Raw genomic sequence first — 71582 nt, forward strand, 5'->3', positions numbered from 1 at the left:
TCTGAGTAAGATACTATCTTGCACGCTTGAAAGATCATATCATGAATTCTCAACTTTTAAGAATATGAATGTACAACTTTTAGTCACAAGTATTTTGAAATATGTAGTTAGACTTGGATGATTATTTCTATCTAGCCTTTTGCTTGACATTGCATCATGCCACAAGTAGTTGAGTACTGATACTGACTTTTTTTTTATTTTACCTCTCAGGTTCAGCTTCTCAACGATGTTTTTCTCACACAGTAAGTACTTCATGCTGAATCTTCATGAAATTATTAGCCCCTGAAGGCAAAAAAAAAAAAAAAAAAAAAAAAAAAAACCAATCCCTTGAACATATTGAACTAAACTTATTTTCTGCTTGAACATGGTGCAGGAGAGAACACTGTCAGCACCCTGGGACGTTTTGTGCTGATTATATGGCTATTTGTGGTGTTAATTATCAACTCAAGTTATACAGCTAGTTTGACATCGATCCTCACAGTGCAACAGCTGACATCTCGAATTGAAGGGATAGACAGCTTGATATCAAGCAATGATCCTATTGGAATTCAAGAAGGGTCATTTGCATGGAAATATGTGGTTAATGAGCTCAACATTGCTGAATCTAGGCTTGTTAAGTTAAAAAACCAGGAAGCTTATGGTGAAGCCCTTAGGCTTGGACCAAAAGCCGGTGGAGTAGCTGCCATTGTCGACGAGCTTCCTTACATTGAGCTATTCATGTCAAGCACTAATTGTCAATACCGGACTGTGGGACAGGAGTTTACGAAAAACGGATGGGGATTTGTGAGTAATGTATTAGTTCTAGTTAACAGGACACATACAATATGGTTAAATGTTATCTCATTCAGTTAACATTGTTGCAGGCGTTCCAAAGGGACTCACCTCTGGCAGTTGACCTGTCAACTGCCATTCTACAACTCTCCGAGAACGGCGATCTCCAGAAGCTTCGCAACAAATGGCTTCCCACTCAAGAATGCTCCATGCAGATCAATGACGAGGACGCGAACCGACTGTCTCTCACCAGCTTCTGGGGCTTGTTCCTTATATCAGGCATTGCGTGCTTCATTGCTCTTACCATATTCTTCTGTAGAATCTGCTGTCAATTCCAAAAGTTTGTCCCTGACGGTGATCGGGAAGATGATATCGAGGAGATTGAACCTGTCAATGCCAGTTCTCGACGAACCATTCGTTCAACCAGTTTCAAGGACTTCAAAAATTTTGTAGATAAAAAGGAAGCAGAGATTAAACAGAAGCTTAAGAAAAAACACAGTGACACCAAACAACAGGCTAGCCCAAGCTCTGATGTGCAGCCTAATACTGTTCATTGAAGAATATTTTCCTCACAAAACATACTATACTCATATATATATATATATATATATTTATGATTCTCTTGATACAATTAGGAAGATAGAATAAAAATTGTTCACACTTTATTTTTTGAAAGAAAGAGAGTCCTGACATCACAGTTTAAGACCATTTTGTACAACTCTTTCCTATAGTTTCTCAAATGTAGATAGATGTCTTTTCAATGTGTTTCAATTCACAAATATCTTCCAAAATATGAATGAAAATTTTCTAAACTTGCCCTTTCTCTTTCAACTTTTATGACTTACACTTAACCTTTTTGATAACGACACAGAGAGATAAATTATCCTGCTATATAAAGTTGTGTTTGGCTGCTCAGAAAGTTATTTAGAATCAACCGCAATTGAGCTAGCTTCACCAACATACATAACAAGAATGCAGATGAGATCACTTTCTGTCTTACCTCATAATCATTTAATTAATCTAGTGTCTTCAATTTTTTTTTTTTTTTTTTTTTTTGGCCTCACCTTGTTCCACGTATTCTCTTCAATTATTAAGGTAAAGAACAGTAAATAAATAATATTTATATCTCTTTTTTTATTAGTTAATGTTCTCTTCCATGGAAAATGCGTGCAACGTTGGCGACGTGGAATATTATCATAATCATTTGAAGTTGAAAGGCTTTATAAATTATGGGACTGTTGAAGGTTTATTATTGTACTCGTATTTTGTTGAACTAATTATTTTAATCTAAGATGCTAACCCCGGGTGTTTTCATAATCCTTTTTCATTTGAGTGCAAGTGCAACATTTTCTTGTGTAAGATATTTTATTTACGTCCTATGTGTTTAAGGAGGAATTATTCAGTATACTAGGTATACCACATCATATTATTTATGTAGTACACCCGTCCAATACAATTATACTATTTAAATATTTTGTCTATGTCAGTTTTTTATTTTTATTTTTTTATTTTCTAATAGGTATTTGTATTGATTATTGAGTCAAAAACACTTATTATTCTACCCAATTTCTTTATTTAAATGACTTAACTTTAAATTATTATTTTTATTCCTAAAATATAATAATAAAATTTCTCTGAACATCCCTTACTATTCCATCGGCTGAACTTTCTTCTTTTTTTTTTCTTTTTTTTTTTTTAACTTAAGTTGCTAACATATATATATTTTTAATAATACTTCTACTTTTTATACGTTCCTTACTTTGAGTTAAATATATTCATATACATTTTAAATTCAATCTTTCATGAACTATCGTTCTTGCTTGTCCATTTCGTTCCAAATTGAGCGCATTAAAAAAACAAAAGATTTAAAGCCGTTCAACGGCACAGCAAGGGGGAAAAAAATATATAAAGAAAAACGCAAGCAAATAAAAGCTTAAATGCTATGTATGTATCAAGATTCTTTTTTTCTAATAAATATATGAAGATGACAATGGTATAAAACAAATAAACAAATGTGTGAGTGTGTGTGTGTGTGTGTGTGTGTATATATATATATATATAAAAGAAAGAATCATTACCCAAATGCTCAAAACTATTTAAAATAAATAAAAAAATGAAGACCTGCTTACAAAACTTTGAATAGATTAATACCTTTTTCAATTTCCATATTGTTGTGCTCTTTGTTATCTTGCCTTTAACTCTTCAATGGCCAAATTGAATTGTGCATATAAAGCAGATGAATGATAGAAAGCTTTTTTTTTTTCCTCAGCCGTTGGAATAGCAAGGGACATTCAGAGAAATTTGATTATTGTATTTTAATAATAAAAATAAAAATTTAAAGTTAAGTCATTAAAATAAAGAAATTGGGTAGAATAATAAGTATTTTTGACTTAATAATCAATGCAAATATCTATTAAGAAAGAGAAAAATAATAGTAAAAAACTGACATAGACAAAATATTTAAATAATACAATCTCATTAAATAAGTGTATCACATTAATAATATAACGTGGTACACCTAATGCACTGAATAATTCCTCGTGTTTAAGAGTCTGAAATTCAAAACCACACCTACCGAAAATCCACGTTCATGAAAAATAAATCATTAATTAGTTTGGTGGATTTTTAAGGGGTACAATGAGGAGGGTCTCCCTATCCTCGTCCCGAGCTCTTTAGTAATTATTACTAATTAATTATTAGCATTAAGATTGGAGGTAAATACAAATAACAAATATGATGGAGAACAATTGACTTATTGTAGTGGAGCCCAAAAAGTATCAAGGGTTCTCTGGTTCTTGGTTCAACATTTACATTTTCTCAAAAAGAAAGAGTGATTTTTTTATTATTTTTTTATTTTTTTCAATTCATAGATCAAAATAAGGGGATGTTTGATTCATGTATTCAAAACTATGTTCGGTTTACGTGTGTTTTTTTGTCAGAAAAAATATTGTAACGAGTCACAAATTATGATTCGAATCATGATACGAATCTTTACTCCAAAAAGTGTTTCTGGGAAATAGTTTTCTTGACTAAAAAAGAAAAGGGGCATGCAACATAGTTAGGAAAAAGTTACTAAGGTACTATTTTTAGAAATTCTCACAATTACTATCCATTTACCCTACTAGTTTAAATGCCATTCATCTACAAATTGGTCAATTTAGAAGGTTCATGTGATCATATTCAAGTTGATTGATGGTGGAGTGTTCATAGCTAAATCAAAACTTATTTGACCAAACACACGCTTGCCCACTTGGTTTGGATTTGGGTTATGAAAATTAATCAAGTAACCCCCCACTACTTTTCCTACCCACCATTAAACCTTACCACTTAAGTATAGACACTTCATTATCTCTTCAAATTGAGTTGAATTTGATTAAAAAAAATGCATGATTAATCCCCTAATAGGATGTATAGGTGGTCAGCCACCTTAACACTAATCTTGAAACAAGGAGTTCCACTACTTTCCCAAAGGTCAAAAAAAAAAAAAAACCAAAAAATGTGGGAATCAATTATTATATTCAAACAAGTATGAGGATCTACCAAATCTCATATTTATATTCAGAAGATTCTTAACTTATAGGACACTTGGAAATCTTTACATTTGCAGGATAAATCAATCTATCCCTAAAATAGATAGACTGCAATGTCGAAATTACCCCTGAAAATAAGAGAAAACAAAGCAGTAAAAGCCGGCAATTTGGACAAATAAAAAAGATTTGGTTACTAAAATTGCCGGTCAACCATCCGTTAAAAAGCCCACATTGATGACAAAAAAGCCGTTTGGTAACTGAAAAGAAAACAAACCCCAAAAAAAAAAAAAAAAAAAAAAATAAAGACGACCTTTTTATATTCTAAAAATACCAAACAAACAGTTCTCAAGAGAAGCTCCTCAGCTTCCAATTTTCATGGCTAAAATAGGACAAGACACCAAAGCTCTCTCCTAAGGCCATCCAAATTCCAATTTCAAAAAAAAAAAAAAAAAGGAAACAAAATCGCCTCATTTTCCAATTTTCTGTCTTTTCTTTCAGATTTTCCTCTTTGGAGGTTCGAATTATGGTAGAGCTGTGCCTGAGGCGAAGAATTCAGCGACGGATGTTGGTTCTCCGGCGGTGCATTCGTCGCCTCATGGATCGTCTCTTCATGTCTTGCCTCGGCAAGACCGTCCGCTACCGGATGCTCCCTCAGGCCATGATCATGTCTCCTCCGGCAGTAGCCGACGCCGCCGCTGCCGCTGCCGCTTATGAATCACCGCCGCCGCTGCCGGAGGCTCTCGGTGACCTCGACGCCGACTCAGATTTGGTCCAACTGAAGATCAGCCTCCTAGGGGATTGCAATATCGGAAAGACCAGCTTCTTGGTTGGTGCAAATTATAATTTTATGTTTGCCTAAATTTTTGAATATTCAGCTTCTGTATCGCGCAAAATTTTCTGGTGTCTGATTTTAGCTTTTTTTTTTTTTTTTTAATTGTTATTTTTTGTTTGTTGTTTTGATGAGAAACTTTTGGTTTGATTTTCTCTTGTGTGTGTGTTTGGTTGAAGGTAAAATATGTGGGTGACGAGAAAGGGAAAGGGAAAGGAAAAGGACTGGAAAACGGATTGAGTTCGATTGATAAGACCTTATTTGTTGGAGGTGCTCGTATTTCCTATACCATTTGGGAAGTTGGAGGTAATGTCTTTTTTCTTTTTTTTTAATGACTCAAAATTTCAAATGCGAACGTTTTCTGCAATAGTTATTACAATATGATAAAATAATTTTCATTTTTAATGTAGGTGATACGAAATCCCAGGATCATATTCCTATTGCCTGTAAAGATTCTGTGGCAATTCTGTTCATGTTTGATCTCACCAGTCGGTGTACTTTAAATAGGTAGTTTTGTAATTATCCATGTTATTTGGTCTCAATTATTTTAATTACCTTAGATTTCTTAAAATTGATGATTTGGGAACGTGAAAAGATGCTACATTGTCTAAAAGGAATTTATTCGAATTATTGCAGTGTCATAGGATGGTATCAAGAAGCTCGTAAATGGAATCAGGTAATTTTACAATTTTTATTCCCTATAAAAAAAAATGACCCAACTTTTTTGTTGTATTAATGTATGTAACCCCAGGTGATGATTCTTACATTTTTTGTTTTTAGACGGCAATTCCAGTTTTAATTGGAACAAAGTTTGATGATTTCATCCAACTTCCTATAGATTTGCAATGGACAATTGCAAGTCAGGTAAATATCTCAATCTTATTCCATGATTTTTCTTTTTTAACTTTCCCAAGTTGAGGATTCAGATTGGAAATGGAAATCACATATAGATTATCTTACATCTTAGTAAGAAAGATATTTATCTAGTAGATGGAGGAGACTGATATCTAATTTTCGGCCATGAAATTTTCAAATGATCTTGACAAGAAATCATGGTTATTCATTACATATAATAAAACGATGTAATCTCTAATGATTAACTACACGGGCTTTGTCTTCTCAATGATTGAAGGAGTCTAGTAATAGCATTTGTATATATTAATATGAAGCAAAAAAAAAAAAAAACAAAAAAAAAACGTAGTTTAGTAAAAGCATATGAACATAGTGATATGAAACCAATCTGGAGCTATCATATAATGGCCAAGAAGACTTTGTGATGTATCAAAGTCAAGGATGTTGCATCCTTCTTAGCTTGCTTGGCCTCTAAGAATGATCCATTTGTCATGCAAATTCCGTTAGGGCCGCAAATACTGACCACCCAAATTAAGATATTTTCCAATTTTTTTTTAAATATATAAAACAAGATATTTTCAAACATACGAAACTTTAGGCAAAGGAACAGAGATTGTACAGAACAAAAAAAGGCCGTTGATGATTGATCTGTTAACAGTTTCAACTTTAAAATTAAACCTATGTACTAACGAAAAACAACTCCAGCCACATAATTTTATATTAGACCCCCTATGGACCCCCAATGTCTGTGATTCACTTGTCAAGAAAGGATTCGTTTGTATTTGTGGTTAATCTGAACCACCCACGTAGATGGTCCAATAAAAGACGACACCTAACTTTTCTAGGATAACAAATAATTCATTTTCCTGAGAAAATAATGCTGACTGCTGTTCATTGAACCTTGAAAATGCCATGAGAGAGAACTTCAATTTGATTTTTTGTTTTTAAATGATTTGGTTTTGTGTATTATGTTTTATAGGCAAGATCGTATGCAAAGGCCCTCAATGCAACACTCTTCTTTTCTAGTGCAACCTACAACATTAATGTAAACAAAGTCTTCAAATTCATCACAGCCAAGATCTTTGACCTGCCATGGACCGTGGAGCGCAATCTCACCATTGGGGAACCAATAATTGATTTCTAATCTGTTTTATCATCTTGTGTATAGAGAGAACCTTTCCAATTTCAGCGGAAGTTATTTAAAAGTTATTTCAAGTTGTTTCATTTGATGTATTGGAGAAAGGTTGAGGCGGTGAGAGCCCACATCTCCATCCATGAATATGACATTTTGTTGCTCAACAGATTCAGAAAGAGTTCCGAATAAAAAAGAACAGAAAAATGCGCGAGCTTTTTATCTACTTTGAGCATAGAGAACTATGCCATAAATCTAGATGAATTCATGAATTTGGAAGGAACCAAAACAGTTCTCTTGTGATTCATCAGCAAGAGCAACCAAAAGCGATGAGTGGCATATCATCCTACTTTGGACGAGATTGCTAGAGGAGACTGCTTTGGGTGCTGTCTGTCAAATAAAGTTGTAATAAGATTCTGCATAATGGGTTTTCCGGCCAGCAAATACAGAACATTAAGAGGAGAAATTATTGTAATTTGTACTCCAGGAGAGAAATAGAATGATAAAAAAAGAAAATTTTGCCATTCATATGATGATAGAGAATGACAAAAGTTTTGCTTTGCAACAAATGGTGCAAGCAGAAAACACCAGAGAAACTTTTGAAGCTAAGACTTTAGAATCTGTAGAAAGCCCTGGTTAATTAGCCTTGGTTTCCATATATGGATTATTAGATAAACAACTGACTGATAACAGATGCTTGGAACTCAGACACCACAAAACTCAACCTAACAAAAAATTTGCTTCAAAGCTTTTACTCAAGCTTCACCTCTCTCTTCGGAGGATCCAGCTCCAGATACGCATACGGCTCTGTTGGTTCCTCCCTGCACAAGAAATTACAGAAGGGGAGGGGATATATAATTAAATATGATGGCAATGGCATGCCTTTTCATGGTCAATCTAAAAACTTGGGGAACAATTATTACCACAATGTAGATACAACAACATCAATGGATTCTGCTGAAAGCAAGATAAGTCTCTTTGAAAAATAAAGAGACCCCAATACTAGGAATGTGAAGAGAACACTAGTTTATAAAGGGTCGGGTAAGCCATACCCGGGTTTAGAACGCATGCACTGCCAGAAGAGCTTGAAAGGTCCTGGGACTGTCTTAAACGGATTTCCTTCAAAACAGGCCTACATAACACCCGATCAAATCAACTTAGAATAACGGGACCTATTATGGGACATATAATGCAGTACAAGCATATCATCATTAAGGTTCAACCAATTTATTATATTAGAGTTCTTGGAAAGAAAAGAGCTCAATTCAAAATACTTAATAGCATGGTGCTACATTCGTAGAAGTTCGCCAAGTGAAATCGTAAAACAATTATATCACAATATCACAATACTGCGTTCTGCGGTAGGATATAAAAAAAATACCCTCCATGTAAGAAACAGTTCTAAACTGTCAGATTTTCTTCAATATTTCATCAAATTGTCTCACTTTTCTTAATCATTCACTATATTTTCCGTTGATTGCCCAAAAGTGAAATGAAATAAGGTCTCCTTCGAAATCATTTACGCCCCTGAATTATAGTTCAGGCTCAACTTAAAGTTCACAAAACTTTACCAAAACTTCAACAGAAGCGTAGAAAATGAATTCGGCAAGTTTGTCCCTTTTGCATTCATAAGCCTTTTAACCCTTTTCCCTATTCCCCCACTCACACCTTAATCTCCACAAATAACAAGCATATACAACAAATTCACACCAAATCCTCAAAACCCACATCCCAATTTTCAGTTTTTTTTTTTCAAAGAACTCCTTTTAATGTTGGTTGTCAATTATAAGAAGGAGATGATACAGCTAAAAATAAATAAATAAATGAACACCCAACAAACAGAAACCCTTAATCACCTAAAGTTACAAACAGCCAAAACACACAAATCCATATTAAATACTAAAGAAAAAAAATCAAGCAAAGAAATTAGATGTGGAATTGGGAAAATATGGTGAAAATTGATGAAGAGAATGATCTGAAAAGGTAATCGGAAATAGAGGGAGAGATTAATAAAAGAATGAATAGGGGTGTTTACTTGGATGACATCCTCAGCTCTGTCATTGCAGCGATGAGCCTTGGGTTGGCGGTGGTCTCCCTCCGGCATTCCCCATGGGCTCTCTCTTCTCGGCACCGGCCTCGTCTCACTCGAGCTCATCCCTCCTTCTTCTTCTTCTTCTTCTTCGTTCTTCTTTCTTCCCCAAAAACTGTACTAAAAAAAATTATTATATTTAAAAAAAAAATATCATATTGGTAAGTTGTATTTTTAATATTTTGTATTTTTAAGGTCTTCACTTCACCAATTAAAATTTTACAATTTGAGTCAAAGTTATAATTAGAGTCAGAATCTAGATTAGAATTGTAATTGGAATAAGAGTTAGTGTTTTAGGAGTCTATTTGAGCTACAAGTTTGACCCACAATTCAAACTGTGATGTGTTCATTTTACAGATTTATTATTCCAACTACTATCTCAATTCTTTTCCATTTATATGATAAAATGAAGGAAAAAAATAACTTCCGTTATTCAAATTGAAGAACATTCCACGTTTATAATTTTTTTTAAAATGTTATATTCATAGGTTAATACATGTAACTAATTAATGAAGGAGGAAATTACCTGTCACAACCAAAAAAAAAATTTCAAAAATAGGAAAAAAAATGAGAAAATACACATTACCTCAAATGACTCGATTTACCTGTTACAAAACATTTCATACATGGTAACTGATACGTGTTTATTTAGCGATTGTTATTTCCACCATTAGCCTGCCACATAGTTCTTACTATTTCATCCCTCATAAGATCCATCTCTTTTCGACTCGCGGTATTTCTTGGTCCTTCCGTACTCCGATCTGAGTTAGGATTTTGATTGACATCCTCATCCACGTTCAGGGGGTCAATTTCACTTACGGGTATCCCATCTTGTAAGTATTAATTTATGAAGTTGTCATCATGTTGATACATGCGTATGAAGTTATGTATCACAGCGTAAGCAATAGGTATTCTCGCTTATTTCTTCATCGGGTAATTGTTGATTATCTTTAGAATGAGGAATCCGCGTAAGCAATAGTGTTGATTATCTTTCCACACCTCGAACGTCCGCTCGATACAATTCCTTAGCGATGAATGAGTGTAGTTAAATAACTCTCGCTCACTTCGAGGTCGACCTCGACGTGCCTTATACTATTACAAGTGGTACGTAGAACCGCGACAAGGAGCTAGGAAACAACCTGTGTTTGCGTAACCGGAGTCTACTAAATAAAATTTTTCTACATGGTGGGAACAAAAATTGTTTTAGCATACTTGTACGAACTTTTTAAACCCACACAGATTCAAACTCGAATTATTACCCATTTTAAGATTTGTGTGTACATGGTGGAGGGACAGGGAATTTCTTTGCTCACGTTTCAAGTGTTGATTCAAGAACTCATGCGTTGTGCGCGGAACCTGTTGGGAATAGTGTCCTAGAAGCATGAGATGTAATAGGATATTTATTATTTATTTAATAAAAGAGTTTATTCATTATTTTATGTGCATATATTTATGAATATTTTATGAATATCAATAAAAATTCCATGATTATTTATGTAACCTTAAAACATTGTATATAAGTGTTATATAAGAGAGGATAATGTTTAAGGATAATAATTACAAAGCAATGTTCATAATGAATTTAATTAAAGTTTGGACTCTTTATTTAAAACATTATTAATACATGTCATTCCCATTTAGAATGGAACGGTGTTATCCGCACTGTTAATATGGTGAGATATTGAATGAGTGTATTTCGCGTAATGAGATTATGTGGAACAAGGACACAGACACAATATGAATTTCTAATAATTCCGTTAAGTATAGAAATTCTAATTGAGTCTACCGATGGTCATATATAGGATGATCTTAATCCTGAGTTCTTAACAGACTCCTATTTATGGATTTGTGTCTTTTGATTTACTCGGTACGGATTCTGAGATCCTGAATCCTATTCTTTGTATTTTGGAGACATGATGAAGTAGGTAGCCGGGAATGTTATTACACGAGATGGAATCCATTCCTTCTTAAGAAAGAAGTAGATAAATAATTCTCTTAAGGGTTGATTCGGTACTTGGATCAGTAGGAGCTCCGATTCATGAATGTGTTTTATGAATCACTGTCCATTAGAGAACCAATGGTACTCAAGGATAAAGAAGTAATTAGAGAGGTTAACGGATTTTACCTTGCTCTAATTATGAATTATTTATGGAGCGTTGATCTATATGCAATGACTATATCAAATGGACACTTCACAGTTTAGAAGTAATGTAATTTATAAATTTCGAGAGTGCAATTCCAAGTTTATAGTGGAGTAACTATTGGAATTAATAGAATTAATTAATTAATTAAAGTGTTTAATTGATTATTAATTTGGAGCTCGGGATTATAGGTCCATTAGTCCCCGCGTCGTCCTAGTAATTCTACAAGACACAGAGGGCAAAACGAGAATTTTAGAATTACAGAATTCTAAAATTAAATACTCAAAAAAATAATTAATTGAGAATTAATTATTATGTAAATAATGTGATTATTTAAATTTGAATTTGAACAAATCTTCGAAATTTAAATTGGAGATAAAGATTGGATTCTTTCTAGAAGTTTGACTTCTACTCTATAAATACTATTTTTGAGACAATTTTCGGAATGATTTTTTGCCCTAATTTTAGAAACAAATTTTCAGCCCTAAGAGTTAAGGCTGGCCGAAATTCTCAAGAGAGAGAGGAAGGAAAAATTTTTTTTTTCTCCAAAAATTCCACATCGTGCATGCGTTGGTGTTTGTGGAAATTCGAGTGTTAATTGTAACCCGTTTTGTCTCATGTGTGCCCACACACACGTCTTCGTGGATTCTAGGAATTGATGTGGAAGACATTGGTTTTCTAAACACAAAGATTGGAGCAAGGATTGTTCGTGGTCAAAGAACTCAAGTTATCATCCGAGTCGGCTTCTAGGTATTTTTCCTTATTGAGTTCTTGATATATATAAGTTAATGAGATTAATTTATTCGTGCATAAATTAATATAATCTATAGAGTATCTCAAAAGTTTTATGAAAATTTTTGTTATACACGATCCGCCTCTTCCCCGCACCACCACGCTTCCGCAGCCGGATTCGATTCGGCGACCAACAGAACCCTCCCACCCGGCAAGCATATACGTGAACTTCATGTCAAAGGAACACACTCCCAAAACATTTTGTGAGTTGAATCCCTTCCTATTTCTCCAGACCTCTGCATTTTCTGGCAGTGGTACACATGGAATGTGCGTCCCGTCGAGTGCGCCAACACAGTTATGCGACAAATAGAATAAACGTTATTATGAATCTCAAAATATTATGTTATCATAATGTTAAATACGAACAAGAAAAAAAAAAAGGTATGCCTTACATCGAACCAAGGTTTGTACTTGTTCCCACTTGCCTCAATAAGTGGATCGAAGCGGTTAAAGTCAGGTGACTTAATAAAATCATGCTGCAGATGATATATGGCATTCAACACTACCGTGAAGTACTTTGAAATTGTAGCCCCCGAGTGTTGCCATGTGTCTCTCTATTACTTTCGCTTTGGCAAACAATTGTCAAGAAAATGATCAATTGCTCATCAACACTCATATTTCTAGTACTCATCAATAAATTCTTTTGCTCGAGTAACCAACTCAGTCACCTAAAGCAATCGCTGCCCATCCTAATCTTATTGTATATTACTATCTCGTGTCCATTTAACAAATCACTTAGACGCTGTGTACCTGTGTAGTGACTATTATTTCGAGGAGACAGAAGTGGATGTTCCAAGTACGCCGTATAAAATACCGCATCAGCGGTTGCTCTAAGAATGTAGTCATCATCAGAGTCATATTCGGGTGGACCATTGTTTCCCGCGTTTGATGATCTGCCACTCCACATTCTGTCTGCCAATACATTCACAATATACAAACCAATATTTGAAATGAAAAGAATGAACAATGGTACAGAATTAATTATGCATAACATGAAATCAACGTTTTAAATCAAAGTATACAATGCAACCTGAAACACACTCACAAAGTTAACACGCTAGCTAAAGCTAATGTCAAATTGAAATGAAAAATAATCATTTCAGATAAGAAACAAAGACACTACATCACAATCAAATGGAAAAAGAAATCACGCTTGAAAAAAGAACACTCAACTTAAATCTCATCACTTCTAGTTCCTCCAAAGGGGCCGGGTGGGGGTGGGAATTGGGGGTTCACGAAGAATGGTGGGAAATTTTAGAAGTTAGGAAAGGGTTGTTGGCTAGTAGGAGTAGGTTGTTGGAAAGAAGGTTGTGGTAGGTTAAAGATAGATGGTACTTAGGGAAAATGAGGCTGTTGTTGTGAGAAGTTTTGGACCGGTGGGTGAAAATGTGCAAGCGAACCCATATATGGTGGAGCGGGGTTCGTATAATATGGATATTATTGCTGCACGTTAGGTCCGAGATTTTTTGGTATGGTTCTCAATGTTCTCAATGCATAAAACAACATTTGACTCTCGTTCATGCCCAAGAACATCTCTCGACAATTAGGGTTCCAATTTATATACTCCATCAACAACACGCTTTGTTCATCGTCCAACAACATCTCACTAATAACAGCCTGACACTTCTGGAAGGTTGTTCGTTGGGATTCCACACGCTGAGAAGCACCTGAACTTGTACCTTGACTATTATGTCGCTAATTCAGCGTAGTTGCAATACTTTTTAAAATAGATTTTGCCTCGGGATCCATACATCGGGCTCCACTTCGGCTACTGTGCTTTGCTATATGTCGAGATGACGAGCCCATGTGCAGGAGACGAGTTGATGAGTTTAATGCCCCTCTCATTGTGTTGATAAATGCTTCCTCACCCTCCAAATGTTGCGAATTGCCGCCATCAACATCATGCTCCCCTACTAGCGGCTCAGACACATCACCTTCCTTATCATTCTCTTCCAAACTCGCTTCAAATGAACCACGGGCCCGCCTACTAGCAAACGCTTCGTAGTATAGCTCATAGTTCTTGAGGGGATCCTTACGTGCACAGTTCGCCCACTTGTGTGTCTGTTGAAGACATAAACAAATAAAGCAATCTCTAGTGGCCATAAACAAGTATAAAATGCAAAACACAAGATCCATAAGGCAAAATGATGCATTTTCTTGAAGTAGATTATGAAAGCCACATCAGCATTGACAAGGACCCAGCCCCTCTAAGGCCCCCTGCCCCTAAGGCCCCCAGCCGCCCAGCCCCCCAGCGCCCAGTCCTCTCAGCCCCCCCAGCCCCTTGGCTCATTGTTCAGTTCTTTGTCCCTCAACTCATGTTAAATGTCATGAACAAAAATCATATAACAAAAAAGCATATGCCATATACTAACCTCGCAAAAATCATTCCAATATTCGTCAGTACAAGTTGGGGTATTCTTGATTGGATCCCATCCTAGTCCGGTATTTGTGCGGAGGGCGAGCTCCGCGTTGAATTTTTTCTTCAGTCATTCCTTTGCCTCTTTAACGCGCCCTGGAGGAATCGGTGATGAAAAAAGTGGGGACAAGTCTTTCGCCCATTGTTCCCAATCCGCCGATTCAGGTTGACGGCCCCTGTTGTTTTTATTATAGTCCGTAAGTTGCTTCAAAAGCGCAGTTTTTTGTGTCTCAGACCAATAGAAAGTCACGTCATCCTTACTCTGTCGCGGCATTTAATAGATACAAGCAAGACCACCAACCACGAGAACAAAGTGACATATGCGACGACAAAAAAGAAAGAGGATTAAAGTGCATAATCTTTTGATTGGCTCAGATTTGGTTATATCATTTCAGTTTCGGAGCATTATCCTCCTGGAATGACACTTATGCTACCAAACCACATTATAATAGGCTAGGGATTTAAAAGCATAGGTCATAATGCAATAGAAAATGACAACACATGACATTCAATCCAACATAACCTAATTACATGCAGTAGCAACTGATAAATGCCAGAAACTAAAAGGATATAACTACAATGAAACTGATATGCCAAAAAAATCATCACTGCCAAAGTACTAAATCCAATAAGAACAAGGAGTTCATCTGCACAACAATGCCATGTGTAAACTCATGGGTAAATTGTACTTAAGTCTTGCACTCTAAAACATAACCAGCGGCAGAAACAAAGGGGTTAAACATCCTCAAGTGAATGAAAGTAAGCAAAATAACTACTTCTTATGAATCATGGGTGAGTTATACTTAAGTCTTTAACTCTAAAACATGACCATTGACAGAAACAAGGGATTGAACATCCTTAAATGACAGAAACTAAAGCAAATTAACTACATCTTATCAATTATGGGTGAATTATACTTATGTCTTTCACTTTAAAACATGACCATCGACAGAAACAAGGGATTAAACATGGTGGTATATGACAGAGCTGCATTTCTCAGCAGACACATGTTTTCGTGGTAGCTAGGAATCAATTAAAAATTATTTTCGATGGCCTCTATTTCAAGTTCAGCAGAAAAATGGTGAATGAAATGGAAAACAAAGGTAAAGGGTTAACTGATTTACCGAGTTGGATCTAGTTGATGAATGTGTTTGCTCATCCAACAAAAACCCCAACCGTGATGTCTATTCCCTACCGAAATTTCTCCACCGGCGATATTGACCGCGAAAAAAGCTCATATGAAGACGACGCTGTAGAGATTGGTGTCGCCGGTTGCGGTTACATCTACCCAAAAGAACGGCCAACGGAGTTCACCGAGAGCCTCTAGGTCGCGCTATTTTCTCCGTTTTGGGCAAAGCAGGGATGGCCGAGGAAAGGGATCCTCGCTCAAAAGAATGTAAATATTTTGAACTCCAACACGACAGAAACAGGGGAAGACTCTCGATTCAAGATATTATACGTGAATCTCTCCTGTGGATGATGGGAATCGCACGCATGGAGAGACCGGTCGGTGGGAATAGGAAATGAGGCAGAGCAACGGTGAAGAGGAAATGGATCCTTACTCAAAATCTGTAGAACTCCAACACGTGAAAGAGGGGAAGACTCTCGATTCAAGATATTTGCAGCGAATTTCTCCTGTGGATGATGGGTGGAGAGACCTGTCGATGGAGCTCAGAAAGGAGGCAGAGCAATGGTAAGGAGGATAGGAGTTGTGAGGTAACTGAGAGTTGTGGCAGATGGCTTTTACTGTAGCCATGGGTTGGAGTTAATGGAATACAGAGGGGGGTTGAATTCCTAATTCAGGCATTTAACTCGAGTTTCAATTCGAGTTACAATCATGACTCTCCTTTCCGAACGCGAACTTGAGTCAGAGTTTCAACTCTAATTGGCCCAATTTGAGTTAAACCCACGAAGTGAACACACCCTTAATAATTTTAAATTAATGCCTCTTCAGTTTATAAAATTGTGTTTAATACATCTCATAAAATGACCTCAAATTACTAAAAGAATAATTTTTCTAAAAGTCAAAATACCGATTAAAAATTATAAAAAAATAAGATATTAAAAAACATTACGTTAAAACAGAATGCACCAATATGATATTTGCATAAAGTTTTTTATTCGATAGTGGTGAATAGAGTAAGATGGATGTAACTAAACAGGACGCGGTGGTGCAAACCTACTGAATAAATGAGACGGTTTTTCAACGACCCATTCTTTGTACATTATTGTAATTTGCAAAGATTGAAAATTTACATTGTTTAGCTTAATTTTTTTTATATTTTTTATATAATACATTCAAACTTTTAATTTTAGTAAATTGTATCCTATGTTTCTAAATCATAATTTGCTTTGTGGATTTGATCTTTTAATTCGAGTTGAGATGTGATATTTTCTGAGAGTTTTTAACTGTAACAAAAAAAGTTAAATGTGACATTTTCTGAGAGCTTTTAATTGTAGAAACCTAGAATTGAAAACTCGAATCGGTAAAATAAATGAGGCCGAAGTCTTCCTCCCTTCAAAAGGAAAAAAAAGTAATATCCAATAACTTTTAGACATTAATAAATTAACGGTCGAAATGTAAATTCGCATATGACCTAATTTAAAAAATAACAAATTTTACTTTTAACGTGCCAATTTTAATTAATTGACACGTCAATATTGAATCTTTTAATGAATTGCTACTGATCTAAAAATTCAGGTACAATTTATCAAAATAAAAAGTTTAAAATGTATTTGAAAAAAATAAAAATAAAAATTTAAGCCTTATTGAGTTCGCAGATTCGAGTTTTCAATTCGAGCAGAAAAAGTTAGATATGATTTTTTATGAAAGTTTTTAACTGTAATAAAATTAGAATTAAAAACTCAAATCGGTGAAATAAACAAGATTTTAGAGTTCAAAATTGTGATTTATTCTACTAGATAAACTATCCTTCTAATTACCAATTTACCATTCTCATAGGTACAAAAATCTAAACACTGCCATTCTGGAAGGGTAGAATCGCAAAAGCAGATAAAAACACACTCCCAAAGATGGATCTCAAAATGGGACAAACAAACAGTATGCATTAAAAAAAAAAAAAAAAAAATCTTAAAAACAGAACCCAAAAAAAAAAAATACACGGGTGCTTTAGTGAAGGTGATTGATTCGATACTGTTGGTGTTCTTCGCGGTGACTGCCGTATTGGTGTCGTTGATCAACGCACAGGCGTGTCTGCCGGCGAGTCTGTTCCCGGAGTTCCTCGTGGAGCTGAAGAGCTGGTACGAGTCGCGTATGGTGATTATCTTTTTGTCCAGAAGCCTCATTTCTTCGTCGGACTCGTTTGGCTCGAGCTTCTCTTTCAATGGCCTCTTATACTCGCCAATTTGTGCGGGATTTTGCGTTCCAAGCCCTGGTTCAACACCACCTGTTTGATATATGGCGTCTCTCTTAATACCGCACTGGTAAAGTTTCGTTCTTGAATTTTACTATTTGGGTTTACTTTGGTTTGAGATTGTACCCGTTTTTCCGTGCCCTAGATATTGAATTAACGTTTAGAGAAAATTGTGTAGTTTACCTCCAGATTGGATAGATTATAATTTCTATCCTTATAAAGAAGACTGCCTCTCTAAATATTTTTTTGATATTTTAAATAGAATTTAAAAGTCTAAAATGTCATTCTCTCTCTAAAACAACAAACCCTAATCTTTGTTTCAGATCAACCTTTCTCTCATTTCTCTCTCTCCTCTTTCCTTCTCCTATAGCCGGCGCTCGCGTCCGCCGCCAGATCATGCTCCTCGCGCAAGTCTATCTCATTTCTTTCCGACTAGATCCCACTTTGCCGGTGCGAAACATTTCCGGATCTTCGATCTTTTCCTCCGGTCATCTTCTCGGCCTCTCTTCGACGTGTTTTCTCTATCGCTGAGCCCCCCCTCTCTTCGCCGCACCTTTAGTTTGTCGTCGCAGTCTTGTCCTCGTTTCGTCGGGGCATGTTCTCTCTCTTCGTTGGTGCGAGGAAAGCTCTTTGGAGTAGGCCCCGTCACCGGATCTGGTCAGATCCGGCGAGATTTGTCCCAAACGCGAAGAACGGCGTTGATCTCTTGCGGAGGTCCTTGGCATTTCTACAAAAATTTATTGCCAAAAACAAACAATAACATGTAAAAGATATGTGATTTTTTTTTCTCGGTGTAACTATAGTACTCATACATCTTTTAAGCTTTGGGAAGATTACATAATTCGTAACTTCTCAGTTTTCATAGCATGCCAATTAATATCTTGGATTGAATCAATCGCTGTTGATTACTTCGGTTTACTGTACAACAATCTGAGGCTTATGCAAGAAAAGGAATTGTTTTGTTCTTAGTACTGCTTTATTGTTTAGAGAAGATACCTTAGACCTTAGCATATGAATGATTATATCTCTTTAGATGTTGTCATATGAATTGCAGGTATGCTTGAAAATGTTAAATTCCAGCATGTGAAGATTTTGAGAAGATTAAGTTTTTGATCCATGGGAAGATTTTGATGAGTTATTTTTGTACTATTTTTTTCTCATTTTTATTGTTTAATATTTGTTGTGTGTTGGGATTATTCTTTTTCATTATTGTTGCTTTCAATCTTGTGATATTTGGTAATATTTGATTCAAAAAACAAAATAATCTCGCAAATTATGGTTCATAAGTTACGCCAGAAACATATTCTGCTTGCATGTATTATTGATCATAAGTTACGCTTGCCTTGCTCTTTGCTTTCTTCTTTCGGATTTAGAATAGTAATGTGTGTGATGTGAAGGTGATCTGCTCTTCCACTTTGCACAAGAACTCTACAATGTTAAAATATCAAATTCTAAGCTACCTAAAATTATGATCAATGTTTCTCATCATCTTCTTGCATATTGGAAAATTTTTGAGGCTGCTATATTGTCGGAACTGATCGGGTCCGGAAAGGCATCTGACAAGCTGTTAATACTGCACTACCCTTTCTTGGGGTTGGGCGTCCTGGCGATGCTGCGGGGTCTGCTACCGCAATCTAGAAAGACTGCATCGACGGTTGGCAAGGGACCTGCATTGACTGGACCTGCATTGGCTAGGAAAAAGAGAGCTCGAAAATGTTGGGAAAATTTCCCTAACACGTAAGCAAATAACATAGAATGAAAAATAACGAACGACCAAGAATTTTATACAGGTTCATCAATTTGGCTACATCTTATTTCTGACGTTGCAAATTCCACTAACTGTTGAAGAAATTCATTACAGAGAAATCATTTAATCTCACTTTGTGTTTCTCTCACACTCAAAAAGATATTTACTAGCCTCAAACTCCAATTTTCTCTCAGAAAATTCGTTCACCTAAGTCCGCATAACATTAAGTATTTATAGAATAGAAGAAAAGCCTAAAAAAGCTCTTAAAAATTCACCTAAAACAGACCTTGAGATTTCCTGTCCACGACCAGGGCCGCAGCGCTAGCTTCTCGGTGCCGTGGCACCCAACGAAACACCTTGTGCGCAGCTTGCTATTGTCGTGGCGCTCAATCTTGGTGCCGCGGCACTACGAGGCCGATTCTTGGAGTGCCATGGTGCCCTGCTTCCTGCGCATTCTTTGCACTCCAGTGCCGCGGCGCTCAAATACTTTTTTCTTGTTTCCAAACGTGATTAGGCTCCACATCTCATAACAGAAAATACCGCATAGCTAGTGGATTGAAATTTTGTAATCCTTGCCATTTGTGTTCTGCGTTTTAACAGCCTGATTGAGTGTATCGTGATCTTGTTAATTTGCTGATGTATATAGCGGAGCTCTTAGGATCAAAATGATGTTTTATTGATTGCATTAGTCACGAGCCATGTGAATATAACGCCAGAAAAACAAATGTACTATTGGTATTGTTCACGGAATAGGACTTCCATGCTTGTCTACAGCTCTTTTTTGTGTGCTTGGGGTAGAAGTTATGAATGTATAGCCATGCCAAGAAGTATTTTGGCTTAAATTATTTTCTCAATAAGACAGTAGAAGCGTTATGATTAAATATATATGATGCATGTTTATTTCACTTAGATTTCTGTATTTGGTCATGGCATGTTCACATGCACAAGGAAATCACGCTCAATTAAAAGGCAAGGCTCTTTATTTTTACATCTTGCGTTTGTGAGCCGCTATAACTAACCAAGAAGATACTTGAAAGTTAAAAAAATACAAGTCCCACAACACAGGAACGACATTCTTTAAAGGACAAATTATACTTGTGAACTATTGGCCTTTTACCAAAATGCCTCTTAAAGTTTAAAAATAATAAAATTTTATCCTGAACAATTCACCATTAGCACGCGTCTCCTTTTTCCTCCTCTATTAAATTTTAAACGTTAAGTGATACGTGAAAATTGCTGATGCATTTAATTTTTATTGTAATATGAAATGACGATTTTACCCATCCAAGCCCAATCGTTAACTGGTCAAACCCGCCGTTGACCGGCATTGACCGGCCCAAAACTTAGGGGTTTTGTTATCCATGATCTTCTGAGTATTTTTACATCAATATCACGAAGATCCAACTGTTGGATCGTCGGAACCACCTTTCGCCACCACGGCTCACGACGGCGGCTCCATTCTCTGGCGATTCGAGGTTGTGTGATGCAATTGATTGAGGGCTTTTGATCCACGTCCCACTCTGAAGCTAACTAGCCCGGCGGTGTCACTCACGGTGGCTGGAATGGCGGAGATCGGTGGGGGCGCGACGGCCAAACTTCGCGACTGCGGTGATGGAGCTCCGCCGAGAATCGAAAGGTGTTGTTGGTATCGTTTTCTTCGTCTCGCCTTTCTAAGTCTATAAAAATCAGAATCACCGCAATCAGAGGTTGAATGAAGAAGTTACACAACGAGAAGAAATGGATATTTTCAGCTCTTTTTCCAGCGTGTAGCGACTACCGGTTGAGTTGAAGGTCCTACTACATGTCGTGTTGCTCAGCTCATCAAGAGCTTTGCGATGGTAAGGGAGGCATCGAAAAATGATGAGAATTTTGATTTATTTCTAACTCAACACAATAAATTATTTATTTATCCTTGAAATGAGAGTCACATACCACCACATGTCACTTAACGTTTAAAATTTAACTAAAAAGACGAAAAAAAAGGACGCGTATTATTGATAAATTATTCAGGAAAAAATTTATTATTTTTAAACTTTAAAAGGTATTTTGATAAAAGTTCAATAGTTTAAGAGAGACAAATGTACTTTAAAAAGCCGAGGTCGCGGGTGGCAAAGAGGACCCACTTGGACACTTGGGGATCTCCGCAAGAAATTTGAAAGTTTGCTTAAAGCCGGCAGAGAGGCAAAAGAGAATCAAGTCAACTTTGCCTCGCCAAGGGCATGTACAAAACAGGTAGACCTGGAATCACCAAGGGCAAACTTGGAAACTAAAATTAATACAATGCGGGAAGATTACTTATAAGCCTTATTATAATAGTGCATTATAGAAATCCAAGTTCCCAGATCTGCATTTGTACTCCATTTTCAGTTTTGAGGAAAAATGGGAGCTTTGGTGAAGCTCATTGACGTGATTCTTTTCGTGTTCTTTGTTGTGATCGTCTTAGGAGCGCCGTTGCTCGATGCGCAGGCGTGTCTGCCGGAGAGTCTCTTTCCGGACTTCCTGGTTGAGCTCAATGCCTGGTACGCCCACAAGTTCGGCGACTATCTGGTTGCCGAAAAGCCTCACTTCTTCGTTGGTCTGGTCTGGTTGGAGCTCTTCTTTCAGTGGCCTCTCGCGGTTCTCAATCTGTATGGCATTTGGGCTGCCAAGTCTTGGTTGAGCACCACCTGTTTGATCTATGGCGCTTCCGTCCTAACCAGCCTGGTAATATACATACATATATATATATATATATATATATATATATCCTATTTTCCTTTTGCCTCTTCTTTTCCCTGCATTGATCTGATATTGGTTCGTTCATGAAGACTCTGATTGCTATTGATAATATCATTTACGTTGAGTTTTCAGTATGTGGGGTACAGAGTAGGGACATGATTAATTATGGTTGAGAATAGAATCGTATGGAGTAGGGACATGATTAACTGGGTGAGAATAGAATCTATGCAATAGATCCGTACATTGTGAACTTTGTCCTATTTACTCCGCTTCACTAACATGCGTGTATGTGGTTAGGATGAGAGTAGATAGATATGATGGGATGCTGGGAATACTGAAAAGGATTTTTCATAGGTTTGAATTGAAATTCAAATGTACTTTAAAAAAAAAAATATTATAGCAAAAAGGTTTAAATTGTTATTCAAATTCGTGAAGCAAACATCCCAACAATGTCATACCCAAAAAACATCCTTTGTTGTCTTTATTTGACTTACTGGTGAAAAGGGGAGACAAATTAATTCACGGATCCAAGCAAATAGGAAAACTCATCCCATATACATTAGTACTACTAGTTAGAGTGGATTATATTGCCGAAAATACGTAAGCCTATATTTTATTGTTCTCCTCAAATTTTCAATACTAACTCTTGTTATGAACAATTAACCCTTTATGTTAGCATAGAGGGGAAAAAAAAAAAAAAAAAAAAAAAAACTTGACGTTAGCATAATCTAGAAACTAGTCAAATTAACAATAGTCTGAAAATCTTGTTCCAACTTTTTTTCCCTCCATTTTTTCAGTTTTTCTGCCATTGTGGAGACAGTTTGGAAATAATTTGTCAACTTTCCTCTTCAGCTGAGAGGAGTGCAAGCCTTACCAATCAAGTTACCTAGTGTTGGGGAAAATTTAAAACAACAAGATGTTGCCAAAAGTGGAAGTAAGGTCGATGTATGCTATGCAATGTCCTTAAAATAGATTCAGCCCCCTACCAAATGATGTCCAAAGTGCAAAATAGGCTTTACGGTGGTCTTACCTCCAGATACAACGGCCTAGTCTTTTGAAGATTGCAGTCCCAAATACTTAGCTCTAAAACATATACTTTTAACCTCTAGCAAGAGAGAACAAATAAAAAGGATATTAAAAAATTACTCGGCAAAATTTAGATTAGCCCACACCATATCTAAGTCACCCACGTTGAGTTCTCTTAAGTTTGAGTTGTTTTGGGGCATGGCGCAGTAAAGGGCGTTAGACATGCATCAAATTTTAAGAGCTAAGTACTCAGGAGTGTATGCATACAATGCTCATGTCATTTTATTCTAGAGATTAAACCGCCGTGAAGCTTATTTTGCACCCGGACTGTCCAAAGAGTGGAAGAATTTATCCTTAATGCAATGCCAGCGTGCACCTTTGGCAGCGTCCACTATTCCGAATTTTCTCTACCTACTATATTGTAAAAAGTAAGTAGTGTTTACCTTGATCTTAAAACATGCTTGCCTTGCTCTTCTTTTGGGGTAGTCCTGCCCGCCTCAAAACGCATAAGAACTCTGCACTGTTGAAAATTCAAACTCTAAAACAGTTGACATTATGATAATCGATTTCTCCTTTAACATTCTTTCATATTCTAAATCTTTTCAGGTTGCTATTTTATCAGAAATGATAGGGTCTGGTAAGGCATCCGATAAGCTGTTAACAGTGTACTTCCCTTTCTTGGGGTTGGGTGTGTTGGCAATCCTGCGCGGTCTGCTAGCACAATCTGGCAAGACTGCGTCAAGTTCAACCGTCGCCGAGGGATCTTCATTGGGTCGGAAAAAGAGGGCTTGAAAATACAGCTTCTAGCTTGCTAGCTAGCTAGTACTGGTCTGAAATTCTTGTAACCCTTGCCATCATTCTTAAACACGGCAAAAAACAATGAACGCTTGATTGGTTATGCGTTTCTAATTTTATCTAGTTTTTCTCCTTCTGTTTTAGTAACCTTCATGTTCCTATCTGTATTTTGAGATCTCTATCAGAACTTTGGCCATGGCATATTCCTATCTGTATTTGCGATCGGAGAGCATTGTCATATTCTAAGAATTAGAAGTGGAACCTTCATCTCCTAGTTTAAAATTAACCAACTAATGTTAATTTGAGAAAAGTAGTAGTAGTAGTTGTTATTATTATTATTATTATTGAAAAGCAGTGAGAAATGTTAAACTATAGTGAATGTTCTCTTTAAAAGCAACCAGTACCGTCGGTCTACAAAGCTCACATGATCGTCTGATATATATTCCAACAGATGACGAGACACCAAATGTTCACCAACAATGCATAAAGATACTCTCAAAAGTGGCACACATAACTAACTTTACAAGCCCCAACATTATGTGAACCGGAATTTCATTTAGTCAATCAAAACCCACGGATTTTAATTCCTTTTGCATTAAAGTGAAGAATTTTCTAGATGGTCACATTATTCTAATTCATGCATAAGCTAGTTCAGAAACCCTTTTACAATGATTCGCCATTTATAACAATTACATGGACTACACGTAAATCAAAAGATGGCTTAAATATATATAATTCATTTATAGGTATACGTAGTGATCATCTGAATCCTTTTTGTTCATTTATTTCATCTTTTTGCTTTTTCACCTGCAAATATAGTTATGAAAAACACATAAATATATAAATCATTAGAAAGTAACCTATCAACTTCAACTTCTCAATCATAAATAATGATGGAACATATTTGAGTAACTAAACATATTTGAGAAACACATGAAAGATTAGGACATATATTACTTATAATAGAAGCAATATGCATTTCAAAACATCTTTGGATGGGAAAAAAAAAAAAGAAATATAAAATTACCCTTGTCTGGTAGTAGTGGGTGTGAGCTTCAAAACCGCAAACGACCAGAAAAATTAAGGGAAATTAAGGGGAAACAAAAATACATAGATGATCATGAAGCATTACACCCCACTTGCCCACAACCCTAAACCTAAAGAGCAAAGTTAATAAAATATGAAAGCTAAGGGAGTTCAATACCAACCTAAACCCATGTAATTATAATTAAGGTCTTAAAAGAAGTCTTGATTTTGGTTTTACTTTGTTAATTAAGGAAGTCAATACCCGAACCCCTATTCCTCGCACACTCTTTTCAAAATGCTTAGAAAGGATCATGTAAGGTGCGTTCTTGACTTCTCCAAATCTTGCATTTCCTTAACGCCTTCATGTTTGTTTGTTTTTTTTTCCCCCCCTTACGCTTTCCCTTTTCTTTCGCTGAAAACTCGATCATCTTCTGTCAATTAATATAACTGCAAAAATAAAGAAACAAATATATATTATCAGAATTGCGTCCTTCACCAATCAACAGAGACAAACAAAAGGAAATACTACAATAATCTTTTGCAAAAAGTGCATGAGATTCCAAGATAAATATGTTGTGAAAAAGTACTGAAGATTTTTTTTTTCTTTTTTTCTTTTTTTAATGAGTGAGAGCAACCAGTAGAATTAGGTACACTAACACATCCTAATTAAGTTGACACCTCCTAAATTATTCATCCCTTACTAAGGCCTCCGTCCAAATTTAATAATAAAAAGAAAAGAGCATACAAAAAAAAAAATCAATGTGAAAGTACCACTCAAGAAGAGCAATATATAAAAGAAACTATTAAAATAACACCAAACATAATTAATTAAAAGAAAAAGTACAAGAATAAACGCCTAAAATGATCAAGAGAAAAACATAAGAACAATGTGATATAGGTCTAAAAGATGGCATGTGATCATAAATACTGCAGCTTTATACGGTTCTATTATGTATATATGAAGTTAAAACACTATTTTCCATGCATGGGAGGACTTACAATAACATTTTTCATGCATTCTCGCATGACAAAGAAGCCTTGATCCTCTCGACAGTGCATGCAATCAGATTGTTAACAGTTGCCACTGATCCAAGAGAAAGCTTTGCTGTGGGGACTGAATCAACCAAAATCTGAAACGCAACAGTTAGAAGAGATCCACCGGACCCAGCTTCCCCAATACCATCGCCGTGAGCCGCCGATCCGTCGGGGAGAATTGCAAATCCCGACGGAAGAAGCGCCACATAGTCTGGATCGCCGCCGTTTAGCACCACATTCATAGCAACGATATCGACCGGAGCATAGATTACGAAAGAGGCTGTTGGGTCAGTGCAACTCTCTTGCAATATCAGCATGTTGCTCTGGCTTGAATTGGCACTCTACAAAGGATATGGTCGTTCGTTAATGGATATTACTGGATAATGGTCATGAAATATGTTTGATATAATTGAACCGACTAAAACAAAAAGAATTAGGATTATTGAATTGAATCTTACATTTACTCGAAGTAGAGACACGCAGTTTCCTGTGTCACGGCCATTTGCAATGTGAGCCATTTCTTGCACAACTCCGCCATTGGAAAGAATATCCCACTGCAATTACATACAACAAGTGACCGTCAAAATTAGACATTCTAACAACACTAAATCATACTTTTAACAAATTAATGTCAATTATCTTCCCTCCTCATTTATATTAAAAACATTCAATGCTATCCTTTTATATTGTAGTATATAGTATACCATACTTTTAACAAATTGATATCAGTTGTCCTTCCTCGTCATTTATATATAAAAAAAAAAAAATTCATCGCTATCCTTTTATACTGTAGTATAAGATTTCTCTACACACATTACAAAGGGTTCTATGCTTAACGATGATTAAGGAAATAATTTTTGATATACATACCTCGCTGCGGGAGTTCTCATCGCGGAGGAAATCGAAAACCCTTTTAGGAGGAACTGGAAGCCAGAAGGAAGTAGCAGCACTTAGGACAATCCCAGGAGGCCTGCCCGGGTCGTCTACCCTCTTTCGGGTCATGACCCGCACATCATCAGCCCCGGTTCCTGAGAGGGTTGTCCATGTATGAGTTGTTGAGGCGCTCACTCCGGCGCAAAAGCTTATCACCATTCTCTCTGCCAATTTCAACATGCTCTTTCTCCCTTCTTGATTTGTTATCACTACATTTTTTACATCGCCAAAAAAAAAAAAAAAAAATTGACTAAGTTTTGTAACATGTATAAGCTTTGTTTGGTATATCATTTTTGTTTTAGAAGTGAAAACATCTTAGAATTGTAAAGTGCTACCAAACGGATCTGAATTTGTTAATGATATTATTGTGTGTTTATCTTTTAAATGTTGGATTAAGTAAGAGAAAAATTGGTTGATTGATTTACCACCAACATCTCCGTTGGGAATGTTTGTTGCCATGGCACTGGCTAGGCGTTCGCATTGACGATCCAACGTGGCAACCCAACGTTTTGCACCAAATGCATGACCAGAATTAACTAGCTGCTTGTACAGATTGTGAACACCTCTATCGTCCACTTCTACATGTTCCACCCACGTAACCTACATATAAAAAAAAAAAAAAGCGAAAACAAACAATACAAAAGAAAAGGTGATCAAACACAAAATAATTTACTATTTGACAACTAGCAATTAGAAGAACTTAACTATAAAAAAAAAGTATATAATACCATATATATGATCACGATAACTAGCTCAATTGGTATTTAGTGAGTGTGTGAGTTGTTTTCAATGTATCGAGTACCCTTGAATTCAAATCTAAAAAAATGGATAATATCAAATTTTGTAATAAATTACCTTAGAATATCCATTGGGCATTTCTTGGATAAGGCAACCAGATGGCCTTCTTCGGCATCTTACTGCTGGACTAGGTCTAAGGTTGTCCAAGGAAACATCAACTACTGCCCATGTCCCATCCGCATGCTGTTTACAGTATCTCACATAATAACTCTCCCGAGTTGGAACCAGCGGTGAAGGTACTTGGAACTCCGCTGTCATCTGCAGTAAAAATATATATTCACATAATTGATTGAACCATGAAATTTAGATTTGTAACAATGACATTGAAAAATAAAATGTGGATGTGTGTGTGTGTATGCGTATACACATTACCACTTGCAAGGCTCCATTGAAATTTCCAGCAACACCAGTTGAGAGAACTTCCAAAGCCATTGCTCTTGAGACAATCCCAGAAAACACAGTCGACCATTGATTCTAAATGCAACCCATTTATATACACAAAGATTAGATCTACAGAATATCAGGGCTGGATTATATCTATTAAAAAAAATTATTAGGGTTGGGATAATCTGATCCACTAATTACCACATCCATGAGAATCTCAACTAGGTTAATGTGATTCATGATGACAACAGCGGTCTCACGCGAAGCCTCGCATTTGAACCCGGCAGGCTTAGGCCCGATGCCACGGGGAAATGTGCGAACGTATTCGTCTTCGTTGAGTAGTGCACTGGCTCCGTCGAGGCTCGTCATCCACAGGGGTTCTCCCATTTGAGCCATCCTGATTAGCTCCTCCATGGCTGCAACCGCTAGCTCTATGATCATCGGCTTATCGGCCTCAGAAGGCGCACTGATCGGCCTCAGTAGGTCTCCCGACGCTCCGTACATCTCCCCTCCCATGCCTCCCTGCGGCCCAAAGTTTCCAACACCGAGTTCGAGCGGGCCGCCGCGGGGCGCAACCGGGGAAGATAGGAGAGGGTAGTTCACTACTGGCTTGCCCACGTACTTTGCGGCTATTGCAGAGATACGATCAATCTGAAAGAAAACAGAAGTAATATTGCTAAGACCAATGTTTTTACAGAAGAAGGGAATCTTATTCTTTTGACTAATTTGCTTCGAGCGTATCGTTTTTTGTTAGTGTAACGTGCGTTGTTGCTTAGGAATGCTAAACGAAGTATAATGATGATGATGATGTTTTGTATTTACATTACCTCTTCTCTTAAACGAGCATTTTCAAGTCTCAAATGATGTTCGTCAAAGGACATTTCTCCTATGGCGGTAGGACCCCCACAGTTTGGGCAAGAGGCGTTGCTTAGGGCTTCTCTGTACCTCATGTTGTCAGCCCTAAGTTTCTCATTTTCTGTTCGGAGCTGTGTGTTTTCATGCCTCTCGTGCTGGGTCTGCACAAGAAAAATCAGAAAATGATATTATAATTATCAGGAACAGATTGATATTGGGCTAAAACATGTTAATTAATAAGATATTCAAGATCATTTACCACTTGATTGCATCTGAAAAATTAAGGGTAGAAATACTCATGTAACGTACGCTTTATAACGGAAATATGAGACCGATTTTTAAAAGATAGCTTTATAATTTCACCAAATTTAATGCGTGTGTATATATAGCTTAATTATTTCACCTTCATTTGGGTGCGCTTATTTTGGAACCAAAATTTAACTTGTAATGGCTCCAAACCCAATTCCCGGCTGAGTTCCTTCCTTTGCTTATCATCAGGGTGCGGACACTCCTTGAAGAACCTAAATCATAGAATAAAAAAGAAATTAATGTTATGTGATTCAAAGAAGCAAAAAAAAAAAAAGAAAGGAAAAGAGTATAAAGCTTGCTTACGCTTCCATTTCTTGAATCTGATGCTGAGTGTGGCGATGGTAGCGTTTCTTCTTAGGGCGCTGCTGGCCATCCTGGTCGTCGCCGGAGGCGCCCTCATGGTTTTCGCTGCCGGACTTGGTGGCGCTGTCGAAGTCATCATCGCGACCGAGGTTTCGGGCGATGTCGCTCTCGGAGGTGTTCTGTGTCATGTGATCTAGTACTGAGTGGTGGAGCTGACCAGCTTCCATCATGTTTGGCTGGAACATATCGGCAGATCTTTAAGTTTTCCCAAGGCTTTTATGGTTTTTCAATCTAACAACAGGATGGGAAATTAATTTCCACACTCTCAAAACCAAAAAAAAAAAAAAAAAAAAGGGATTAAATTGAAAACAACACTTGTTAAAATTCTATTTCATGCTTATCCTTGCGAGGACAGTATATGAAAATGGAACCCTACAAATACATCTCTCTAATAGTACATGAAAATTAGTGAAAGGGATCATTTTTATTTATTTTTTTTAAAGATGGTGTATATGTATTAAAATACTATTTGACTAGATTAGCAAAAAAAAAAACACTATTTGACTAGTGGATAAGAAAGAGCTTTGAACTTTGGTATCTCTATTCTCTAGATCTCTTTTGGTCTTTTTTGTGAGGACTGAAGAGAGAAAGGCTCAACACCTTTATCGAGTACCGAGAACGATTTTGCTTAAAATAGTAGAATATTAGACTTAGTACTGATCTGGCCAAACAACTAACACACGTATGATGCGTTTCCAAGTCCATAAAAATGGCAGAAGGAGAGAAAAAAGGTCATGCTTTTTACAAGAAAAAGGCAAAAAAAATAAATAATAATAATAATAAGAAAAAGGGATCTAGACCCATCAATTTAATTACCATAAATTCAAAAAAAATTTAGAGTTTGATCAACAAAATAACAAATCATTTGTGTGAAAAAAAGAAAAAACAGATCATAATTTGAGAGAAGTGTATGATATAGCAAACCCCGACCTGACCAAGAGTAAGTCCTGAAGTTGACCCGAACCCACCAACGTTTCCGTTCCTTCCGACTATCGACGGCATGTTTCTCGCAGGAATCATAATCCCGGCGGGCATATTTGAAAACCCAGGAACCCTAAAATCTATTTCTACCGCACGAGTTTTTTCCGACCCAAAACTCTCTCACTCAGTACCTGAAATCTCTCTTTTATGCAACTTTTTTTTGTACGTACTGTTCTTATACAAAAAGCGGTACTAAGTGAAGAAAATATTTTGAGTACTTTCTCTAGATTCTCTGCAGATGTCTTAAGCTAAACGGAACTTTGTAAGTGAAATATAGACTGAGCTGACAATGGTTTTATTTTTTTTGTCTTTGTAAGGCTTCTCTGAAATATAGGGTTGACAATTTGGATTCCGCGTTAGACAGACCAAAATCAGACAAAAACAAAAAGAAAAAAAATTAAAAAAAATAAAAAGTTATATATATTATAACGCCCACGAAGATCTCGGAGAATCCAACTTTGTCCTCAGCAAAATTACTATATATCTCTCACGTTAATTTCTTTATATATATGTTTCTTGATAGCCCCATCTGAAACATAGAAAAATAGAGAATGTGAGAAATATATCTAAACACACTAGGAAAGAAATTATAAGCCTTTTATAGTCTATTAAGAATATATTTGAAACGCTGGTTTTGCAAAACTACTATAGGTTTAAGATATAGAATACAGCACCTTAAACTTTTACCTGGACAAAGGCATTAATACTCGCCAAAATATATATTATATATAGTATAATATAGCGTATTATACTTTCAGATCCGCTTCTTGGGCTAACTTGGTGCCGGTAAACCACTGATTTGGAGGCTGCAAAAGTGGTTTTCGGGACAGTTGAAGAATAGCTTTTATGGTGATGAAGATATGAAAAGAAAGAGAAATAATAGGACAAATTAGAAATATATATATATATATATATAAGGAGAAGATGAAGAAGGAGAAATGGAGAAATCAAAGGACAGAAGATAGAAATAAAGGAAAAGGAGAGAAGTGAAGGGGAAGGAGAAAGGGGAAGCAGATGGGAGAAATTGTGGCAGCGAGGAGTAATTGCAGAGCGTATTGAGAGGGTGCAATTGCATTTAATGTTGGGAGAGAGGTGTAATTGCTATGAGAGAGAAATGTTGAGTTTTTTTTCCCCTTTTTTTATTTTTCTTAAAAAAAATTGTGTGTGTGTGTGTGTTTTTTTGTTGTTGTTATTTTCTTTTGGGGGGGTTGGGGGTTTCCTAGCGATACTAATTAGTTATGTGGTAATGGTGCAAACGAATGACGGCTACCAAACTCAGAGACTTTTTTTCCTATCATATTTTGATGTTTGAATTTTTACTCTCTACTACTTCATGTACTACAACTTTGCAAAAAATCCCTATTCATAATCAAAACTTTTATTTATTTATTTATCAGTTTTTACAAAGAACTTTGCAATGAGTGCATTAATTTCAGATTATATTCTATGAGATGCTGCTGATTTTATTCTATTTATATTCATTAGTCCCGCGATCTTAAATTTTATCTTACATCTGCTTCTTTTATCGTGTAATATTTATATATACGATGATTAATTTTCCTTGTACTGCCTGTCACATAGTAAGCTTCATCCACCATCTTTCATAACATGCATGAATTCAGTCATTTGGTTTAGATGGTTATATGAGCAAGACATGCCAAAGTATTTTTTCACAGGAATTTAAATATTAGCTTATTCCTTCTAAATTACAAAGTATTTTAATTATGTCCCTAAAAGAGAGAAATGAGATAAATTATGGCCCAAAAAATTTCCCTTGTTAGTACCAGGGGGAGTGGATAATATCCTCTCTCTTTTATTTTTTACCTAGTTCTTAAATGATTTATTTAAGTCCTAGGAGATTGAGATCACTTGTATATATCATATATGTAATTTGTTGCGGTTTTTAATTTACGGTGTATATGGACACATATCATGATTCCATGAAAATGAATTACGTGTCCTAATAAAGTAAAATTATGTATAGAAGAAGGAAAGAATTATGTTGAACTCTCCAACATTAGAAGAAAATCCTTTTGTTTTTTGTTTTCTTCTTTTTAGGAATTTTTTTTTTCTCTAGATTATACAATTAAGTCACACATTGAGGAAAGCGATCAGGGGAATTTTTTTTATGATAATGGATTTTGTGTGTTTCAAAGAAAAATGTTATCGGTAACTGTAGCGGCACAAGCAATTTTATCACTACAAATCTATTGCGACCAAACTATAGAGATGAATTAGAGAGTGACTTTTTCCTCGTTATAAGCTTTTTACGATGATCCCTGACTATTGTGTCTAGGAAAGTCCTCCCTAAAACCATTTTCTGTTATTAATAACAATTAGGAAATTTATACTTAAAGACTAGTTAGTTTGGTGGTACTAGACTGCTAAAGCTTTGGCTAGGATGAGGCTCGGAGGAAATTGCAAGTTCGATTCTGCATTGTATATTAAAGAGTATTTAGAAAAATATTTTAATTGAAACTAAAAGAGGAATAATAATACTAACAATAATAATAATAGTAACAGTAATAGTAATAATAATAATAAAAGAAACTAAAAAAGAAAGTAATCAAGTATATATTAACAAACAAGAATACATACACGATAACGACATCACTAGCAATTAAATGTATGACATACTCAAAAGGATGATGAATAGTATTGTTAATGAAGAACTTCCAATAACCCACAAAATAATTATGCTAGTATAAAATAAATGCTTGCATGTTTTTATTATCAGGGAAACTTTTGCATCCTATTCTTCTAATATTTAGCGATAACTAAGTATACAATATTAAAATTTTAAAAAACATTGAAAAGTATCACAATCGACGTGAATCATTCTACTATTCTACACCTTCACGTTTTTTATATGACGATGAATTTGAGTCCATCAGCAATGGCACATAAACATAATAGTACTAATTTTCAATATGAAACAATTAAGAACATGTTTAGTTTATGGATTAGAATCATGTGATTAGAACTATTTTCAATTTACGTGTATTTTTTGTGAGAGAAAATACTATAGCGAACCATGAATCATGATTTAAATCATGGTTTGAATCCTCCAACCAAACGTCTCCTAAGATAACTTAATATGTCGAGACATTATAAAATTTCATAATCTTTTGTATTTTTATTTTTGTTTAGATATTCAAGTGAGGAATTTGATAGAGGGATGCCACGATGTGCTAGTTATTTATTATATATATATATCAGTTATTTCCTCTCAAACTTTATTTAAAATTCTCTAAAAAAAAAAAGTGGCATATATATATATATATATATGAATAGGATTTGGTTTCAAAGTATTGCCGAACTAACTTCAGCGTTTTGGGGGAAAATACTAAAAACTGCCAGTGCAAGATTAATTTGTAGCAAAAGAGAAAAACTATCATCTTTTCCCCACTCCTTTTTTTTCCACATTTAATTAAAAATCCAAGAAGTTCCTTCTAAATTGACATACACATCTCTATATTTTATATTGGCATGCATTTTAAATTCTCAAGTGTGGAGCAATCCAAAAAAAAAAAAAAAAAAAAAGCGTGGGAAACCATATATATGCAGGTGGGTAGTAAATATCTATATACCTACAAAGTTATTCCTTTGTCTTACGTATCTTCTATCTTCTATATGTATATCTATTCAATTTGTAACCAACAATTTGATATCGAGCATACACAACACAACCGCCAAATAGAAAGAAAATGTACATATATATATGTACATATATATATACTTACCCGAATTAAATGAAACCAACAACGTTGATCTTTAAATAATGATTTTGATATGAATTTTGATCTGTCGAAATATAAGATATATATCATTGACAATTAGAGAAGGAAACAAAGTTAAAGGATAAGCTATATAATCATAATTGTGCCAAACGTAAAGTGTGCATTTATTAGTTTGGAGAAGGTGCAAGGTATAAATATATGTATACATGAGAGTATGACACTGGACTGTGACGTGAAGCCAATGAGAGCCCAACAATGGCCTAAATTTACGTAGAAAAAGGCATATTTGTAGTCCTCCTCGACCATTCCATATTAGACCTAAACAATTAGAAGCACAAGAAAATAATGATTTGTGGAAATAAGGAATCCCAATAGTGAAAGATATGTGGCTCCGTTCTTTTTGCTGATTCGAGTTTAGAATTCAAGTTTTGCTACAGTAAAAAGCTCTCAGAAACAGTCACATCTAACTTTTTTGCTACAGTAAAAAGCTTTCACACAACATCACATCTCAACTCGAATTAAAAACTCGAATTAGCGAACCGAACGGGAGTCTTTGATCGCACGCTTTGGTTTTTAATTTGTTTATTTGTTTTGATAAGAGTTAGCGTAAGCATATTAATTATAATATATAAGAATCAATGTCCCAGCCCTAGTTATATACTATTGAGATTTTTTAGTCTAAAAGTGCAGAAACAAAAAATAAAAAAGGAAAAAATGTCCATGTGAAAATTGCTGAAATATTTATGAATTTGAGTAGCTAGTCACGCAAGAGTTTCTAGGGGGTTAGATGAGATTTTTACTTTATTTTTCTTGAAAAGGGGGTTAAGATGAATTGCAAGTCATACCATGTATGTATATTCTCTACTATCTAAGTTACGACATATTTGGGATATTTAGATTTACCTTTTATGATATTTTTAAGGCATAATTGTTTTATTTTACTGTATTTTATATCTGATAAGAGTACTATTAATTAGATTTCCTAACCAAGTGGAAAAAAAGAGAAAAAAAATGTGATATTCACAATAATTGAAAAGATTTTCCCACATTGAATCTTATCTATTATTCCTTCATTTATAGAAGCACCCTAATTGAAAGAAGGAAATTAATTAATTCCTTTAGATATCATACATTATTTGATATTAAAAATCATAATATTATTCACTTTAATTTTTGAGTTTTGCTTCTTCTTCTTCTTCTTGGTGGGGGGAGAGTTGCATGAAGAGTTTTGTTAATGTCTGTTTTATCAATTCTTTTGGTCATTTTTGGAAACATAAACATTTTAAGCCACTCGGGTAGCGACTATTTTTAAAGGATTGAAAAAATATATTTGTTCTCAACAAACAAATACAACTTTCCCTGAAAAAAGGAAAACAATTATAACTTAATTAAATCCATCACTTTTTTCTCTCTGAATAAAAGTAAGTTAAACTAAAGGATTTTTCTAATTTCAACTGTCAGATTTACATAAAAAACTATATGTTCTGCATATTTTTTTTAATATGATATGATTTTAACTAGATTCAATGGTCAGAAATTAAACTTTATTGATAGAATGATCTATCGGAGAAACTCTTTTAAATTAAAAGTATAAATATATAAGTGGGGAAGATACATATACACAAAGATAAGAGAAACAAATATAGGAAAGAGTGAAGAGCGAATTAGTAAATGAAAAATACTCCTCGTGGTTGACTATGAGAAAATCATGATTAAAAGTGGGGATGCATAATTTTATTTCAATTTGGAGTACAAAACTTTTTAAATTGAATCAAATACTTAATTACAAGTAGCAATTTAACATTTCTTACTGCGATCGCAGACTTACTATAGCGGTAAATCCATACCTAAACTGTAAGTACATCTTCTGAAGTTTGAATCCCAACACTAATTGTAAACAATAACAATAGTCCTTGTTAATAAATTCTTATTTCAGTACCACATTTACCCCAACAGGTCTCTATCTGTTCAAAACTTCATCTCCCACATTAGGATTTTCTTTTCAATCTAAAATGAGAGCCTTTAGCCCCAAAAGAAATTAGATAACTCAGTGTGCTAATTATTTATTATTTATGTCAATTAATCTTTCGAATCATGCAAAAGCTTTTGTTAAAAGGTAGCAAGAATAAAGGTAAACAGAAATAAAGTTGAGAGGGGAGAAATAGACATCAAATGGTGACTACATACGGTTTTACGAAAGAAAAAGAAAGAAATAATCGAAATATTAACAAACTAAGAAGATTGAAGAAATATACAATCTATAAAAATTTAAAATTAGAAAACCCCCTCACTACCACTATGAGAATCCAATCCATTCCCGCGACCAGTGACGGAGCCATAATTTATTAGTAGGAAGGGCCATTTTTTTAATCAAGATTATACTAACCTGTATATATATGTAACATTTTTTATTTATTAAATGTAAAGAACTATTAATTTAAGGAGGGCAAGTCTAATTTATACACATACTACTAGCCATTAGCCAACGTTGACAAACATTTCTTACTACGTCACTGTTTGTAACTACTTATAAATAAGGTGTCAATTAATTACTAGTACGAAACTTACAATAAAATTTGACACACGATCATCATGACCCTTTGTGAGATCACAATACAAAACATGTTCCTTGTATGCATTGATTTACCATTATTATTATTATTATTATTATTATTTTGAAGTTTTATACATTTTTAGTTTTCTGAGTTCCAGGACGCAATTGATGAACTTCATGATATCAATATCTAGGGTTTTCATTCATTTTCCTTTCGTGAGACTCAGATACGTTTTGTACATATGCCGTCTTTGCTTTTCTTTGAAGCCAAACAAACCGGAATATTTTGTCTGTCTATACCTATATGAATATATATATATATATATAACGTGTATATATATAGGATTGTATATATATACACATTATATATAGGATTTTGATTCCATCCAGCTGGATGGTTTAGCCCCTATGTGGCAAGTGCTTAGGATTTTAATGGGCTGTTAAATATAGGTAAATGATTGGTGTGATTGGTTGTTAAAGAATTTTTAGTACTTTTTTAACTTTTGCAACCGGTTGTAGCAGGTGGGCAGTGTCATTTGACTTCACATTGTAATAAAATTATCTTGTTTTAAGAGGATTGGTCAGTAATGTCACATATGTTTGATGAGTTGTGTTAATTTATTTTGTTACTGATGGGTTTTTATCAAATGTTAACGTAACTTTTGTGGTAAAAAAACATAACAATGGTCCTTTTCAACGTAACTTTCTATACAAATTGTTCAATTGCAACGTAATTTTCTGTTAATTTTTAAGATGTGTGTGGAATAATTTTTACATTTGCATATTAAATAACTTGCACCTTATGCATATGCATTTGAATGAAGCATTTTGGATTATTATTTTTTTTGGGAAAATTTCATATTGGTATCATGTATTTTAACGTGTGATCATATATATTTAATACCCTACGTTTTCAATAATTTGGAATTGGTATCCTGTCCTTTGAGTTTCTTACTTCTTTTTTTTGCAATGTGTGTATATGTTTTTTCCCGCTCAATCAGTTTTTTTTTTTTTTTTTTCTTTTTCCCTTCAGCCCATTTATTCTCTTCTTATATGCAAGGCTAAACGAATTAACAAATCAAATGACGTTATTGAGAGTGCATATTTGTCTTTTTTTTTTCCATTCGATTGGTAGATGAATATTGGACATTCCCGCTAATTAATTATCTAATGAATGAGGCTGTGCCTTTTTTTTTTTTTTTTTTTTTTCTTTTAGGGAAACTGTGCCTGAGTTACTAACAAATAATTATGTAAAAGTAAATTATCAGAATATAAACCTCAATGCATAATTTCAAAATTTGGATCATGGATACTAATCTGTTATACATGTTAATATACACTGATTATGAAAAAGAAAAAAAAAGGAATAATTTTCATGGATGGAGGGAGAAGCGAAAAACCTCGGAAGGAAAGTTAAGAAAAGTCAGTTGGTGATTGCACATGTGGAAGAGTGAAGGAGACAAACAAAACATAAACTAAGAGTCCATTTGGTTCATAGATTAGAACCATTTTCAATTTACGTGTATTTTTTATGAGAGAAAATACTATAACGAACCATGAATCATGATTCGAATTAAAGAACAAATTCTCCAACCAAACGTGCTCTAAGTGTCGTTTTTGTCATTTTATTTGTATTAGGGATTTAACCAGTTATTGGCTGAAGCAGGTGACTGTGAAATATTTTACCTTTCAATTAATCTTATCCGTCCATTGTCATTTAAACACTCAAAATCAACCGTATGGAGAGAATCAATACCTTATATATACACATTATATATATATATATATATATATATATATATATTAGCCTCTCTATCTAAAATCTACCTCTCCACCATATTAAATGAGTCTGAGCTACACAGGCTCTGCATGGCCAAGGCTCATTTACTACGTTCATGCCTCTCTCGAATTCCCCCGATTCTCTCCCCTTGGTTTTCACATTATTTACCAAAACCACATCATCAATTCCCATCTCTCTCTCTCTCTCTCTCAACAATACTCATTGAATAAAATATTCCCTCCTGGCAAGAAAAATGAAACCACCCACGCGCGCCTCGCCGCGGTGGGACCCACTTGTCCTACAGATCAAACAGTAATATTTGTGTTTTTTTATTGGAGCGCGTGTAAAACCGCGTGGAACTCGGCCTCGCTCGTGTTTGTCTTTTGGCCTCGGAAATGCCATTGGCTAAGACCTTCGGGACACAGTACGGACGGAAGTCAAACGCCGCGTTTCGTTCGATGAAAATAAAACGCCCAAGCAGCAGCGCATTAGCCAATGACGCTACCATCACTAGGACAAGGAGGGAACGTCAAGTGGGTCCTACTATGACTCCTCATCAAAAGTCAATCTTTTTCTTTTTTTTTTTTTGTAAAAAATATTTTTTATTTTTTGTCATTATTTTTTTTTTCACTTAAAAGTTATTACTAAAAGGCAATTGGGGTTAACAGGTGCAATGTTTACTCCTTATCTTTGGGATATATATTTTTTCCTACTATTTCGAAAAGTTTTATTAAATTTACATAATTTAAAATTTAGAACTGATGTAATTTGACGGTGTGCAATATAGGCATTGTGAATGATTTGACAGAACTTTTACTTTTATTTTTAGTCAGAAAAAAATATGAAATGTTGTGGATTTTTAGTGATTATTTGAAACCAAAATTTCAAAAGAATTTAATAAGTCGAAATGATTTTAAATTTTCTTATAACAATAAAAATATTAAATGTGTTTTGTAACGTTGTGTTGAAACTCTAATATAAGTTTCAAAATTGATTCAGAGGAGCTTTTTTAGAAGTCATCTTTTATGGCTTTAATTTGGAAGCTTTTCTTACAAATCATCCAAAAGTGGGTTTTGGAATCATAAAACCAAAAACAACTTTAAAACTCCAACAAACAACTCCAATATCTAGAAGGTTATTTTCATTTTGTGAGGGCTAGCTACCCTGAGGTTTCTAAATTTATAATTTTATAGCATCTCTAATTTAATATTGTCTTTCTTCACATAAAATCTAACATAAGAATGGCACGTGATGATTTTTTTTATTTTGTAAAAAAAAAAAATGATGAAATCATTAAAAATAGATTTTAAAAAAGAATTAAAAAAAAAAAAAAATCATATATGTTTTTTTTTTTTTTTAAAGAAAAGAATATGGTACTCAATCGAGATCTGATTATTTCTCTTTTCGAATAACTTTTGTTAAATCTATATTTTTACCATTTTATCTATCTTAAAGTCTTCATGTGTCATTTAAGTGTCACAATTTATTTAAAAAATATACAATTTATTAACAGTGCCAAATGTGTATATCACATAAACATCAGGGGACATTTGGGAGAGTCAAAATAAGACAAGTACATATCATAAAACAACAATTTAGGGGTCATTAGGATGAAAAACATGCAAGACAAAAGGAGCTTGAAATTGCACATGTGCCTGGGCAATTTGATCGCCTCTGCAGTCTAATTCAAACTTTTTTTTTAGACTACGGAAGATATGTGGTTGATAGAAAATCTTAATGGCAATGGTTACTGTTGGATCTTTCAAGCTCCATCTTAAAGGGTTAACTTAATTTTGTAGGGATATACATTAGTGTTGTGAACGTTGTCTTTGCTGTGATTGTGAATGACACATTTTTCTTTTTCTTTAGAGGGTCTATAATTTCTAATCATGTGCATTCTTTTGGAATGTTGTTGGTGGTTCTGTTTCTGCAGTTCAGATCAGATGTATTTGCTTATAAATTAGTTGAGTTTGCATTTTCCAATTAGACTTGCTCTATTAATTAGGTTCTTGGTATACAGCTGGTTTTATACTATGGAAGTTTTTGTTCTTCTTTTTTTTTTTTTTTTTTTTTTTTTTTTTTTTTTTTTTAAGGGAGAACCCAAAAAAATTATAAAATTTTTTTTTTTTTTTTTTTTTTTTTTTTTTTGGCTTTTAAGAGTGAAACCCTAGAAACTCTAGAAACCCCCTAGAAACCCTAGAAACTCTAGAAACCCTAGCTAGAAACCCCCTAGAAACCCTAGAAAGATTAAGGACGAAGAAGTATCACGATATTTATATTTCTAAATTTTTGTATCTCATAATTATTATAGAGTAAAACAAAACAAGTGACTTTTAAAAGGTAATTATCTAAGAATCTATATTGATTTTATTATCAGAACAAGATAAATTTTGTGGTTGTAGGCATAATATAGTAGTAATTCCATAACAAGTGTTCAAATCCCTTCCAATTTTTTTTAAAGGATATATTTTATTTATCTAATATACGCAGTTTATTAATATAATTGGTTATCTCTCCCTTATTGCCGAAAAGGTAAGTGACTCCATTTTGGTATATAAATTTGATATTATTTGTTGTTTTGTAAGATTTGTATGAAAACTCTTACAAAACAGCAAATAATACTCCTTAAAAGAAAAAAAAATAAAAAAACAACAAATAATGCCAAAATCATTTAATTTAGGACAAAGAAACACACAAATAAGGAAACCATTTTTCTGGCAAAGACCTTTTCTCTTCTGTCATTTTGTGGTTAAAAGGTTGACTTCGGTCTTTCTCATATTTAGAGCAGAACACTTTGAAATTGGACGGATTCTTTTAAACTCAGCGTTTGACCGATATCAATATTAAACAAATACACAGTCTCACCGTATATTATAGTGCAGTGGTGGCACCCGATCTTTTTTTCTCTTTGTGAAATTTTAAAAGGAGCCAATTAATCCACGAGATGGCAGCTCATCATTCACAACATGGTCCCACGTATATCCAACGGTACACGTATATCCAACGGTTATGTACACTTCATGGTTTACAGCCATCTTTCTGTTTCTTCAAAATTAATAAATGCCTCCTCAAAAAAAAAAAAAAAAAAAAAAAAAAAAAAAAAATTTTTTTAAAAACCCAGTCATTTCTTAAGAACCCAATTAAGACGTGGCGGCATCACTATTGATTTTAATTGCCATCCACCACAAGCATTGCTTTCCGCTTTCCTTAAAGGTAATGCCCACTGCCCATAAATTCAAGGAATAAATTAGACTAAGATTTTGCATTCAATAATTGTTCCCACCATAGTATAATTAAAGCCAATGCTCTAAAATATCACCAATTTGGATTAATAAATGCATGATGATCTTCGGCGTTAATTCTTTTCTTTTCATTTTTTTTTTGTTTTTACTCAATGGTATTTTTAACATGACTAGCTAATACTTCTTTCCTTTATGCAACCCTTAAGTTGTAGACTTTGTGCCCATCCTTACATTTATTTATCTATGTACTTTTATATGAAGGAGTAAGTGTTATAATAGGCACGTTTGGCTTTGTTTTTTTTTTTTTTTTTTTTTTTTTTTTTTTTTTTTAAGTTTTTTCTGACGTTTCGAGACCAAAAGATATTTCTAGCTAGGAGTGCTTCGTTAATCATTAGTCTTTTGAAAGAGCAAAGTTTTTTTTTTTTTTTTTTTTTTTTTCCCAAGCTCAAACGCTGCTATTGAAAGTATTTAGATTGTTTTTCAAAGAGTCTCTAACCCTCCATAAAAGCTTACAGTCAAAAAATGCAAAATATGACTTCTGATAAAGACTTTAAAAAACTTGTATCTAATCTTTAATAAAACTTTCACAATCTAATTTTTTTTATTGCTTGTAGGAAAATTTAAACATCATTTTTGTCCCAATAAGGTTTCAAAATTTTTGATCCAATCAGTACTAAAGCTTTTACGACTAAAATTTGAAACTTGTAGCAATGTTTTCATAAGATTTTATAAATTTATAATTGTAATATTTTTATTGTTTATTGTAAAATTTAAATGTCATATTTGTCCCATCAAGCGCTGTTAAATTGAGAATAGGAGTGTTCAAAAAAACCGCCAAACCACGAAAATCGTCCAATCCAAATCAAACCGAACCAAATCGTTAATTATTTTTGGATTATTAGGTAATTTGGTCGGTTTTTTAATCTAATTTTTTTTGGGTGGTTTGATTTGTGGTTTGAACTCCTTAAATTGCTTAAACCGTCCAATAATCCACCCAAAAGTATACATATATAATTTTTATTTTTAAAATATTTTTATGCTTATTTTAGTTTTTATTGGTCATAATAAAGGTTCTACACTTATAAAATACACCATATCATATTTTTGTTGGTTGTATTAAAACTTTGAATGGTGAACTTTTAGACCTTTGCTTTTTTTGAGTTATATCGTAAGCTTGAATCTTATTTTTATTTTTATAGATTAATGATTTTATAATTTTTATGAATTATTAAAACTCAAACCACCTAAACAATTTATGAGTGATTTGGTGTAATTTGATTTTTGTTAAAATTATCAAACCGTCCAAAGAAATTTTTATTTTTAATTTGGTTGATGCTTTTTTCTTTTTAAAAAAAAAAAAAAAACCGCCCAAACCGCGGGAACACCCCTAATTGAGGAATTAAAGTTAACTGAAAAGTTGACTCTAAAAAGCGATAGGCAAAGGCAATGCCAGCGTGTTATCTAACAACTTTGATGAATTACACAAACTCTTACCAATAATTCTAGTTAAAAGCAGACTTGATACTAGGTTTAGTGAGTTCGGAGTTAAGAGAATTTTAATATAATGCTGTTTACATATTATATATATATATATATATATATATATATAATGACCAGCTGTGTGTTTATGACAGCGAAGGCAATAGAGAGTTGGTCATAGTGTGGCATGGTGGTGGGGCGCATGGTGGCGCCACACATAATCGGTGGTTGGAACCGTGACGTCTTGCAGGAATAGCCGTGGCCTTGGGATGGTCATTCGTTACAGGATATTTAAGTAATGTGTATATATACACACTCACACGCATATATAACTATATATATGTGTACATATATATATACGGAAGGTAAGTAAAGATTTTGATGTTGGAGCTTATTTGTACACGAAAAATATAATTGCGAAGAGAAGATATATACGTGCTAAAATGTCCATAAGGACATGAAATTAAATTCACGGTAGAAATATTGGGGCTAGGATTGCACCCAAGAATGGAAGACAAAAATTAAATTAAAGAGATCAGAGAGAAAAGAGCAATTGTAAGCGCAAAAAAGGTGAAAACATGCATGAAATTGTATTTTACCCGCATACCCACTAGCTATATAGGCTGCGTAATTATATGTGTATGTGAATTTATTTACTAAAATTTATTTTCAGTACGATCAATTTGAATAGTTATTCTAGAAAAAGAAAAAAATAAGTCAATATTGTTCCAAGTTCGAGGGATGACATGGGACAAAAAGGACAAGAACGTAAGCAGGTCTAACGCCCGCTCGAAGAGGATTTTATAATAATATTGTGACCACCTATGTGGTGCAATTTAAACCACTAGTCCTTGTCCTTGCAATTATATATACAGTGACTTGATTCACTAATAATTTTCAGTTTTTCCTGCTTTAATAATTAACATTTTTCAGATGTACTCTTTGATCTTGGTCAGATTTTGTGAGCTAATTTTCATTTTTGTTGTTCGTATGTTTATTTGAGTAATTATAGGAAATGAATTTCTGATTCATAGATTTCATGTTTTATTCTATTGCAGCAACCAAGATGTATTCATTGCATGATGCCTTGGCCAAAAAATAAAAAATAAAAAACCTTTTTCTAATTGTTCTTTACTGCAAAAACTTGTCTCTCTCTTTCATTTTGTGGATATATACATGGCTATTTAAAGGATAAACCTTATTGGACTTTTCCAGTTAATTTATGAAGATCGAATTAAAAAATAATGAAATGTTTATTCTGATATAGGCACGAACTTTAACCTGGAAATATTAAGAGTAGAATAGATCAATTAGCTAGAATGAGAATCTTGTCTCTCGTGGGATCTCAAAAATATTAAGCATTAATCTGTATATAATTAAGAAAAGTATGGAATTGAGTTCTTTAATTTCTCAACGTATACCTTTCGTCCCACATCATGAATTCAATTGGTTCAATTTATGCTGTACAAAACAAAAGCTTAGTTATTTCTGTCCTAAATAATTCTCATTACCCAATTAACACAAATAGGAATGATATATCGATTTCTTTGGTATAGCAATATTTTGAGTTGTGCCCATCTTGATGCCACAATTGAACACCGAACTGTCTATCAATGTTGAGCGAGTCCCGCCAAAACCCACCTGTCCATTTCCTAATTTCATGTAGTGTAGGCCCCAAATTGTGTGTGATGATCATGTCAGGACCATATGTTGTCGTATTGAGAGTCTCTTGTTGCTGTCATATTGCCATCCCTCAGGGCAAAGGCCACCTCTCCCTGCCTCTCTCTCTCTCTCTCTCTCTCTATATATATATATATACACACACACACACACACACACACACACACACACACATATAGGTCATCGTTGGCTTGTTGAAATAGTCATCCATATATCTTGGCCAGCTATATACGTACATATGCGAGTACATAGGATCATATACATGTAATATTTTATATATATAGATATATATATATGTATATATATTATATGGGCAGAAAACTGTGGAAGGTAACAGTTAGCAATATCCTCTTAATTGAAGAGACGATGGGGTCAAAGCAGGAGGCAAATGAGACGTCGTCAATGGTCCTTCAGGCCAATTAGTTAGTTAGTGAGACACTCGGAAAGAGTAGTAGTAGTACTACTCCACCGGCGCAATTGAAGGTTTCGCTTAATTCTTTCATTTAATTTCCTTTTTGTCACCTCCAAGCCCTTGGCCGCTACCGTTGTTAAATAAATTCCAAGCCGCCTTATGAATATAGTTAAGGTCAAACTTAAAGTTATACTAACTCTTACGTATTGTTATGAAGAAAAGGTCAAACTATGTATTTATATACTCATTTTCTTTAGCCAATTTATGTACTTTTCTACGTGATATATACATCATATATATATATATATATATATATATATATATCGCTCGCTTCTTGCCCCTTTTAATATTGCTTTGGTGATAAGCTCAATTGGAGACATTTTCCACACTTTTTCCCCTTTTCCCTTTCATTCAATTCGGTGTGTTTTGTCAACCTTGACTTGTTGAGACGGTCCGAAAAGCAGATTGCTCAAGAAAATTTTTGCAAAAGAGACATCTATTGGAAAGTCATGGTCCTCATGGATCATGGAAACTCATTGAATAGTTTGTTGACGTTTACAAGCTAGGCCATTAGCTAGGTCTTGATAAATGAATATTCGTTCACTCCACGCCATCAATTGATTATGCATTAAGCATGATTTGTTCATTGATTCCCTAAAAAAGTTTGATTACTCATGATGAGTGCCACACAATCCAATAGATGGAAATCCAGTTAAGAAGGATGTCAAGAGGCAATAGTTGGCAGCTTGCTAATTAATTTGAACCAGTGTCTACTGTCTCGAGTAGAGATGTCAATCGTGCTATTCAAGTCCAACTCAGGCCGTTTAAATTAGACTCATACGTGTCTCATGTTGTGCTTAAGCCAACCCTTTTAGTTATCTTTTCGTATTGGGTCTTTAGCCCATTTAATTTTTGTGGTGTTGGGTCGTGTCCTTAACGTGCTTGAACTGTGCTCGTGCCTCTATGCACGCTTTTTATCATGCTCTTGATATGCATTTGTTTTGCCAAATAGCAAATTTAATTAAATAAAAAGTAAATTTATAATAAATACAAGAAAATAAGCATTGAACATAATAAAAATATTAAAATCTTAACAAAAGAAAGCACGCCATTAATAAAAAAAAATGCCTCATTAAAAAATTTTACTAGCAAAACCCATTAGGATAAAGTATTGGTAAAGAAAGAAGAGTGCAATTATAAGTCTTATAAAGAAATGCATAATTAAAATTTATACTTCATGTTCACTAGTTAGGGCCCATATCGTGCTTTTGACGTGTCGTGTCGGCTGCTTAGTGTGTTTCGTGTCCAAAAGTTTAGCCCATTTAATATTTGTATCGTGCTATGTTGTACTCACTTTTTAACGTGTCATGCTCGTGTTGACCTGTCAAACCCAATCCATTTTAACATCACTAGTCTTGAGTAAAAGGTGAAAGAAACTCAAGTCCCACATTATTTAACTACAAGAACAAAAACCAACTTATAAAAACATTAGATTACTCCTGCATATACAATAATTATTTTTACTATATATCTTTCCATATGCCACTTATATTTTAAATTTGTGCTACTTAAGATTATCTTTTTATACTGTTTTAATAAAAGTTATGTTTTTACTATGCCACTTTGATGGTATAAGTATTAGTTAGTACTATTTTGAGTAGTAATTTTGATTTTCTTTCTTGACCTTTTAGAATGGAAGTCTAGTCTTTAAAAAGTATAAATTTCGTCATATTATTGCTTATACACACATATATACACATATATAGAAATGTTTAGTAAACTGAAAAACTAGTTCATTTTTCCTTTTAAAAAATAACTTAATCATAAATGAGAAGGCAGTATTTTGATTAAATTAAAATTTAACTTATTTTTGGTGTGAATAAGTTTCATTAATTTTTACATAAATAGTTTTGTGGTTAACATACCTTCTCTTAGAGCGCTCATGCACAGTAGAACAAGTAGAACCACAACCAAAGATTATCCCAAGACAATAAATAATTATACCACACAAACACAACCAATTTATGCATGCACAATATGCCACGTTAGTTCGGTAATTTGTAATGGCCATGCTCATTTGTGAGAGATTCACAATTTAATATGAAAGAACGTAATTTATATATTTTCATGGTAGATATCACACTCAAAAGAACATTTCAACATTTTTTTAAAAAAAGTTTTGATTAAGAAAAAGAAAAAGAAACAAAAAACTGTTTTCAGTAATCGACATAATACCATTTGGCTTCACCAATAGTTTTCTTTTCCTTATCCTGCTTTTTGTTTTTGGCTAATTAATTGGCTCCTGCTTGCACTTTTTTTTTTTTTTTTTTATAGTTCAAATAGACAATTGACTCCTAATTAATAACTTTATATGCAGCCACATGTATTATTTATTATATACACACCTCCTTGCTATCACGCTGAATAAATGAGACTTAACAAACGAATTATATGTGAAAATTGCAAGGCTTTATCCTTAGGAACTTAGAAATATGTCACATGAAGATTAAATTTATTGATCCTTTAATGTCTTAGATACTTCTTTAAATGCATTTTCTCAGAATATTGGTATTGTTGGTGGATGATTATTTATTATGATCTTCTTTTATCAATTCCATTTATTCAAGAAGTTGGTAGGAGACAAGAAACTTTTTCATACATACCCTTCTGAATAACAACACTCGAGCTTAAATGAAGAAAGGGCTTCTGCATAAATCTTTATTTTCATTTTCGTAAGCATTAAATGTGTAGATCATGTAATTAAAAGGCACTGTTCGGCTTTAAGGAAATGTAATTTAATGCATAATTGCGAATATTAGCTAGATAGGACAAAGAAAATTCAAGCTACAAAGTGGGACCAAACCAGATTAATTATAGGATATTTGTTTCTCTATATGTTCTATTTTCTGTGGTTTGGCTAGAGCGAATGAGATATGCGGATGTTAACAATTTCTCTGCTAACTTTCATTTTTGTTTTTGGACGTGATCGGCAGAGAAAATAATTTTATGTCAAAACTAAAGGCTACCCTTATCCTAAAAAAGAAAAGAGACTATAAACACACGTATATATGTGTATTATTTATATAATTATCCAAAAGCTCTTGAATTTTGTCTTTTTTTTGGGCTCCACATATAACAAAAATTAAATAGTGAACCTTATTTATAACATAATTTTTGAAATGTTACAAGAATAACAAAATTTGATATATATATATATATAATGAAAAATGTAATATCATTATTAATTACTATCTTATTTTTGCTATTTTTGTAATATTTTAAAAATTTGTACTAAATTTCAACTTAAACTGTAGAATTTTACCACGTATGCCTCGTTCACTTCGCGGATTCGAATTTTTAATTCGAGTTGAGATGTGACATTTTCTGAGAGCTTTTCACTGTAGCACAAAAAGTTAATGTGATATTTTCTGAGAGCTTTTTACTGTAGAAACTTAAAATTGAAAATTCAAATCGGTGAAATGAACGAGGTCGTAATGTAATGTAATTGTCTGTCTGTTTGTCTCTCTCTTTTGTTTTTTGTTTTTCGTTTTTTTGTTTTTGTTTTTTGTTTTTCTGCTTGTTGTGGTCACCTATTGGCCCAAGGTCATGATTCGTCGCTTGGGCTTTTGTCCAAGCAATTCCACAGGCCAACAAAAGTGTCTTCGAAATAAACAGCCATATATGAAAGGGAAACTTAGAATATGTCCCTAAATTGCAAATTGTATTACAGGTTAATTTGGTGCTTTGTTTGTGTCACTTGACTACTACACTATCCACCTTTTTATCAACATTTTTTTTTTTTTTTTTGCAACTCTAACTCAAATCGTAGCTTATTTTTGGAAATCTCTCTTTGTATTTCTCCCTCCATGAGGTTATGGCATCTAAACCCAAGATATACTTCGCCATGGACCATGTCTATGACAATGAGTAGTTCTCAAATTAATATCGCTGAAAGATTGTTGAAGGAGGATGTCGGATCGTCAATTTCTACAATGACCTTTGTTATGGGGGAAAATATGGCGGACACGTGGAGGGAGGACAACATGACACGTGGCCTCAACCTCTCCTCGCAAAGCAACAACCCTCGACGTCTGGGACCCCCTTCCCTCCCGGCGAGGGGAGCCCGAGTAAGAGGCCCGACTTGGAGCGTTTCGACAGGTCGTACTGTCGACCTTACAACGTAGAAATCTACCGCCTAGAAGAACAATTGGGCTAAACACCACTGGCGACGAGGGAAATGCTCCTTGGGGGAAAGCTTGACGTGGCAATCTGCGTAAGGGATGTCCGCAGTACAGGCATTAAATGCAAACTCTTAAACCGCCCCTACAGGGGACAGAAAAGGGTTACAGCTGTGCACAGAACCGTAATAGGAGACTAATTGACTGAGTGAATAGTGTGCAAGAAGTGATTAGTGGGCTACGGGCTGGGCCTAGAAAGGCATATCACTTGAGTGCCTATTCAGCCTACCAGAGGAAACCCCTCCAACGAAGGAAGCTCAGCTATAAAGGGAGAGGAACCTCATGCGGAAAGGAGGTTGATCTTTTCCAAGAGAACGAGAACGAAAGAGCATATTGTAAATTGTAACATTCTCAAGAAGGAATAACAAACCACAGTGGATGTAGCTCTTCATTTTATAAGAGTGAACCACTATAAATCTTGTGTGTTTTCTTACTTTAAGTATTTTTTCTTGTATTGCTTACTGCACAAAGAATACCACAAGCACATCAAATTCTTACACATAACCTATACCTAAACTTTCACATATAATTTCAATTAAAGTCAGTAACCTGACGGAAAACTTGGAGGTAATCCGGCTTGTTTTTGTTGACAAAAATTCACCGTCAACAACCTTCATCGTCGATTTCGGCCTCAGTACGCCTTTTCTAGGCGTCTCATGGCGCTTCAGGCCTCCATAATCGTCGTCGATGATCTCAAAAATTTTAATGTTTATGCTCGTGGAGTGTGAATGTTACTCAAAACCGTCGCTATAATGGATGTGTATGGAAGGAGAGAAATTAAGAGTGAGAGAGAGTTGTGGAAAAGTATAAGTATCAAAAACCGATGAAAAAAAAAAAAGTATAATTAGTTGTTGTCCTTATTTAAGGAACCTCCATCAATTATCCATTTTTTGACTTGTCCCAAAATGATTTTTTATTATTTGTTGGTAACAAACGAACAAACTACACATTGTTTTCAGACAACAGAAATTACACCAAATAGCATTGTCTTGAAACTGATGGAAAAATGATATTTTTGTCGTAGGGTATGAAAAATTACCCTACAAATATATGACCAAATCTTATGTTTACAAACATTAGATTATGGTAGAGTAATGAAAAGGGGAAAAAAAAAAAAGAAAAAAAAAAGAAAAGAGCTAGCAGGTTATTCAAAAAGTGTTAAAATAGAGATTTATCTGAAATTTTGGCTCAAATAAGAATCGTAATGAACATAGTATTCTCTAACTCATAAGCAGAGAATATAACCTTTTTTTTTTTTTTCGCAAGTTGTTGTTTGCATTAATAATTACATTTAAATATGGACTAGATATCCCGTAAAATTTTGATTCCCAAATATTGTCAATCAATTTCATTATAATATATATATTTTTTTTTAAAAAAACAAAATACTTTTTAACTGATTTTTTTCTTTACTTTAACATTTAATCTTATATGTTGCATCATACATAACATAGTTGGTTAAACACTATTTGAGATATTAAAAATTGGACATATGATCTGAAACTCTTAGGATAAACACACAAACAAGAAGAAGGATACGGAAGGAGGAAAAGAAAAAAAAAAGATACAATTTCCCCACAGCAAGATGAAATGATCAGTTTCATCTGATTGGCTACAGTAGAGTCAACGGAGTCGCTATTGACTTCAGAATTCTGGATATATATGGCGTGATTTAATGAAAACGACATAATATTTGTTCTAAAGATCTCAAGTACTAGCTGAAGTTCAAGAGAGTTAACTAGAAATATTCATTAGTCTTGTTATAAAAGGTTTTTAATGGCAAAATATATTTTCTAGGATGATTTGGTTCAAGAACGTTAGCCAGGGTCAAATGAATTATATAGGCTTCAATATCTGCTAGTGGAGCACAACAATGAAGTTAGAATTATATATAATACTTGAAACTCAATCTATATTCTTAAGGAGTAAACCAAACTAAAGATTCAGCATTTGCGATACCGATTCCAAAAAGATACGCACTTGACTTGGTAGATAGGCTTTCACCTCCATTGAAGATCGAAGACATTTCGGGGACGTTTGGAAAGGGGATTCGTGCCCTAATTCGAATAATGGTTCGTGACTTGTTACAGTATATTCTCTCATAAAAAACACACATAGAATGAGAATGATTCTGAATCCATGAACCAAACGTCTCATAACGAACATGGTTGTGTTCGGATCACTTTATTAACCTAACCTAACCCCCAATACAAAACTAACAATCCTCTATTCAATATTTGGGCTCCCTTCACTCTCTCTCTCTTGAGGCCCTGTATGGATTGGGACCTAACAATAATAGGGTCAATTTTAGCACTAAAAATTACATGAAATGATCATTTTTTAACTCCATGTTTAAAATATATATATCTCTTTTATTAAACCATCTTATCCATCTATCTATTTTATGGTCATTCAGATAACATCATTTTAAATATATTATTTTTTGTGTGGATGGTTATGAATTTGTATAACTAACTTTAAAGGCGGTTAACAAAGAATAGAAATGTCATTACAGATTATTTTACAGACTCATGTACAGATATCACAACTTATGAGACATTCTTTTTTTTTTTTTTTTTCATCTATTGCATAATAGACATATATGTAATTAATCAAAGAAATAATGGTACTTCTATAATAGAAATTATCCTTTTTTTTTCTTACGAATAGAAACTGTAATATTTAATCTTTGGATTAATTTTTCAACCGGATTGATATGTGGATACAAAATCGTTCCAATCATAAGTTAAATCGTTAAATAATTAATTGAATATCTAAAATAATAATGTTTACAGGTAAGAGAAAATGGCAATTTCTACATTAAAATTTTCAAAAAAATAAAAAAATTTAAAAAATAACACATAATTTGACTTTTTTAAATCAGTACTATCACATCAGATTCTTTTATTGATTATAGTAATTATAGACAATACTCATGGTAATTGCTTATGTTATAAAATAATCAAAAGTATTGTTATCTTTAAAAATATTTTCACACTAATAACAATAAGCAATGGAATCAGGTCTACCTTACCGCTGAATTTCACTCATTTATTGTAATTGGTTGAATGGTGAGTCCTAACATAGAAAATGGCTCCTAATGTCGTGTTAAAATCCCATTTGGAACCAAAAAGGTCAACCCCCCCTATCTCCCTCTATTAATCTCTATTATTTATATTTTTCTCTGCACGTCTCTCTCTCTCTCTCTCTCTCTCTCTCTCTCTCTCTCTCTCTCTCTCTCTCTCTCTCTCTCTCTCTATATGAGCCTTGGTTTTCTGTTGCAACGGCGGGTTTTAACTTCCACAACTCTAAACCCTGGGACCCACTTCCAGATTCTACAATTATGGGTGCCCTTTTTCTTCATTCCTTGTTCATCATCCTTCAGTTATAAAACCACTCTTTAGAAATTAAACAAACACCCTTTAATATTTTTTTTTATCTCTCTCTTCTCTTCTTCTTCTTCTTCTTCTTTCTTCTTTCTCCATTCCTTGATTGATATTATTGATGGAGAACTACTCTTATAGCTCATCCATGGGAAAACCGGTTGCTCGTAAACCGGCCGCAGAGGATAATTGCAGTGCTGAAGAGAGTGGTTGGACAGCTTATTTTCAAGATTTCTCCAACAATATTAATAACGACAACAACAACAATAATGCGGATGATGATGAAGATGATAATATTGTTGAAGAAAGTTTCTGTACAAATATTAGCTCTTCTTTGGTTTCTGATGCTGCTTCTTACGCTGCATGGAAATTATCTCCCACCAGAAGAAAAAACTCTCCTCAACATCATCATCACGAGACTCCAAAAAAGCTGAGTTTCAAGAAAACAAGAGCCAAAGAGATTTCTCAAGACGATTCTTTAGAAGACACTGCTAGCTCCCCAGTTAATAGCCCCAAGGTTGGATGATATATTATTGAATATATATATTATTATTATTATAATATTGTCCCTTTTCTTAATTTTTTTTTTTTTTTTTTTTTTTTTTTTTGGGGGGGGTTTTTTTTTTTTTTTTTTTTTTTTTTTGCTGAAATAGGGGTGGTGGGATTATATTGGTTATATTCTTTAAATTTTGGTCTCTTACAAATTTTGATGGATCAAAATAATATAGGTTGGTGATCTGAAAGCGGTTGATATGAAAGCCAAACAGAGAGATGATCTTATTGATGATTCTCTGGTATAATATGTAAACTTGTGTTTATAATTCTTTTTATTCTAGAGAAAAAAGATGAAGTTTTCTACTTATGCATGTTGTGGACGAAGGAATTGATGGTTCCAGAAAAATTAAAAGTTTTGCGGTTATATATTCTTTTAATTTTATATTATTTTTTAGGGAAAAAGAGGTACATCAGAGTACTATTCAGAACTGCAGCCAGAAGAAAGGAGGACAGTGGATTTCAATGGAGAAAACGACTGTTTAGACCTGAAGAAAAGAGGGTTGTGCTTGGTTCCTTTGTCCATGTTAGTGAATTATCTTGGATAATTAATCTCAATATATCTTTAATCTCTTTGTAGTCTCTCTCTCTCTCTCTCTCTCTCTCTCTATGTGATCCATGTAACGAACCTTATGAACATGTACAAAAATTAAGAAATTCTTGTCAATATATGTTGTTGTTTAATAATTATTCCGAGTTACTATTAATTCTCATGAATATTATTGTTCAATCTATATTCCATATTGTCTAATCAGAAGACAGAAACTATAAGTGGCAAGGTGGAACAGAGCATGTGAAGGTCATTTTCATATTTGACAGCGGTTATACCATATATATAGATAACAACAAACACGAAATTAAATTAATCAAGGAACATTCAGAATTTAAATAAACAAATAATCTTGGAACATTCATGTAACGAGCAAGATCAGCCCTAGTGCCTATAGATATACCGTATATATATATATAGGCATATCATGATGTGATAAACATATGTAATATGCCATTACGTGTAAACGTAGTAGATACCTCCTTTTTATATCACTTAATAAATAAATTTATTACAATATAGTAAAGTAGTTTTAGACAACAAAGTCATTGGTACATGAACTTGGAAAACCAGTGCAGAATTATAAATAGAGCAACTTGACGTCTTTTTAGTGACTAGCTAATTAACAATGAAGGATTTCCTATAAAAGTTGGTGCGGACTGCGGGGACATTCTCCTTGAAATTAGTTGTTCTTCAAAGCTATATATATATATATATATATGTCTATTGAATACTCCATCGCACCTCTATTGCATTACATGAAGATCCTACTACCTTATGCTCTCCATCGCATATATCCCAACAACCTCGAGGTCTCCCCGTGTCTTTGGATGGAAGGTCCACCTCGAGCATTCACGGAATTTTTTCCACCATCGCGACCTGGGGCCCACACCTTCATTCGGCACATCGGATTCATCTCGTACATACACTTGGCAACATCTGGGTTCTAGCTCTGATACCACTTGTTCGGACCATAGGCTCCATTATAAGAGATTGGGGTTCCAACTCAAAAGATTAACCTATTGAGTGGAGTAGCTCACTTCATTATAAACCTATCATAGCTCCCAATTAGAATTGTTTCAATGTAGAACTTTGTTGGCACCTCTAACATATATATACACACACTCTATATAGAGATAACAAATTAAATAATAAAATAGAAGAGTATCTCTTACACTACGGGGAGGAGCTACATTAATTATGCCCGGGGAAGTTGCCCCTCGCACAATGGCTTCTTATATTTTTGTTTCCAAAAAAAAAAAAATAATAATATTTTTTTACTAGTTTGTCCTCCTAAATTTTCCTAAGCCTAGATATTCTTCCTTTTCTTAACAAAGATTATTTAGCTTTACCCAAGTTTTGATTTTTAAGCATACTCATAGAATAAATCAAAAAATCAACTATATATACTAGTATGTAAATTTGTAATTCAATTAAACAGTGAATTAAATTCTAGTGCAAGCTTAGTTGGAAGAAGAATAAAGAATTAGATACAAATGGATAAAAGGAAGAGAGAACATTTAAGAAAATGTAATTTAGGCTGTAACCTTAGTTCAAAGTTTTAATTTGAAAAAAAAAAATCTTGCATTGCTACAATGGTGAACACTAGTAATATTACTGAAAGAAATCAATAATTAGAAATGTTAATTAAGCTAGTCAAATAATGCCGACTTTAATATATCAACCCAACCTGCATAAAACATGCAAGTAATTTCCCTTAGTACATGAATATGCTATTTAATATATATATATATATATATATATTAAATGCTTAGAAATTATTGAAACATTATTGAAAAACTGGTATGATCAGAATCAAACCTGAAACCTAAGGCATGTAATTAATTTTCTTTGTACCCTCAGAGTTATAAACAATATAATATAGAAATAAAAAAAAAGGGAAAAGTAGATTGATTGGTTTGAATAATATTAATTCATCTCCAACATCTTGCAGGCCATTCAATTGAAAAAAAATACGCAAAAAGGACTGCAATGGAAGACCCCTCCATGTGCAAGAGCATTTAAGGCAGGTGACGCAGTACAGAAGAGTTTTGCACAGATTTATATATATATGAGACAATATTCAGCTAAATTTCCTCCAATATTTAAAGTATATATTTTTTGGGTTGACTCTTTCTGTGCACCACATTCCCTCTAGACCTTTTTGTTAATTCAAATAATTCTGATTCTCTATCTAATTAAATATTAAGAACAAATTCGATAAGATGCTGACGATGTATTTATATATGCTTCTTCTTGTTGAAAATAGCCAAACGAAAATTTCTTGATGTAATAATCTCAACAGAAAAACTTCAACTTAATAATTAGTAAGATATTAGTTTCTTCACTTAATTAATTATTTGCCTAAGGGTACTTGAGAAGGTAAAATATGTGCAACAATAATATTGTTTCTTGTGAACCATTGAATATTCTAAAGTGTGTGTGTGTGTTTGTGTGTGTGTGTGTGTGTGTGTGTGTGTACGTGTACGGGTATCTGTACCGTAGAAACAATTTATTTTCTTCTGTTTTTTTTTTTTTTTTTTTTTTTTTTTTAAAAATTTTTTTTTTTTTTTTATTTCTTTTCTTAGAACCAAAGGAGGCATTCTTATTAATTGTTATTTAATGAATGCAGAAGATAAATGTCTGAAAAATTGTGTGATGGAAAACACCTTTTCCTAAAAGGGTGTCAATAGCTTTTTTTTTTTTTTTCTTTCTTTTTTTCTCCTTTTCCCTGATGGATTAACATAATTAATTCTATAGTGTTAGGTACAAATTTTTTTTTTTTTTTTTTGACAAAGTAGCTACAAATATTGTTGAATACATGAAAATAAACAATGGAAGTAGCTAAGAAAGGACTAAGCAAGAATATCTTATATCATATATATAGAAGTGATGTTAATTTCTTATAAAGAATTTAATCCCACTTTTATGTGCTAAATGAGCTTTTCCTATAATTTCTTGCACATGTGGCCCGCCACTCTATGATAGTTCAATTCCTAAATAATTATAGTTACCATTTTAAGATGAAATTTGGCCATGGAAGTAACCCGAATTCTCATCATGTTCTCAGTGAAAACTCAATTTTTTGAATTAGCTCTTCATATATATATATACACGTGCTCTGAATGTAAAACTTTCAAGTCAGCATCACGAATTATTAAAATGATATGATCAGAAGTGGAAATTAAGACTATTGGGTGGGTTATTATCACATCAAATTGTGCATATATATTTGGATTAGAAAAATGGACATAATTGAAGAAACTCTCTCTTCTTTTGTGTTTTCATTGGATCAAACACAGCCATACATATCAACTGGGTGATAATAACGCATTAGGGATATCATCCAATCGACAAGACAAACCCCCATTTGGCTTTAAATTGATAAATTAGCAACTAATGTTAGGTGGTCAATCACATAGTTAACGACCACTAATGTTGATGTGATTTATAATTTTGGGAGTATTGGGTATTAGATTAAACTTTAATGACCAAACTCAGATTCAATTAACTTCAAGCCGTTACATAAGAAGGAACCGACAATTCTTCATTAATTATGGCTAAAAGACCTTCATAGCTAGTTCCTTCACATGAAAAAAAAAAAAAAAAAATATATATATATATATATACACACATATATATATAGCTTTTTTTCGTCACTTTTTCTTTTTTCTTTTTGTTTTGTTTGATTTTTCCCCTTTTACGAGAATTATTAATCTCAAGCTCATTTCATTTAGGGAGAAAAAGTACTGGCTTATATAATTAATAAGCAGGTTGATTATGTTTTCCAACTTATAATATCACTAACGTGTTAGTTAATTAGCTAGCTTTTCCAAACGTCACTACTGGGTCGATTTGTTAATCTAATCTCTCTTATAGTGGGGTCAGTTGTGTTTCTTTATTTCTTTCTTTATTTATTCTTTTTTTATAAAAAAAAAAAAAAAAAAACCAATAATGCTTCGTGAAGGCAGTTCAGCATTGAACATGTTAATATAATGCCTTGTATTCATGTAAAAAATAATTTTGAAGAGAAAAAGTGATGAGCAACAGACAAACTTTTTCTTGCCAAATACCAAAGTTTCAATAACATATTATTCCTTCGCAAAATGCGTTGTATATCTGTCTGATTTTAGTCATTAATTAGCGGCTTCATGAAACGTTTGAACCTTTTCAGTTTGTGATCATGTTTTTGTAACTCTTCTGCAAAAGATACCATCAAAATTGCTGAACCGAAAACCCATGTAATCAATGATGTATGTAATACACAAACAGTAAATAAAGATATATAACATATTTATATTAATATTTTTTTTTATTGGTCAAATATAACAAATAGATAGAACCAAATAGTTGTTCCTTTTGGACAAAATCTATCAATCACAACATGACTCGTCACTGTAAGGAAAATTCTGCAATCTTTTAAAGCTCAGTCACTTTAAAACTATCCTCCTTTCACAGCAGTATTTTGACCAAGAACCAAAAAAAAAAAAAAAAGATTTTAAACGGCCTAAATGGGGGGGCCTGATTGAGGAGTAAATCAAGTGCTTCCAAGTTTCCAACAAAGCTTGCGATTGTATGAAAACAAGCTTTCGTAGAATTGACGTACAAATGTGGTTGATTCAATTCACATACTAAAAGTACTGGTCGTCGCATTTATACAACCAGACCTGACCAAACCAAGTTGTTCAGACCGCGTGATTTCCGGGTATAGCCATCATTTTGATTGAAAAAACGTAACAAAAAAGTTGAGAAAATATGGTAAGATATAATTTTAAGTAGTTAAGTGAGTGCCGTGTTAAATTAGTACATTAATAACAAATTTTAGCATTTAAGTAAGAAAATTAAGTATAATTTTATTTTTAGCGTTAAATCTGGCGTATACTATGCAGCTTGGTGTTAAATTTGATACTAAGTACTTGACATTTGATTGCTATTGGTTGATGTATTTAATTTTTCATTACAATATTACTATTTTCAAATTATTCTACAATTAAAAATTTACTTAGGTTACTATTTGAAATAACATTGTATATTTAAGCACATAGAATAACATATTAAATATGTCACTTTCATATTGTTAGGTGTCAAAAGTAGTATGTAATTTCAACATTGTTATTATGTGGTTGCAGTTATAGTCTAATAGTAAATTCACATTGGATCATTCACTACCGTAAGGTGCAAATTACTAATACCCACCTTAAACTTATGAGTTTTGACTCTTGAAAAATATATGCTGTCTCACTTTACCCCTACAATTTAAAATGACACAAAACTGACCCTTAAACTTTTCATATGCTATAAACTTCCTTCTATGAATTGCTACTTTTTTTAACTATGTTAAGCACATGTCAAACACGCTACTACTCGGTAGAAGGTAGTATAGTAAATTTAAGCAAAATGGACTTTAAAATTTTATGAAAAAAAATTATGAAAATGACATAATTTTTTTTTTTTTTTTTTTTTTTTTGCTCTACCCTAAATGTCATATCTTCCCTTTTGCTAGCAACCCCCACATCACCATCGTTCTCCCATATTTTATTTTACCAACTAGCTAGTTGCATGATCAGAGTGTGATTGTAACGATTAAAAATTTTGTGTTTCATTCGTTCACTAATGTTATCATTTTGAATTATATTGTAAGAGGCAAAATCAGACAATTACCCTTATTTTTTGGGGTTAAAATTGAAATTAATTCTAAATTTTAGGAAAAGGATCATACCAAATTTCAAAAGTATAATTACTTAAATTAATTTAAAAAATATCATAGTTCAAAATTGCATCTTGATAAAATTATAATGTTACTAGTTTTTTAAGCACTCGCAGGGAAATTACATGACTCGATAGTCATTTGTGGCTTTCAGCCATTCAGGATTCACTCACTCTTAGTCTTATGTCCAAGTAATAGATAATAGACTAGTGCGTGGCGTGTTGCCATAAAACGTCACATGGCAGTTTTTCAACAAAAATATGTGGAAATGGCATATCCAACTGAATTCGAACCAATAAATGTCCAACTAATTTTGGGGTTGAGTTACCAATGATTGATTGGTAATCTTCCATGTGCAAGAAGTTGAAACTAACTCAAAATTCCACAGTCTATTTCACCATTAATTTATACTTTTATGTTTTGGTTTTTCGCTTTTGACTTTGGAACAAACATGTTTCTGGTTGTTATTCCCCGTGATGATGTAAATAATGCCTCATTTTATTTTTAGGCCCCGTGACTAGGCTCTAGGAATGTAAGTCAGTTCATTGCTTGATTACGAGGGCACAATTTTCTGGTTGCAACCTTGGATTTGTCCCGTGAATATTCTAGTTGCTTTTGTTGCACACATAGAATATATATACATATATATATATATATATATATATGTGCGTGTGTGTGTATATATAAAATGATCTTTTTTGTATTTGCCGGCCTCTCTAACAAACTCCCATTAAACAAAAATTTCAATCGAGGATAAAATCTATTAAACTAATTGCCGTATCTTTGAATCATACATAGATATATACGTGTGTATTTATATTATATGTGTATGTATAATTGTATATGTATTGTGTAGAGATAGAGAGAGAAGGGAAGGCAGGAAGCGTGGGGCGGCTGGCAAAAGAATTGCAAAATATAGTCCGCGTTCAAACTCCAATCATTTGGTCCCCCTAAGAAAATTCCTCTAAATTAACTGTATATAAAATTTATTAAGTGTACTGAAGTATAGTCAGAGGTATGATTCTCTTCACCCCCGGAAAAAAGAAAACATATATACGTAGCTTGATATCTATGTCTTCGATCAACAACTATACTTTAATACGTGAGTATTAAAAACCATCACACACAAATTTTTCTATAACTTATTCGGAACTGTAACAAGTTGTTAGTGTTACTCAAAGGAAAAGAAAAAAAAAAAGAAAAAAAAGAGAAGTTGTAGTTTATTGTTTCTTGAATTAAAAAAAAAAAAAAAATCTCGTTGAAGTTAGTTAAACCGTGGCGTGGCTAAATGGGTTCGTAAATAAAAAAGAAAAAAAAACTCAAATTTCTTAAATAGATCAAATGAAAAATAAAGGAAAAATAACGGTTGAAATCCAGTTTGTGACATAAATATGGTTGAGTTAATTAATCTGCGGCTAAAATTGAATACCATAAGATTTCAAGTATGTATCAAATTAATACTCTTTGCCCATCAATGTTCAATTTCCGACTAAAGCAGTGTTAAAAAAGAAAAAAGAACTTAAAAAAATCCAAAAATTTTAAAATACGAAAAGAAACTTTAGGCAGCGGAAAGATCCAGAACCCCTCAAGACCGCTGTTACGGGGGAGATTTGGTGGTGGTCTTAGTTTTCTTTCCTTTTGTTTTTGAAGGACATACTGGTTATTACCGTCTTCCATTTTAACATTGACCAGTCTATGCTATTAATTTAATTCATATTTAAAAATGTCTGCGTGAAAGAGGAAAATAGACCAAGACTTGAGATGAATTAAAATTAATAAGCCAATAGTTTATATAAGTTAATAAATAGGTCAAATTACTGTTCTTATCCATAACTTGTCTGGTTATGAACCATAACTTGACAAGTTATTATCCATAATTCATGATTTTTGTCCATAACTTGTCTGATTATGAACCATAACTTGACAAGTTTGTCCACAACTTATCTGGTTATGAACCATAACTTAACAAATTATGACCTATTAATTTTTATAACTAAAAATTGATCTATACACTTTCTTAAGTTTTTCATATTGACATATTTTTTACTATTTCCGTAAATGATTTATGTAAATTTTTAAGCAAAAAATGGATTCATACAAATAGGGGAGGGCAAACAGCTTTGACGATCCACAGTTTCTCTTCCGGGCTTTCGTGATTTACCTTCTTCAGTCTTTCAAACAGGCCTACCGTATACTAAGCCCAAGATTTTGTACACTACTTGGACAACTGCAAATGGCCCGAGTATGTAAGGGTCCACATAAAAAAGAAGATGAAAAAATTACAAATTCTACCTCGTAACCTAATATGTAATCTTGATAAATACTCTTGAAAAGTATATAAGTCAAGATTTTTACCTTTTACTCTTGATTCATAACCTTTTAGTTAAATAATTACACTAACAAAAAAATATTTATCAAGAGAAAATGGTAAAGGTCCAGACCCATGTACTCTCAGGTAAATTCTCTATTTTTTCTAACCTGACGTACTAAACCCCTTGACTAGTTCTAATCTAAAATGTAGTATTATATTGCCTAAAGTTAAAGGGTAGAAATAAAAGGGACTCCATTTCAAAGGATATTTTAAAAAATTTTCCAAAAAAAAAAAAAATATGCCCCTCACTTCTTCAGTTTCTATCATTGAGTTGATAATAGTGGGGAAAAGAATCACGGGGAAAAATAAAAAACACCACTTAAAATGGTCCAAAAAAAAATATTATTTATATCACTACATTAAAAAATAAATATATAATTGTCATTTAATTAACAAAGAAAAAATAAAAAATCATGATAAAATCTAATTAGTTAGAATGACAGATTGCAGAAAACCATGGCATATCATGTAATTTTCTCAAGACAATTAAAAGTATATATCTTATTGTGTTCCAGATTATACCCTTCTAATGAGGGACATTTCTCTAAATTTCTGCAAGTATTATACTCATCTATTTGCTCGGAACAATATTAGTAATCTGCACGTATACTCTTTTTCATTTTCCAGGAAAAACACCCTACAAACTTAATTATAACTTGACTTTGGTCATGCATCTAGATGTAACATTCTGAGACAAAATCAAATACGAGATATCACAAGTGCATAAAACCTTGGCATCAAACTTCAAAAACTTTAAAATCCTCACCTTCCCATGCAAAGTAGCTGACGAGGTGAAGTTAAAGCTCCCATAAGACACAATATCTTCAAAAAACTTGGGACTTTCCACCATTTTATACACCAAAAGATCCACAGAAGTAATTGTAAAATTAAGCTTGCCGCGAGCAGGGACAAATCTCGGCTCAATAGGAACCAAAGCCACAATAATGCCTTGATACGTTATAGAAGCTGTAGTGTTCTTGTATTTGAAGCTTTCGTAGTTGGGATTCTTGACTTTCACAACTACTTTCACGGTTATTGTTTCATTGGGTAAGTAGGTGAGGTGGAAATTTTCTAGCTGGACTCGTGGTTCTCTACGCTTAAAGATGGTGAGCGACAGGGTTGTAACGACGGTGGCAACGATGATTAAGAAGACGATAGTTACGTGGCAGAGGATTTTGAGAATTCTCCGAGAAGGTTTTCGAGTGATCATGGTTTTAATAGGAAAATTAATGATTCATTGTGTTTACAAAATTAATACGTAGGAAAACTTGTGTTGATCTTGTTGCATTCACTATAATTTATGTGTACAATGGTTAATAAAATGTGTGGCAACCGTTGATACAAGTAATTAACTAATCCTATTGTTAGTTAATTTTTTTTAGTTGAAGCTCATCATTTATTTGTCTTTTTAATTTGGTGGCAATGATCAATACACTTTCACCAACAAAGTTAGCATTTGAATCATCGCGCGTTAAAATGGATAGCAATTTACTTACTTAAGGGCTGTCAATTTGATCTCGTTATAAACAATGAACATATTGTATAGAGCCATACTGACGTAAACAATATTGCTAAATCCGCACATAGAAACAAATACACAACTAAAGGGATATAGACGCTAATTAATAACCCTTTTTTAACGGTTTTTTTTTTTTTAAATAACCGAAGTTTGGTAAAATTAGTAAAATGGCAGTTTTTTATTAACTAAATAGTCAATCACGGATTGACTAGCAATCAATCACTGATTGATTTAAGTTTATCACTGCTTAACACGATAATTTTTCATTATTAATTAATATTAATTAATAATTAGTCAAAATTAATTATTAATTAATCAATTTTAATTAACAAATTACATATTTATTAATGATAAATTATTATAAATTATAATAACGGATAGGTCAATCAATGATTGACCGTCGGTCAATCATTGATTGACTATTGAAAAAAGGTCATTTTGCTAAAATAAAAAAAAGTTTGGCTATATATTTAAAAAATAAAAAAATTCAGTCATTTATATAAAAAAGTGGTAAAAAAAAGGTCATTTACGTGATTTTCTCACAACTAAATTCTTTATGTATAAAAAAATATTAATTATCTCAATCCCCACCCACCAAAAAAAAAAGTTTTGAATAAATTGATTGGTGTAGATTATAGTCTTGATAACACCCATTATGAATTCTATTATCTCCACTTGAACACTATTGATTGTTGGAATTAGTTTATTGTAATTTTTATTATTATTGTTCTGATTATTCAATTATCGACTAATATTACAACATATAAGAGTCAATTCGGGGCCATGACTTATTTATGACTTGAAAGACGACGACAACAACAACAAAAAAAACGAAAGAAAATAAGGGCATTTATCAGTTTATAAATACTACCCCCAACAACATAATTAGAGCGCATACGTTCAAAAACGACGCTCATTAAACTATAACAATTTGGACATGAAAAACAATGTGGAGTAATGAATTATAACTTGAAGACAAAAGGAAAGAATTTGATGATCGAGATCTAAATATGTGATTCCCCAACAACAAAATTGTATCCTATATGTCCAAAACTCACACTCATTCAATTATTACTCCTCAGGAATTACGACTTGAAGAGGAGGGGTAAAGAAGAACAAAATATGGGTTTAATTAATAAAAAAAATTCCTTAATAATGCAAAGGCTATAAATTCAATTCCAAACTTTTTAAGCTTCTATTACATCTAATTATAATAATTAAAACACGGTGCATATAAACTTAATTAAACTCACTTTGCCATGAAGTGCAACCGTTGAGGTCAAGTTCAAGCTCCCTGTACCAAAATCATCGAAAAAAATTAGATTTACGACCACTCCCTGTACCAAAATCATCGAAAAAAATTAGATTTACGACCACTCCCTGTACCAAAATCATCGAAGAAAATTGGATTTGCGATCATTCTTGCTACCATAAGATCAGCGGAAGTAGTGATGTTAAGGTTACCTCGCGCAGGGACAAAATTTCCCCCTGTCGGAACTTCAGCCACAAACATCACCGTGATAATTCACGTAAGCCGTGGCGTTCTTGAACTTGAAGCTCCCGACATTTCTGTGATCGTCTATTTGTTATGTCAATACCTAATGTGACATTGTTGGTGGTTAATATTAAAAACGAATTTATGTTTTCTAGGCCAACGGGATGGGCAATTTCATGTTTGCTGCTGAACGTGAAGAAACACAAACAAGCTTAGGACTAAACGACTAAACGACTAAACGAGAGCAACAAAAATAAAGGCTTACTAATTGCCGCATATACTTGTTGGGCTCTAATTTATAGGTATATTATATATAGAGTCTTTATAGGATTCAAATTGCTTTGTGAGGATTGTTGAGATGATTCTTGTTTAGAATTAACGCGGATAGGAACTTTTTAAAAAAATTAGAAGATAAAAAGTTATTTACGGATTTTTTTTAAGACAAAAAAATGTTAAACATTCGAACCCTATCATACTCTGTTTCTCTTAGAAGCACATAGTTTGAACTTTGAAAGCAATATTTCCTATTATTTTAGGACGAACAATCCAATTGCCACTTACAAGGGAGCCAACAACATAGCATAAAATAAAATAGTATTAACATATTTATCATTAAAACAGCAAATATACAACTAAAACAAGTTGATGGAAAAAGCATTTGTAAGAGACATAGTTGTAAACATAATATTTCAGAGGACTACCCCAAAAAAAACCCTTAAGTTAGAGCACATATATGAAAAATTATTTCAGTAGAGATAAATTAGAGAAAATAATAAGACAGTTTCGAAATAAAATTTTAAAAAAATAAACAAAAAAATTAATGGGTACTTTTATAACTCGAATATCATACCGTGAAACATATTTGAAAATTTTCTAAAAAGAAAAAAGAAAACATATTTGAAAATGACATTTTAACTAGGGGTGGTAATTCGTGTTGACGGGTCGTGTTCGTGTCGTGTTAACCCCCTCAGTTGACACGAATAGGTCTGACACGAACACGACCCGTTTATTAATCGTGTCGAAATACAAAATCCAAACGCGACTTGTATATTGGTGGGTTGACACGACACGACACGAATAACCCATTTATTAAACATGTCATAAACGTGTCGTGTCAACCAGTTGATTACCTGTCAACTCGTTTATAAAATGAGTGATAAATAGGTCATGTTAACCTATTTTTGAACATGTTTATAAAATAGGTGATAAATGGGTCGTGTTAACCTATTTCTAAACCTGTTTATAAAATGGGTAATAAACGGGTTGGGTATTCGTGTTATCCAAATATGACACGTTTAATAAACGGGTTATGGCAGATCAATTGTGGGTTGACGGGTCAACCTGAAAATAACACGTTATTTAATCGTGTTATACTAGTTCAACTTGATTTTGACCCATACCTATTTATGATAAACCAAAACCTACTAATTCTATGTGAATTTCGAGTCATGTCGTCATCACTACCCGGATTGTCAACCCTAATTTTAACATCAAATGACGCAAAACTTTTGATAGGTAAATGGCATACCTCTCTCTATCGCTAACGGCAGTAAAGTTGTGTATTGGGGGACGGATTTCCATGTCGCTTTAAAGGAGGGAAGAAACAAATTTTTGGAATTTATAAATAACAAGAAGCAAAAATTTATGTCGTTTCTCGAGGTAAATGATATCAAACTTGTACGCAGAAATGAATTTCCCTTTAAAAAAAAAAAAGTACGCAGAAACGACACGCCACTTCTTCATGTTAATGAGAATAATTTTGTAATACCACCTATATGTCGTTTATTTGTAGGAAAGGACAGCAGCAAACTTCTAAAGCATAAATTTCATCTCGTATCATCAAAAAGAGAAGAAAAAAAGAACGTAGTCAAATTTAAAATTAGAAGTAAGTAAAAGAGTTGTGCTTTTTGTTTGCAAATGACAACCAAAATTTAGGCAACTAAGCTATGTTATTTCTGAAGAAATTGACAACAAAATACTTCGGAAAAAAAAACCATATTTTCATTGACAACAAGTTCAAAGATAATCAAATGATATATTCCATGTCGTTTTTTCCATAATTTGGAAATTAAACTGACATACTGTTTGCAGTAATAAACGAAAGAAACTTTTATTGCAGCCATATGTCTTTTGCACCAACGGCATATTTCAATGGACAAATTTTATAAATTCCCTCCTAATTTTGTCACTTGTATTAACATATCTTCTGAACTTTAAAATGTGTATGTTGTGCCTCTTAAATTTTACCACTTGTGTCAACATGCCTCGTGAGGTTAATTTTGTTAAGTTTTTTAACTAAAATACTTATAAACACCACATGAACTTTGTCACTTGCGTCAATATACCTTTTGAACTTTAAATTTACATGTGTTTGCCCCCGAACTATGATATTTCTCCAAATTTTCTCCCTCCAACTTAATGTTATCGGTTTTTTAAACGAAAATGTTGATATGACCATTAAATTATTAATTATTTAATATTTGACCATTAAAGTTTGTTAAGTCAATGAGTTTCTTAAGGTTTGTGTTGATTTTTTTTAAAGGTGTACTGAACACATTTAGATTTAGAAATGCTATATATGTATAAAGCATAAATATGTTTTATGTCGAGCACATCTGGGTGAAATATTAAGGAAAAAAAATACTAATAAAATTCATTACATTATACATACGTGCTCCTTATTTTTTCCTTCTTTATTGTCTTTAATCAACTATTGTTTTGAGAATTTGTGCTTAACTAACATTTTAGAGAAGGTATTCAATAAACCTCAAATATCATAAATAATTAACAATTTAATGGTCATATTAACATTTCCGTTCAAAAACTGATAAAATCAAGATAGATGGGAAAAACTTGGAGACATATTATAGTTCAAGAAGCAAAACATGTATATTTTAAATTTCAGGTGGTATATTGACACGAGTAACAAAATTTAGGGGGCATTTATAAGCATTTCCGTTAAAAAACTTAACAGAGATTTCAGGAACATGTTGATATAAGTAACAAAGTTTAAAAAGTACAACATACACATTTTAAAATTTAAGGAGCATATTAATACAAGTGATAAAGTTCAGAAGTAACTTATAAAATTTGTCCTATATTTTACTCTTGAAAGAATATTCTAAAACACGAACTACATGTCGTTTGACTTTAACTAACACCATGTTAAAGTTAACCACAATGTAAGCGACAACATTTTGCAGGAGAACTAAATGTCGTTTTTTTGTGTTAGCTGCAATTGACAACTTAAGTAAAGAACAAAATTAAAATGAGGGTATTTATGGTAAATAGGTTAGTTATTTGCTATTTAGGAATGAATTTAAACTTATTCTTTTATATAGAAAGTGAGAGATAACTTTTGAGAAGAAAAAGGCCAAAAGATAACTTCTTTTAGAGCAATTCTAACCTTACTAACCATTTTATATTTTTAGTCAAAATAGTTAATAATTTAGTTTTTTTTATCTTTTTTTAATTACTTTTCTCCACTCCAACCATTAGCTAAAGGGTTAACTCTTTTGGAAAATATTTTTCATACTAGCTAAATATAACTAATATGAAGAGACTAGCCATTTAATTTTTTGTATTATTTTATTCTTTTAACAATAATAAATGCAAAGATTTTTTTTTTCAAATTTAATAAGTTATTTATATTTTAAATTTGATAAATATTAAAATATTATATATCTAGTTAAAATATAGAGTATGGTTGGACCTGAATCAATTAAAAATTGCAAAATAAAATAACTATCTAGCTATTTTAATTAAAATTTTACTAAAATCTGGAGAGTTTTTTTGGAAATACTCTTAAGGACTTAAGGGTCATCTATAATTGGAGCATGTCTTGTATAATTTCCATGTATAAAAGATACACATTTAAATTTAAAATTAAGAATTCAACATCTCTTTTTGGAATTGAGTTCCTTATTAATATAAAACTATGAAAATTGAAAGTTCCTTGCCTTCTTTATTTTTTTTTTTAAGGGACCATGCCTTTCCTTATTTATTTCTTCAAATATTCTCCTTTATAAAATTTAGTTGCAACTTCACCAAAAATACTTCGTTTACTAAACAAAGAGAGATTTTTATTCCACACTTTCTATTAATAAAAACAGAGAAACATCCAAAACAATCGTTTTGCCACTTTTGCTCTTTGGTTCTATTTATTATGCAAATGTGAAATCCTGAAGCAATTAAAATTTTAAAAAATCAAAGTTACGCTTGTCAATTTATATTTAATATTTAATATTAAATATAATTTAAATGAAAAGTTAAATAATATTTTTAAAATGTTTAAATAAATATTTCAATCAAATAAATACTTTAATTATTTTAAGAATTTTATTTTTTAAAATTGATTTTATTTAATATTATGGTCTAATAGTTTCGGGTGGTCTTTTGAGTATCATGAACATATGGGGTGCCTTAAACATTTGTGTAATAAAAAGAATAGTGATATTTAGGTAAAATTCAAGGAGTATTTTGGGTCTAAAGGATTAGATGATAGCAAACTCACCAACCAATTACTTTTTTTTTTTTAAAGACTTTTTTTGGTGTTTTTTTTTTTTTTTAAAATACCGGCATTTTTTATTTTTTAACCGTTAAATATGTATTAAAATATGTCTATTTTACATATATTTTTTTAATTTGATGTAATTTTAATCAAATTTAATGCGTAAAAATACAAAAAACACAGATAAACTCCCTTTTTCCCTAGTTTTAGAACATTCTTTTGTGGAGCAAAGCCCGTTCTAATGTCAAAGAGGCTAGCATTGGATAAAATTAAAAAAAAATAGAAATCTTAAAACGATTAAAGAGAATTTAAAAAGGTCAAAAAAAAAAAAACAAAGGTGGAATATTATTGAAAAAAATAAAAAATTTATCTTTAAAAGTGTATGAGTCTGGATTTTTACCTCTTATTTTTGATAAATATTTTTTTATTAGTGTAATTATTTAACTAAAAAGATTATGAATCAAGAGTAAAAGATAAAATTATAACCCATACACTTTAGAGATATTTGTTAAGATTACATGATGGCTAATATTATTCCACCAAACAAATTAACGAAGAAAGAGTCCGTTTAGTTTGTTGATTCGAGTTGAGATATAATTTTATATGAAAATTTTTTACTATAATAAAAATTTAAATAAAATTATTTTTAAAAAATTTTTATTATAATAAAACTCAAATTTTAAACTCAAAATGAAATGAAAAAAGAAAAAACACTATTTATTCGTTAGTAACGCCCCTTGTGGGAGCGTGTGGACTGTCTTTCTGTCGTTTTGACCCTTCCATCGCCGGCCAAACCAACAATTAACATCTGTAATCTTTATTATTATTATTATTCTTATTATTATTATTATATTCGTAATCAATTGGTCAATCAATTATCATTAACACGCCATTCACCGTTTTGTTTCTCCATAAACAAAAACAACACAAACTGAAAACGTCCCCCCTTTTTTTCCAGCTCTTGAACTCATTTTCTTTCAATTGAATATTCTTCTTCGGAATTTCAACTCTCTTTAGGCGTCTCTGTGATCTGATTTCTTCAACATGAACGACCTGCTCACGGTAATTTTTTTCTTAATTCTTTGTTTTTAAATTCAGTTCCTTTTTTTTTTTGAGGGCTTTGATGATCTTATTCTGGCTTGAATTTTATTTTTTTACTGTTTTGGGGAATACCCCAGTTGTAAAATGGAGGCTAAATATGGCTCAGTGATCAGACCAAGTTGAAGCCTTTATGCCAGTCTCTTTATTTTCTGGTTGTTTCGGTTAAAAATAATAATAATAATAAAAAAGCCTCTGGGTTCCCTGACAATTACACTTCAGTTGAATTGAATAGTTATTTTGCCCATGTAACCAAAAGCATTTGATCCGCAATGTTCAAACAAGGGTTATTGATTATGACTTTTGAATTCAAATTTTTTTAAGAGAAAAACGCAGACCCAAAATCATGTGTTTGCACTAACATACACTTAAATGG

The 71582-nt window shown here is 33.1% G+C and overlaps 8 protein-coding genes and 1 pseudogene across 10 annotated transcripts in view; 6 read left to right on the forward strand and 3 right to left on the reverse strand.

Annotated features, from left to right (window-relative positions):
• LOC21401221 (glutamate receptor 3.5) overlaps nt 1-1471 on the forward strand; it is a 5042-nt gene extending 3571 nt beyond the window's left edge. Inside the window, exons 5-7 of the mRNA XM_024174193.1 lie at nt 211-242; nt 374-783; nt 864-1471. Coding sequence (XP_024029961.1) covers nt 211-242; nt 374-783; nt 864-1328 — 907 coding nt within the window. The 3' untranslated portion in view covers nt 1329-1471. The remainder of the gene's footprint in view (nt 1-210; nt 243-373; nt 784-863) is intronic.
• Nucleotides 1472-4588: 3117 nt separating this feature from the next.
• LOC21401222 (septum-promoting GTP-binding protein 1) lies at nt 4589-7340 on the forward strand. The gene is made up of 6 exons (XM_010111210.2): nt 4589-5127; nt 5310-5436; nt 5541-5637; nt 5767-5806; nt 5911-5994; nt 6962-7340. Exons 1-6 carry the CDS (start codon nt 4825-4827, stop codon nt 7124-7126), a joined length of 816 nt encoding a protein of 271 aa, XP_010109512.1. The 5' UTR covers nt 4589-4824; the 3' UTR covers nt 7127-7340.
• A 273-nt stretch (nt 7341-7613) lies between these two features.
• LOC21401223 lies at nt 7614-9313 on the reverse strand. The gene is made up of 3 exons (XM_010111211.2): nt 9150-9313; nt 8167-8246; nt 7614-7935 (listed from the first exon to the last, which is right to left on the reverse strand). Exons 1-3 carry the CDS (start codon nt 9267-9269, stop codon nt 7866-7868), a joined length of 270 nt encoding a protein of 89 aa, XP_010109513.1. The 5' UTR covers nt 9270-9313; the 3' UTR covers nt 7614-7865.
• A 6419-nt stretch (nt 9314-15732) lies between these two features.
• On the forward strand, nt 15733-19696 carry LOC21401225 (annotated as a pseudogene).
• A 2300-nt stretch (nt 19697-21996) lies between these two features.
• On the forward strand, nt 21997-24512 carry LOC21401226 (sigma intracellular receptor 2). The gene is made up of 2 exons (XM_024174225.1): nt 21997-22376; nt 24024-24512. Exons 1-2 carry the CDS (start codon nt 22053-22055, stop codon nt 24207-24209), a joined length of 510 nt encoding a protein of 169 aa, XP_024029993.1. The 5' UTR covers nt 21997-22052; the 3' UTR covers nt 24210-24512.
• Nucleotides 24513-25622: 1110 nt separating this feature from the next.
• Nucleotides 25623-31766, reverse strand: LOC21401227 (homeobox-leucine zipper protein HDG2). 2 transcript variants are annotated; one of them, XM_010111215.2, is made up of 13 exons: nt 31584-31766; nt 30846-31425; nt 29856-30091; nt 29647-29764; nt 29216-29404; nt 28590-29039; nt 28377-28478; nt 28062-28262; nt 27632-27806; nt 27144-27415; nt 26732-26827; nt 26238-26614; nt 25623-25685 (listed from the first exon to the last, which is right to left on the reverse strand). In XM_010111215.2, exons 2-12 carry the CDS (start codon nt 30948-30950, stop codon nt 26249-26251), a joined length of 2310 nt encoding a protein of 769 aa, XP_010109517.1. In that variant the 5' UTR covers nt 30951-31425; nt 31584-31766; the 3' UTR covers nt 25623-25685; nt 26238-26248. The 2 variants fall into 2 exon arrangements, with proteins under 2 accessions (XP_010109517.1, XP_024029967.1); XM_024174199.1 differs by lacking the exon at nt 31584-31766 and having other exon boundaries at nt 29856-30146; nt 30846-30917.
• Nucleotides 31767-53468: 21702 nt separating this feature from the next.
• Nucleotides 53469-54562, forward strand: LOC21401228 (vascular-related unknown protein 1). Its single transcript, XM_010111216.2, has 3 exons — nt 53469-53921; nt 54133-54198; nt 54355-54562. The coding sequence occupies exons 1-3, from the start codon at nt 53526-53528 to the stop codon at nt 54502-54504; spliced, it is 612 nt and encodes a 203-aa protein (XP_010109518.2). The 5' UTR covers nt 53469-53525; the 3' UTR covers nt 54505-54562.
• An 8671-nt stretch (nt 54563-63233) lies between these two features.
• On the reverse strand, nt 63234-63794 carry LOC21401229. Its single transcript, XM_010111217.1, has one exon. The coding sequence runs from the start codon at nt 63792-63794 to the stop codon at nt 63234-63236; it is 561 nt and encodes a 186-aa protein (XP_010109519.1).
• A 7245-nt stretch (nt 63795-71039) lies between these two features.
• LOC21401230 (syntaxin-132) overlaps nt 71040-71582 on the forward strand; it is a 5762-nt gene continuing 5219 nt past the window's right edge. For both annotated transcript variants that reach the window (XM_024174211.1, XM_010111218.2), the window contains exon 1: nt 71040-71170. In XM_024174211.1, the coding sequence (XP_024029979.1) occupies nt 71153-71170 (18 nt within the window). In that variant the 5' untranslated portion in view covers nt 71040-71152. The remainder of the gene's footprint in view (nt 71171-71582) is intronic.

Source organism: Morus notabilis, unplaced genomic scaffold (assembly GCF_000414095.1).
Source record: "Morus notabilis unplaced genomic scaffold, ASM41409v2 Scaffold199, whole genome shotgun sequence".
NCBI classification, from domain to species: Eukaryota; Viridiplantae; Streptophyta; class Magnoliopsida; order Rosales; family Moraceae; genus Morus; species Morus notabilis.

Coding starts and splice junctions, on each gene's coding strand:
- LOC21401228 (XM_010111216.2), top strand. CDS start 53,526: ATGGAGAACTACTCTTATAGCTCATCCATGGGAAAACCGGTTGCTCGT. Junction 53,922..54,132: donor CCCCAGTTAATAGCCCCAAG/GTTGGATGATAT, acceptor AAAATAATATAG/GTTGGTGATCTGAAAGCGGT. Junction 54,199..54,354: donor ATCTTATTGATGATTCTCTG/GTATAATATGTA, acceptor ATTATTTTTTAG/GGAAAAAGAGGTACATCAGA.
- LOC21401223 (XM_010111211.2), bottom strand. CDS start 9,269: ATGAGCTCGAGTGAGACGAGGCCGGTGCCGAGAAGAGAGAGCCCATGG. Junction 8,247..9,149: donor GAGCTGAGGATGTCATCCAA/GTAAACACCCCT, acceptor GGTGTTATGTAG/GCCTGTTTTGAAGGAAATCC. Junction 7,936..8,166: donor TGCATGCGTTCTAAACCCGG/GTATGGCTTACC, acceptor TTTCTTGTGCAG/GGAGGAACCAACAGAGCCGT.
- LOC21401222 (XM_010111210.2), top strand. CDS start 4,825: ATGGTAGAGCTGTGCCTGAGGCGAAGAATTCAGCGACGGATGTTGGTT. Junction 5,638..5,766: donor AGTCGGTGTACTTTAAATAG/GTAGTTTTGTAA, acceptor GAATTATTGCAG/TGTCATAGGATGGTATCAAG. Junction 5,807..5,910: donor AAGCTCGTAAATGGAATCAG/GTAATTTTACAA, acceptor TTTTGTTTTTAG/ACGGCAATTCCAGTTTTAAT.
- LOC21401229 (XM_010111217.1), bottom strand. CDS start 63,794: ATGATCACTCGAAAACCTTCTCGGAGAATTCTCAAAATCCTCTGCCAC.
- LOC21401227 (XM_010111215.2), bottom strand. CDS start 30,950: ATGCCCGCCGGGATTATGATTCCTGCGAGAAACATGCCGTCGATAGTC. Junction 30,092..30,845: donor CAGGACTTACTCTTGGTCAG/GTCGGGGTTTGC, acceptor GATATGTTCCAG/CCAAACATGATGGAAGCTGG. Junction 26,615..26,731: donor TGTCTCTACTTCGAGTAAAT/GTAAGATTCAAT, acceptor TATCCTTTGTAG/AGTGCCAATTCAAGCCAGAG.
- LOC21401226 (XM_024174225.1), top strand. CDS start 22,053: ATGGGAGCTTTGGTGAAGCTCATTGACGTGATTCTTTTCGTGTTCTTT. Junction 22,377..24,023: donor CTTCCGTCCTAACCAGCCTG/GTAATATACATA, acceptor AAATCTTTTCAG/GTTGCTATTTTATCAGAAAT.